This window comes from Lampetra planeri, unplaced genomic scaffold (assembly GCF_965212315.1).
Source record: "Lampetra planeri unplaced genomic scaffold, kcLamPlan1.2.h2 scaffold_155, whole genome shotgun sequence".
NCBI classification, from domain to species: Eukaryota; Metazoa; Chordata; class Hyperoartia; order Petromyzontiformes; family Petromyzontidae; genus Lampetra; species Lampetra planeri.
Window position 1 is genome coordinate 70,618 of NW_027614276.1, and position 72,089 is coordinate 142,706.

Sequence of the window (72,089 nt, forward strand, 5' to 3'; positions counted from 1 at the left end):
ATGAGTTCCATGGCTGTGTGTCCGACACGACCATTGTGAACACCACCCACACGACCACTGTGACACCACCCACACGACCACTGTGAACACCACCCACACGACCACTGTGAACACCACCCACACGACCATTGTGAACACCACCCACACGACCACTGTGAACACCACCCACACGACCACTGTGAACACCACCCACACGACCACTGTGAACACCACCCACACGACCATTGTGACCCCCACCCACACGACCACTGTGACCCCCCCCCCCAGCCTCTGCGTTCCGCGTCACGGTGAGCTACCGGGGCCGCCAGCTGCTGTGCTGCACGGTGACCAATAGCAGCGGCTGCCTCATCACCAGCCACTCGGCCTGCGGCCGCGAGCCGGCCAATGGCAGCGCGGCGCTCGAGGTCACCCGCACGCACAGCTACGCGCGGCGGGTCGCGGGCCCGGCGACGCCCGGCAACAGGACGCCGCCGCCCTCCCATTGGACGCCCGCGACGGCCGATGGGCCCGCTCCTGACTCCGCGGGCCCCGTCCAGGACGAGTCGTCGTCGTCTCCTTCGCCGCTGCCGCTGTTGTTGTTGCCGTCGTCGTCCGACGACTGCGCCGGTGACGCCGGCGGTGGTTGTGGCGGCGGCGATTGTGGCGGCGGTGAATGTGGCGGTGGCATTGGCGGCGGCGGTGATTGTGGTGGTGGCGGCGGTGACGGTCCCACCACCGTGGCACTGCCGTCCGCAGCGGCGTTCCTGGACGCTCGGCACCGGCAAGCGGCGGCCGAGTTCCTGCCCACGGTGGCGCGCGGAGTGGAGCTCTGCTTCCTCACTCGCCGGCAGTACAACAACAACAATCGCAACGACCGCAACAGCAACAACAACCGCAGCAACAGCCGCAGCCGCAGCGGCACAAAACGACGCCACCACCTCCGCCACCTGCGCCACCTTCGTAGCGACGAGAGGAGAAATGCGGTGGACGCTGCGGGCGGCGACGGCGGTGTCGGGGTCGGTGTCGGGGGCGGCGATGGGGTCGGTGTCGGGGGCGGTGGTGCGGGGCTGTACGTGCGCAGGCTGTGCCGGGCCCGGGTGTTCACCGACGCCGGGCCGGCACTAGCGGCGGGGCGCAAGCTCCAGCGGGGGCAGGTGACGCTGCTCTTCAGCCTGGAGGAGTTCGCTCGCGGTGAGACGCCGGCAGAGAGAGAGAGACAGATTGCTCGGTGCACATCGCCACCGTCACCACCGCCACCACTACCACCACCACTACTACTACCACCACCACTACTACTACCACCACTACCACCACCACTACTACTACCACCACTACCACCACCACTACTACTACCACCACTACCACCACCACTACTACTACCACCACTACCACCACCAGCACCACTGTCACCACTACTACCACCACCCCTACCACCACTACCACTATCACCACTACCACCACCACTACTACTACCACCACTACCACCACCATCACCACTGTCACCACTACTACCACCACCCCCACCACCACTACCCCTACCTACCACTGCTACCACCACCACCATCACCACTACCACTATCACCACTACCACCACCACCACTACCACTATACCACCACTACCACTATACCACCACTACCATCACCACTACTACTACCACCACTACGACCACTACCACTATACCACCACCACCACCACCATCACCACTGCCTACCATCACCACCATCACTACTACTACCACCACTACCACTACTACCACCACTACCACTACCACCACCATCACCACTACCACCACCACCACAACCATCACCACTACTACCACCACTACCACTATACCACCACTACCACTATACCACCACTACCACTATACCACCACTACCATCACCACTACCACTACCACCACTACCACCACTACCACTATACCACCACTACCACTATACCACCACTACCATCACCACTACCACTAACACCACTACCACTACCACCACTACCACCACTACCACTATACCACCACCACCATCACCACTATCACTAACACCACTACCACCACTACCACTATACCACCACCATCACCACTGCCTACTACCACCACCATCATCACTACCACCCCTACCACTACTTCCACCACTACCACCACTACCACTATACCACCACTGCCTACCACCACCACCATCACAACTACTACCATCACTAACACCACTGCCACCACTACCTCCATGACCACTAGTACTAGTTGTAGTGCTAGTTGTAGTATAGTTATAGCACTAGTTATAGTGCTAGTTGTAGTACTAGTTACGGTACTAGTACTAGTTGTAGTACTAGTTGTAGTACTAGTTGTAGTACTAGTTATAGTTGTAGTACTAGTTGGTCGTACTAGTTATAGTGCTAGTTATAGTACTAGTTGCTAGTTGTAGTACTAGTTGGTCGTACTAAGGATGCCCACGTGTGCCCACATAGTAGTAATTATGGTAATTAGTATAGTTGTAGTACTAGTTATAGTACTAGTTGCTAGTTGTAGTACTAGCTGTCCACGTGTGCCCACAGATGTGCGTCGCTACGTGGAGGGCATCAGCTGCGTGGCGCCCCCCACGGCAGTGCTGCTCTGCTTCGGGGAGATGCCCGCTGCCAGCGGAGCTCACAAACAGCTCATCACTGCACGGGTACGGAGACACACACAGAGACAGAGAGACACGCACACTTACCTGCTCACCCACCCATTCACCGACTCACCAGCTTACCCACCCACTCACTTAGACACCCACCCACCCATTCACCCACCCACCCACTTACCCACCCACCCATCCACTTCACCGGCGTCCGTCTCCTCCCTCCCGCTCCACTGCAGATTGAGCCACTGCTGGCTGTGGAAAGTCTTCGCCGGGTCCGGGATGTCCTGGCCAAGCCTCCACCGCCGTCGTCATCGCCGCCACCGGCACCAGGACGTCGCCAGGACGACGACCCCGGCAGCCTGGACACCATCATGAAGTTCCTCACCGACACCGACGATGGCGGCGGCCCCCCCACGCATGCCCAGCCGCCCTTCGGCGGCGACGGCTTCTTCTACGACCCCATTGGCCCAGGGATAGCCGTGTGACCCACCACAATTCCCGCCACCTATTCCCCGTGATCCGATTGGTCTAGAGACAGCCGCGTGACCGGCCATCCCTCTCTTTTTTCTGACAATCCCATTGGCTCGCGGGTGGTCGTCCGATCTCCGATGCATACCGACGATGCCTTGTCGAGCGATCCGATTGGTCGCGCTGGGACGGGGAGGGGGGGGGGGCGCTGGGGTGGGGGTGGCCGGATGTGGCAGTGGAAAAAGACCACCCATACTGCGCTGGCTTGGCTCGGATGTGGCAGTGGAAAAACACCACCCATACCGCGCTGGCTTGGCTCGAATGTGGCAGTGGAAAAACACCACCCATACCGCGCTGGCTTGGCTCGGATGTGGCAGTGGAAAAACACCACCCATACCGCGCTGGCTTGGCTCGGATGTGGCAGTAGAAAAAGACCACCCATACCGCGCTGGCTTGATTCAGATGCTGCATTGGAAATGAAACGAATGCTGTGTGCGCGTTCATTTGAGTGCATTGCAACAATGTGACTGGCCTTCCGTAAGAATGTAGCCATATAGAGTTCATATATAAACATTTACGGGCATTTCACGTAGCACTTTGGAGTTAGAGGCATCTTAATTAAAATAAGGGTTTAAGTCGAGGCTGGAGGAGTTTCATTTGTGCTGTTGTTAGTCGTTTAATCTGCGCGCTCTCTGCGTTCCAATCACTGTTGAGAATGTCCCTTGTTTCTATTTGATCCGTTCCGCACAAATGGAGATGTTCATCCATCCACTCAGCGGCTCACCCATCGGGGAGTCCCGGTGCAGTCACGGCAATGCCACTGAACCTCGCGACAAAGGTCTTCAACAACCCGACAGGCAGACTCGGGGCGGAGGTTAGAGCATTGTGTGTGTCTGGGTGTGTCTGGGTGTGTCTGGGTGTGTCTGGGTGTGTCTGTGTGTGTCTGTGTGTGTATGTGTGTGTCTGGGTGTGTCTGTGTGTCTGGGTGTGTCTGTGTGTGTCTGGGTGTGTCTGGATGTCTCTGGGTGTGTCTGTGTGTGTCTGGGTGTGTCTGTGTGTGTCTGTGTGTCTCTGGGTGTCTCTGGGTGTGTCTGTGTGTGTCTGTGTGTGTCTGTGTGTGGCGACTCAGCCTCAAATGAGTACCTGGTGCGGTGTGTAAACATCGCCGCTAGGGAGACAAAGGCGGCCGGGCGTGGTGCTGGCCACCCACCCCCTCGTGTGCCGTGCCGGCCTTTATAGGTGCTCGCTAACAGCACTTGCCCCTACAGTCTGTTAAGGCTATACGGGGGATCTTTGATCTTTGTCTGTGTGTGTCTGTGTGTGTCCGTGTGTGTCTTTGTGTCTGTGTGTGTGTCTGTGTGTGTCTGTGTGTTTCGCCACAACTCTGGCTGTCGCCTGATGATGCTGGTTGTTGTAATCGCCAGCAACACCTCCGACTCAAACTGTCGACGTCGTGGGTTTGTGCTCCCACACGCAAGCGGTGAAGGCTGAAGTAGTCACGAATTGCCACGTTCTGTTGACGTGACAAACCTCACTGATTGGCTGTGTCCGGTGGTGCCGGGTTTCACGACACGGTTATATTCACGCGATCTAACCTCTAACCCAGTGACAACACCAACAACCTGGAGTGCCAATAAATAACATCCATAATATCGTTTGCTTTGACCCAGCAAAGCCTCGATCGGGGATCACGTTGGTCGCGAAAGCCTCCTGCTCGCGGTGGGGCGCGTGCCACGCCTCTTCCTGTGACGTCACATCGCGTGACATCACAGCACGTGACACCACAGCATTGCGGTTCCCGTCCCTCCTTCACTAAGTATCGAATACCTCCGGGAGGGTGGGCGCACCACGTGATCCCTCCTCATGGCTTCTGCGTGGAATTTTTTTTTACAAATATTTTTTCTTCCGTCCCGCGGGACGTTCTCAATGGGGGTGGGGGGGGGGGTTGGACCTGTTCTCATGCACGCAGATGCGTATTGTGTGTGCACCTAGCCTGGCACAAGCGGCGTGGTGATGTCACGGCGCTTAGCGGCAAACTGCGGTGGTTATTCATTAGATCGTACGATTGTTACGTTTTATCTTAGGCCAACTCTTAAGCGATACACTGCCATATTTGTGTTTCAAGACCCTCCACCACCTGACGATGAGTGAGTGGATGAGTGGATGGCTGAGTGAGTGGGTAGTTGAGTGAGTGGGTGGCTGAGTGCGTTGGCGAGTGAGTGAGTAGCTGAGTGAGTAGGTAGCTGAGTAAGTGAGTGGGTGGCTGAGTGCGTTGGCGAGTGAGTAAGTGGGTGGGTGAGTGGGCGAGTGGGGGGCTGAGTGAGTGACTCACTGGGTGGGTGGCTGAGTGAGTGGCTGAGTGAGTGGCTGAGTGAGTGAGTGGCTGAGTGAGTGAGTGGCTGAGTGAGTGGCTGAGTGGCTGAGTGAGTGGGTGGGTGAGTGGGTGGGTGAGTGGGTGGGTGGGTGAGTGGGCGAGTGGGTGGCTGAGTGAGTGGCTGAGTGAGTGGCTGAGTGGGTGGATGAGTGAGTGGGTGGGTGAGTGGGTGAGTGAGTGGGTGAGTGAGTGGCTGAGTGAGTGGGTGGGTGAGTGTGTGGGTGAGTGGGCGAGTGGGTGGCTGAGTGAGTGGGTAGCTGAGTGGGTGGCTGAGTGAGTGGATGAGTGGGTGGGTGAGTGGGTGGCTGAGTGACTGGCTCAGTGGGTGCTGCTAAACCTCCCTCTCTCTCTTCCTCACCGGGTGAGCGAGCCACCAGCACCAATGCCACTTTTGGCCGCGATGTTCCAGCGTGGTGGATGGTTTCATTACTCAAAGTCTAACATTGGTTGGTAACAGCCACCTTGCTAGACGCGTTACGCCTGTGATGTGTAACAAGTGTATTGTTATTACTACTACTACTACATGTTAAACTCCAGTGTAATAAACATGTAGATTGTATTCATTACACATGTTTTATTCCACTTTTGTTGATGTTGGTGGTAGTGGTTGATGTTGGTGGTAGTGGTGATGATAATGATGGTGGTGATGATGTTGGTGGTAGTGGTAATGATGATGATGATAGTGGTGATGATGATGGTGGTAGTGGTGATGATGGTGGTGATAATGATGATGGTGGTAGTGGTGGTGATGGTGGTAGTGGTGGTGATGATGATAGTGGTGATAATGATGATGGTGGTGATGGTGGTAGTGGTGGTGATGACGACGATGATGACGACGATGATGACGACGATGATGACGACGATGATGACGACGATGATGACGACGATGATGACGACGATGATGACGACGATGATGACGACGATGATGACGACGATGATGACGACGATGATGACGACGATGATGACGACGATGATGACGACGACGATGACGACGACGATGACGACGACGATGACGACGATGATGACGATGATGACGATGATGATGACGAAGGTGATGATGAAGATGAAGATGATGATGACGATGATGACGATGACGATGATAACGATGATAACGATGATGATGATGTGATGACGATGATGATGACGATGATGATGACGATGATGATGACGATGATGATGAAGATGATGATGATGACGATGATGATGACGATGATGATGAAGATGATGATGACGATGATGATGACGATGATGATGAAGGTGATGATGAAGATGATGATGATGACGAGGATGATGATGATGATAGTGATGATGACGACGATGATGATGATGACGATGATGATGACGACGATGATGATGGTGATGACGATGATAACGATGACGATGATGGTGATGATGACAATGATGATGATGACGATGATGACGACGACGACGACGATGAAGCGGTGACCACCTCCTCTTTGTTCGACGTCTCGGGCCGCTCCCTTTGTGGTGGATCTTAATCAAAGTCGCCACGGGGTCACGACCGCCCAGGCACGCGAACTGTGGGTCGAGGCTTTCACTTCACGGCTCTTATCGGCAGTGCCAGACCCAACGAGTGGTGGGGAAATCGGTTTAACACGTAGCAGGTGGAGTGCAATAATAACCCTAATAATGCTTTCGTGACTCAGTGTCCTGAACTTTGGGTAACCCTGAACTACAATTATAATCACCATTGGAACCTCATTTGCCAGTAAAAAAAATGATAATAGTTTTTTTACCCTTCTATCTGGCAACAAAACTGACACCTTTTTTACGAGGAGTCATGTTTGCATAAACCACAATACCTGCAGTCATAATGCAAACAAAAACATAACTCTGATAAGGACGGTGCATATATTATCAGAGTTATGTTTTTTTAGATCACGGATTTTATGTACTGTGCTGAATCGGACCTGGATCTTATGTTTGTTTAGAATTTTGGAGATATTTTTGGTCACGCCTGCTATGTATGGCAACGTGATGGTTTTGATCAGAGTTGCAGGTGGTTGTTTCTGTATGGTGGGAGAAACAGCTTGGCGTATAGTACGGTCAAAGTGTCCGTTCATCTTGAGGGCCAGATGGACATGTTTCAATTCACTGGTCAGGTGGTGTTGGTCAGAGATGCCATGAGCTCTGTGGTATAGCGTTTTGATGAGATAATTATTTGAGTCGGGTGGTGGTGGGAATCCGGTTTCAAGTAGGAATCTGTGTGGGTGGCTTTCCTGTAGACAGTATGTCCCAAGGATCCATCAGGTCTCCTCTCAAACAGAACATCCAAGAATGGTAGTTTGCCATCTTTCTCCACTTCCATGGTGAATCTAATGGATGCGTGTCTGGAATTGATGTGGTCCAGGAAATGGTTCAATGCTGGCAGGCCATGTGGCCAAATGACGAAAGTGTCATCCACATACCTCTTACACAGGGAAGGACGCAGGGTGGATGTGTGGATGGCGTCTGATTCAAACTTTTCCATGAACATGTTGGCTATCACTGGTGACAAGGGGGAGCCCATAGGGGTACCCTCATTCTGTTTGTAGAAGGTGCCATTCCAGGTAAAATAGGTGTTGGTGAGGCAATGCCTAACCAGCGCAGGTACATCCGAGTTCAATCCATGTTGGACCAAGTCTTCAATTATTGTTAGGGTGTCAGGTACTGGGACCTTGGTAAACAGAGATACTACATCAAAGCTGACGAGGATATCGTCAGGAGACAGTACCGTGTCCTTGACCATAGAGACCAATTGAGTTGAGTTGAGTACTGCTGAAGTGGTCTTGCCAGTGAAGGGGAGCAGAGTATCTGATGGAAACCGGGATAGTTTGTAGGTAGGAGAGTTGATCGTGGACACGATGGGCCGTAGCGTGGTGCCTTCTTTATGGATCTTGGGAAAACCATAGAGTCTGGGAGGTTTTGCAGCCGAAGGTGTTAGGGAGCGACGTTTGCTTGGTTCGATTAGGGAAGTCGAACTCGTGATGATCTTGTTGGACTTGTCGTTAGGCTGTTAGTGGGATCACTTTTAATTTTGGAGTAACTCCCATCATTGAGTAGGTCCTGGATTTTGTTGTTGTATGAGTCTTTATCCATGATAACCGTAGCATTGCCCTTGTCGGCCGAGAGGATGACTATATCATCTCTCTTTTTTATATTCGCGAGTTCAGAGCGTTCGTTTTTGCTGATGTTACTCGTGGGTTTCTTAGCATTCTTGAGAATCGTGGCTATTTCAGCTCTTGCTACATCCGCATGGATGTGTCCTATGCCTCTGAGGGCTACATAAATCTGAGAAATCACATCCTCGAATGGTATCTGTTTAGGACTCGTACTGACGCGACAGCTTCTTTGTCTTTTTCGGTTCTTTATTAGCGCGTGTAGTTCACATCTCCTCCGTCAACATCACTCCATGTCCCTCCATTTTCTTCAACGCACAACTCCCCATCAACATCACTCCATGTCCCTCCATTCGCTCCCACGCACAACTCCCCATCAACATCACTCCATGTCCCTCCGTTCGCTCGCTCCGCTGGCTTCGCTCGCTCTCTCCAGCTCGGTCGCTCTTTGTTCTCTCTGCCGTCTCACTCCGTCGTAGCTTCTCAACCAAGGTCCGTTACTCCGCTGCTACCCGATACTGTACTCGCTCCGTCCACTGCTACTCTATCTGTATTCTCTTTATCCACTGCTACCGAACACTAGCTCTCTCTTGTCCACTGCTACCATATACTATACTCTCTGTCCACTGCTACCGAACACTAGCTCTCTCTGTCCACTGCTACCGTATACTATACTCTCTTGTCCACTGCTACCGTATACTATACTCTCTTGTCCACTGCTACCGTATACTATACCCTCTTGTCCACTGCTACCGAACACTAGCTCTCTCTGTCCACTGCTACCGTATACTATACTCTCTTGTCCACTGCTACCGAACACTAGCTCTCTCTGTCCACTGCTACCGTATACTATACTCTCTTGTCCACTGCTACCGAACACTAGCTCTCTCTGTCCACTGCTACCGTATACTATACTCTCTTGTCCACTGCTACCGAACACTAGCTCTCTCTGTCCACTGCTACCGTATACTATACTCTCTTGTCCACTGCTACCGTATACTATACTCTCTTGTCCACTGCTCCGTATACTATACTCTCTTGTCCACTGCTCCGTATACTATACTCTCTTGTCCACTGCTACCGTATACTATACCCTCTTGTCCACTGCTACCGAACACTAGCTCTCTCTGTCCACTGCTACCGTATACTATACTCTCTTGTCCACTGCTACCGAACACTAGCTTGTCTTGTCCACTGCTACCGTATACTATACTCTCTTGTCCACTGCTACCGTATACTATACTCTCTTGTCCACTGCTACCGAACACTTAGCTCTCTTGTCCACTGCTACCGTATACTATACTCTCTTGTCCACTGCTACCGAACACTTAGCTCTCTTGTCCACTGCTACCGTATACTATACTCTCTTGTTCACTGCTCCATCTCTTCCTCTGTCCGTCTCTTGTCCCAGGCTCCAACCAACCCCCGTTACTCCCCACGCTCTTTGCCTTGATCCCCGAACCAATTTCCCTTCATCAATTAGACCATCCCCCGCCTCGCCCCCAGCCCCCAGCCTCACGTGGTGTTGTTATTGTAGACATCGAGGCACCAATTCCCGACACCCATCCCTCTCGTCCAATCACCGCTACGAGGTTTGTGGCTGCAGTGCCACTGATTGGAAGGCTAACAGAACTCTCATGTCCATCCCTCACACGGCCATCATGAGAGAGAGAGAGACACCCAGACCCAGGGCTCGAACCCAGGCTCCCGGCGTCTGTGGGCCGTCTGCTAGAGTTGGCTGAGGTCATCGGGGAAGGTGAGGCCGCAGCCTCTCATCTTCTCCGCGTACAGCTCGTCAAACCTCTCGCTCTGCTCCACAGTCAAGTAATTCTTCCAGTCTCCCACGGTGCCTGGTGGGGGAGGGGCACGGTGGGGGGTGGGGGAGGGGGAAGGTGGTGAGGGGGGGTGCTTTTTGGGGTGAGGGTCACGACCCATCACCTCGTGACCTTCACTCTCCGCACCTCCGATGAACGCGGCTGGCTACGTACGGTGGTGCGAAGGAGGTTCAACACACACAACAACAACACACATACACAACAACACACATAGACACACACACATACACAACAACACACACAACAACACACATAGACACACACACATACACAACAACACACACAGACATACACACACATACACAACAACACACATAGACACACACAGATACACACACATACACAACAACAACACACATAGAGTTTAACACGTAGGCTTTCGCGACCAATGTTATTCATAATCAACGTTTTTGGGTTTAGATCGCGTTATTTATAAATGTGTCGTAACCCTCCACCACCCGACACAACACACCGGTGGGCTAAAGCAGTGAACTATTTGTCTTTTGTCAACGTGACACATTTTTACTGATTGGCCGTGTCGGGTGGTGGAGGGTTACGACACATTTATAAATAACGCGATCTAAACCCAAAAACGTTGATTATGAACACACATAGACACACACAGATACACACACATACACAACAACACACATAGACACACACAGATACACACACATACACAACAACACACATAGACACACACAGATACACACACATACACAACAACAACACATAGACACACACAGATACACACACATACACAACAACAACACATAGACACACACAGATACACACACATACACAACAACACACATAGACACACACAGATACACACACATACACAACAACAACACATAGACACACACAGATACACACACATACACAACAACACACATAGACACACACAGATACACACACATACACAACAACAACACATAGACACACACAGATACACACACATACACAACAACACACATAGACACACACAGATACACACACATACACAACAACACACATAGACACACACAGATACACACACACATGCACAACAACACATAGACACACACAGATACACACACATACACAACAACAACACATAGACACACACAGATACACACACATACACAACAACAACACATAGACACACACAGATACACACACATACACAACAACAACACATAGACACACACAGATACACACACATACACAACAACACACATAGACACACAGATACACACACATACACAACAACACACACAGACACACACAGATACACACACATACACAACACACATAGACACACACAGATACACACACATACACAACAACAACACATAGACACACACAGATACACACACATACACAACAACACACATAGACACACACAGATACACACACATACACAACACACATAGACACACACAGATACACACACATACACAACAACAACACATAGACACACACAGATACACACACATACACAACACACATAGACACACACAGATACACACACATACACAACAACACATAGACACACACAGATACACACACATACACAACACACATAGACACACACAGATACACACACATACACAACACACATAGACACACACAGATACACACACATACACAACAACAACACATAGACACACACAGATACACACACATACACAACAACACACATAGACACACACAGATACACACACATACACAACACACATAGACACACACAGATACACACACATACACAACAACAACACACATAGACACACACAGATACACACACATACACAACAACAACACATAGACACACACAGATACACACACATACACAACAACACACATAGACACACACAGATACACACACATACACAACAACAACACATAGACACACACAGATACACACACATACACAACAACAACACATAGACACACACAGATACACACACATACACAACAACACACATAGACACACACAGATACACACACATACACAACAACAACAACCGCCATTCGCCACTAAGTGGCGGTGACTTCACCACGACGCTTGTGCCAGGCCATGTGCACCTTGAGACCACGTGAAGTGTGGAATGCCCGCTGGCAGGAGGTCACTGGGCAGACCCAGGTGCTATGGGTCGACTGACTGATATGACTGGATGATGCACCACCTGTGCCCCCTACTGTGCCAACTTGCTGTGCTTTAGCCACCCGGCGCTCCGCTCGTTGTTGTGAGCGTCGCTCCTCCGCCCTCCGTTGTTGTTGGAGGGCGACTGCCTCCAACTGCCCAGTAGCGTCCTTCACGAGCCTCCTCCACTGAGGCCGATCTTGACACCGCTGGTACCAGTCATCGGCAAGTCCACTCAGCTCCACGTCCTCCTGTACCACATCACTCCATCTCTTCTCTAGCCTGTGCCGCGCCCGTTTAGCCCCCTCGATTCGGTCGAACAAAAGCTGTTTAGGCATGCGGTGGCTGGGCATGCGGGTTACATGACCCAGCCAATGCAGCCTTGCCTGCCGGAGGAGCTCACCGATGGGACTTTGTCCAGATCTTTCAAGGCCTTGTGAGCTCCTCACACAATCCAGCCTGCAGGTTAAACCCAGGATGGATCGTAAGCAGGCCAGCCTAAATGTATACTCTTAGGTTTTTTCCGGTAAAGTCACGTGACTTTACCGAAAAAACCTAACAGTATGAATCCTTGCAGTCACGAAAGCTTCAAATCTACAGCCTAAATGTTTCTAACCGGCGAAGATGCTCCATTAGAGGGGTCCACGTTTCGCAAGCGTAGAGAATGGAGGGAATGACTATGGCCGAGAAGACCTGGAGCTTCGTGCGGAGCGAGAGACCAGGTAGCTTCCACACAGCGTTACGCAAGATATTGCCGCTCGACTGATTCGGAGTGAGACCTCTGCTGTTTAACCGGGGCCGGCCATGAGCACACTGCCCAGGTATGGGAAACTCTCCACTCTCTCCACAACTGCCCCATCACCGATTGGGAGTTTTTGGGGTGGAGTGCCCGATGGTACCAAATACCCAGGCAGGTGCTTAGTTTTGGTGGGGCTGATGGTAAGGCCCCGCCTCTTAGTGGCACGGTCTAGTCTCAGCAGCAGCGTCTCCAACTCCTCCTCTGAATGAGCAGCAATTACCAAATCATCGGCATACATAACGTGGTTGACCAATAGCGAGCCATCCCTTGACCGCACCCGGGCATCAATCAGCCTCCCATTATATCTGTACCAAATGGAAATTCCCCCGGTACAGCTATTGAAAGCTTCACGAACTACCTGGTAAAAATAGATGTTAAATAATTTGGGAGCCAGAGGACATCCCTGTCGCACCCCAAGGTGTACAGGGAATGGCTCTGACTCCCAGCCACGTAGTTTTACCTGGGCCCGCTCACCATCATAAAGGTCCTTAATGATCGTGAACAGAGGGTCAGGGTCTCTGAAAGCATGAAGAACAACCCAGAGCCCAGGCCTACTGATGGTATTATAGGCCTTGACCAGGTCAATAAAGCAGAGATATAGGTCTTGTTGGAATTCCCTACACTTCTGCTGTAGCAGACGGACAGAAAATACGGCATCTGTGCAGGACTGCCCTTTCCTGAAACCGCTTTGGGGCTCCGCAAGCCTCTCCTCAGCGTGCCTGGCAAGGCGATGTTGAATAATCCTTGCCAGGACCTTTCCCGGCACACTGAGGAGTGAGATGCCCCTGTAGTTGTTACAGTCTGTGCGGTCCCCCTTCTTAAAGAGGGGGACCACCAGGGCATCCTTCCAATCCTGCGGAACCCGTCCAGTGGTCCAGACTGTTGTTATGATGTCATATAGGGCAGTCTGCGCACAAACGGCACCCTCCCTCAGAATTTTGCTTGGGAGATCATCTCTGCCCGGTGCCTTTCCTGGTCTCTGACTCTCGTTCGCCTTCAGTACTTCCTCAACAGATGGCACCTCAGCCAGCCACTCACAGAGCTGCCTGAGGTGCCATCTGTTGCAGCCTCAGCAGGGTCATCCCCACTTTGTGTGTATAATGGTCCCATGCGACATGGGACACACATACACACACATACACACACATACACACACACATACACACACACACATACACAGAGACACACTTACACACAGACACACACACAGACACACACACAGACACATACACAGACACATATAGAAATAAACACACAGAAACCCAAAAACTCACACAGAGACCCGTAGACTACTCAGACTACGAGCTGCATCATCACCACCGTCACCACCACCACCTTTCCTCATGAAGGGCCCTTTGCTCAAGTCCACCAATCCCGCGGGCATCGCCTCGTAGTTGGTCATCTTGTTGACCCTCATGGAGGCGAAGGAGCAGTGGTGGACGATGGAGTCGATCGTGGAGTCGTCCTGCGGCCGGTCGAGGAAGCGCGACACGCGCAGCACGCTGCCTCGCAGGTCCTGCAGCAGAGACCCGAGGGGTCAGGGGGTCAGGGGGTCAGGGGGTCGAGGAGGTCGAGGGGTCAAGTGTTCCACGACTACATCGGCATTCATCTCCATGACCATTGATATCTCTCCTGCGCCTCCCATCACTTCCATCATCACCACCTCCACCACCACCTCCACCACCTCCATCATCATCACCACCACCATCATCACCGCCTCCACCACCACCTCCACCACCTCCATCATCATCACCACCACCATCATCACCGCCTCCACCACCACCTCCACCACCTCCATCATCATCACCACCACCATCATCACCGCCTCCACCACCACCTCCACCACCTCCATCATCATCACCACCACCATCATCACCGCCTCCACCACCACCTCCACCACCACCATCATCATCACCACCACAATCATCATCACCACCACCACCTCCACCACCATCATCATCACCACCACCATCATCATCACCACCTCCATCACCACCTCCACCACCTCCATCATCATCACCACCACCATCATCATCACCACCTCCACCACCACCTCCACCACCACCATCATCATCACCACCACAATCATCATCACCACCACCACCTCCACCACCACCATCATCATCATCACCACCACCATCATCACCACCTCCACCACCACCTCCACCACCTCCATCATCACCACCACCATCATCACCACCTCCACCACCACCTCCACCACCACCATCATCATCACCACCACAATCATCATCACCACCACCACCTCCACCACCACCATCATCATCACCACCTCCATCACCACCTCCATCATCACCACATTCAACATCATTACCGCCATAACTGGACACACGCGAGCACGTGATTGTTGGGCCTCGCCACAGGGGCTCACGTGGGTCGCGGGAACACGAGGCCCTTGTGACGTCACCCATTGTGTTTGTGGCTTCACGTGGTCGATGGCACTGTGACGTCACCCATTGTGTTTGTGGCTTCACGTGGTCGATGGCACTGTGACGTCACCCATTGTGTTTGTGGCTTCACGTGGTCGATGGCGCTGTGACGTCACCCATTGTGTTTGTGGCTTCACGTGGTCGATGGCACTGTGACGTCACCCATTGTGTTTGTGTCTTCACGTGGTCGATGGCACTGTGACGTCACCCCTTGTGTTTGTGTCTTCACGTGGTCGATGGCACTGTGACGTCACCCATTGTGTTTGTGGCTTCACGTGGTCGATGGCACTGTGACGTCACCCATTGTGTTTGTGGCTTCACGTGGTCGATGACGCTGCGCCATGCCCTTTTCTGACGTCAGCCGAGGTGGCTCCCTTCCAAGACCGAGAAGACGACAGACCACCCGCCTGACGCGGTGCGTTCGAGGCCTCTGATTGGTGCAGGGAGGTTCTCAAAGAGGATTCATCACCGGCCACACAATTGAACTGATCGGTTCAGAAAGTCAAACGTAGAAGGCGAGAAAGGATTCTCGAGGGACACAAATGGAGGGGAGAGACGAGGGACGCTTGGGGAGAAGACGAAAAGATTTCCAAAATCTTAAACAAACACAAGACCAAGGTTCGTTTCAACACAGTACACAGAATCTGTGATTTAATTCCATCTGTAAAGGATGTGATTCCTGACATGCAATACCCTGAGTTGTGTGTGCAGCAGCAGTTACATTGGGGAAACCAAGCAATATGTCTCGGACCGCGTCCGTGAACACAAGGCAGATCTGAAACACGGTAGGACCAATACCTCGGCCGTTGCCGATCATTGTCTTAACGCTGTGGGCTCGCACGAAACTGCAAACCTACCGGCTACCTTCAGAGATTTGTTCATGAAGCCATCCAGATATATGAACACAGACACAACTTCAACCGAGAGGATGGGTACAAACTGAGCAATCATTGGAAGGACGTTATTCACCAGGTAAAGTCTCAACTGACTGTGATGTTTCTATCCTACCTGCCTATATCAGCTGTTATTTACGACTCTCTGTCTCTCTCTCTATGCATCTCTCTTAGATCTCTCATGCTCACCCTCCTTCTCTACAGTTGCATGCTAATTCCTCACATTAACATCACTAGCCCCGCTCACTTCTTGATGACCCTTGGGCTACACACATTTCGAACCTTTCACAACAGTCTGCTGCCTCGGCAGCAGGCCACGCTTTCCCGCCTGATGACGGGCGCTTGTGTTTTGCCCGAAACATCGTGATTCATTTTATTTTATACCTATGTAATGTGAGGATATGTCCGGCTCTCTGACGTATCACAACTCGTCATGATGATTGGCTCTGCCGGTCCTGGTCTATAGCCAATGGGGGGAAGCCTAGGGGCGTGGCCCTGACGTAATGGCAAGGTGACAGCTGTAAGGATTGGTTCTGCTGGCTTTGGCCACAGCCAATGGGGAGACGAGTCAGGGGCGTGGTCCCGGGAGCCTACGAGGGAAGCTGGAATATTCCATGGAGGCTAACCAGGATTGGTGGAAACGTACCACGTGACCCGGGTATTAAATAGGGGTGGAGACGAACGACACGTGGTCAGAACGGGGACGAACAGAGGAAGGGGGCCACGTGGGAGCGGGGCTCCGGGTTGCCACGTGGCAGTGTGTCTCTCTCTCTATCTGTCCCTCTCACGCTGCCTGTCAGCAGCGTGAAGGAAAGCTGTAATACAAGTTGAATAAAAGACGGATTCCAGAAGTCGCCTCAACGACCTTTATTACACCCACGTGACTTTACCGAAAGAACCAAAGAGTAGAGAAGACGCAGATCAAGCCTCGTGAGCCCCAGTAGCGCTGTGTACACAATAAGGGCTCTTTGTGAAACAACAGCAATGCGTGAAGCGTCACGACTCTCATACTGCTGGTGATGATAATGCTGCTGATGATGATGCTGCTGCTGATGATGCTGCTGCTGATGATGATGCTGATACTGATGATGATGCTGCTGCTAATGGTGATGCCGCTGATGATGATGGTGCTGATGATGGTGCCGATGCTGCTGCTGATTACCTTGATCATCTCTTCGAAAGTCACGAAGAGAAAGTTGGCCTTGTGTCTCATCTCGTACCATTCACTCACGTGCTTGAACCACGTCCCAGCGTTGACTGTCGCTGCCATAGCGGAAGGACAACAACAAAGAGACACAAAATATAAAGATCCCCCGTGTAGCCTCGAACATGCTGTAGGGGCAACATCATCACCACCACTACCACCATCATCACGACCACGACGATCATCATCACCACCACTATCATCACTACCACCATCATCACCACCACCATCATCACCACCACTACCACTATCATCACGACCACGACGATCATCATCACCACCACTATCATCATCACCACCACTATCATCACTGCCACCGTCATCACCACCACTACCACTATCATCACCACCACGACCATCATCATCATCACCACCACTATCATCATCACCACCACTATCATCATCGCCACCATCATCACCACCACCACCACTATCATCATCACCACTATCACTATCATCACCACCACGACCATCATCATCCAACTATCATCACCACCAATATCATCATCAGCACCAATATCATAATCACCACCACTACCACTTTCATCATCACCACTATCACCTCCATTATCTGGTGCAGTGTGTAAACATCGCCAATGGGGAGACAAAGGCGGCCGGGCGTGGTGCTGGCAATCCACCCCCTCGCATGACACAGTGACGGCCTTCATAGGCGCTGCTACTAGCTAACAGCACTCGCCCCTACATCATGTAGGTAAGTGTGAGTTAGTGTGGTTGAGTGAGTGAGTGGAGTTTGTATGATCTACCCCTGTCCTACAGAGTGAGTGGAGTTTGTATGATCTCCCCCTGTTCTACAGAGTGAGTGGAGTTTGTATAATCTCCCCTTATTCTACAAAGTAAGTGGAGTTTGTATGATCTCCCCCTGTCCTACAGAGTGAGTGGAGTTTGTATGATCTCCCCCTGTTCTACAGAGTGAGTGGAGTTAGTATAATCTCCCCTTATTCTACAAAGTAAGTGGAGTTTGTATGATCTCCCCCTGTCCTACAGAGTGGAGTTTGTATGATCTCCCCCTGTCCTACAGAGTGAGTGGAGTTTGTATGATCTCCCCCTGTTCTACAGCGAGAGTGAGTGGAGATTGTGTGATTTCTCTATCCCTGTTCCGTTTGGGGTTGAGTGCTCACGATACTTGTAGTGGGTGGTGGTGGTGATAATGCTGAGCTGCTGTTGGTGATGGGAGACGAACTTTGACCCTGGAGGTATTTTTCAATGAACGTTTTGAAATCGCCGAGGTCCGGCATGTTGCAGGAGATCTTGGAGAATTCGTAATAGGACACCAATCTGCAGAGGTGTGGACTCGAGTCATGTGACTTGGACTCGAGTCAGACTCGAGTCATGAATTTGATGACTTGCGACTCGACTTGGACTTGCATAACAATGACTTTGTCCCACCTCTGCCAATCTGTCCTTGGGATTCCTCGCCACGTAAATGACCTGGCGGGTGCACACATCGGAGCATCGTGGTCACGATCGTCGTCGTCGCCGTCATCATCAGCAGAATTATCGTCAGAATCATCAGTAGCAGAATCACCATCAGCAGCATTACGAGCATCATCACATCCAGGGGCAGCAGAATCATGATCGTCATCAGCAGCACCAGCAGCATAATCATCATCAGCAGAATCAGCAGCAGCATAATCATCATCAGCAACAGTGGAATCATCATTATCTTCTTATATATAAGAAGTCTCTGCATATGCGCGCTAGCGAGGGATTTGGCTCTCAAACGGGGGGGAGGGGGGGTCAACGTAAAAAAAGAATTCGCCATGTAGCACGCCTTAAGCCCCGTGCTTGGCACAGGCTATTTTTTTTCACTTCCGTCACCTTTAAATTAGTTGAATTAGCGATTTTGTGGGGTTTAGTTTAATTTATGTATTGCGCGACATCGACCTACCAACTCACGCCAATTCGAGGTGGGGGGGGGGGGCCTGCCAAGTGGTGCGCGTTCGGTCGAGCTCACGGGGGACATTTTGTTTCACGCGTTTCACATTCAATAGATAGACACGTAAGGCTGCGGCTATCCCTTCACTGTGCCACAGGTCGTGCATCAGCCAGTCGACCCGTGGCATCTGCCTCTGCCCCGTCACCTCCTGCCAGCGGGCGTTCGGCCTCGGGGTGCCCATGGCCTGCCACAAGCGTCGTCGTGACGTCACCGCCACTTAGTGCCGAATGGCGGCCATTTTTGTTGTCTGGTATTGTGGGATATTTTTTACACTTTTCATGATGTTTCTGTCCGCGTCACTTTACAGAAACACACAATCAATGTACGTTCATAATGTTTGTGGGCACACAACTAATTCATGTATTGCATGCTTCTTTCGCTTAACTCTTGTACACAGAAACCTGGTGGTTTTATAATCACCTTCAAAATATTCACGTATTTTCCTTTGTGTGCTCGCAACTAGTATTTGATTATTAACTTGCTCTGCATTCATTCCTTTTTTTGGTGTCAAATCACCTTCATAAAAACCTATTTTTGCTATAATCACCTTGCTCAGATTTCGATCATAATGTTTGTGTGCGGACACATTATATTTCTGTTCCTTGCTTCTTACACTAAACTCATGTACATAGAAAGTGTGTGTAAGTCGATGTGTGTGTCGGTCTTTATCGTCCGGGCAACGCCGGGTACTTACCGCGAGTGTTCTATAAATTATCATTCTCATCAAGATAGGGCCACTGTGAGCCCCACTGTGAGAGAGAGACAGAGCGAGAGACGGAGAGAGACAGACAGAGAGAGAGAGACAGAGAGAGAGACACACAGAGAGACAGATAGAGAGAGACACAGAGAGACAGGGAGAAAGAGAGAGAGACAGGGAGACAGAGAGAGAGACAGAGAGAGAGAGAGGGAGAGAGACACAGAGAGACAGAGAGACAGAGAGAGAGACAGGGAGAGAGACACAGAGAGACAGGGAGAGAGAGAGACAGAGAGAGAGACAGAGACACAGAGCGACAGACAGAGACGCGGCCACCACGAGTCCCGGCCTCACCTTGCCCTTGCCGCCCTCTGTGAGCTGCTGTGGTGCCAGGTGGAGCTGCAGGTGCGTGGTCATGAGCCGGGGCGAGGGCTGCAGTTCGAGCTGCTGCTGCCTGAAGGCGCCCTCCAGGTAGGGGGCCCTCTGCCAGGTGCACGACGTCGCCGCCACCTCCAAGTCCCCGTCGCTCAGGAGCAGGCTCGCAATCTCTTGCATCCACGTGGTGCCTGTGGGGGTTAGAGAGAGAGGTGGAGAGAGACAGGTGGAGAGAGACAGGTAGAGAGAGACAGGTAGAGAGAGACAGGTAGAGAGAGACAGGTAGAGTGGTCGAGAGAGAGAGGTGGAGAGAGACAGGTAGAGAGAGACAGGTGGAGAGAGACAGGTAGAGTGGTCGAGAGAGACAGGTGGAGAGAGACGTTTGACTGTCAAGCCCCTGTTATTGCCGCCAGCAGCAGCAGCAGCAGCACAACACAACGAGACGTCCCATGGTGGAGGTATTCGAGCTCGCCGCGCCGATGACCGAGCGCTCGAACGAGACACACGCGTCACCGGCGTGTGGGTGGTGCACGGCAGAGGTCGCAAACGGCTACCCGTACCCGTACCCGGCCGGGTACGGGTACACCCGTTCCCTACCCGTACCCTACCCGAAATGAGTGACAAACGGTGACTCTAGTGACTCACGGCCTACCCGTACCCGTACCCGGCCGCACCAGGGTCGCAAACGGCTACCCGTACCGGGCCGGGTACGGGTAGCCGGGTATCGGGTAGGGTACAGGTATCGGGTACCCAGTTGCGTTTGGCTACGGGGGAGACTTGTACATTTGTTTTCACTGGGGGGGGGGGGGGGGGGGGGCACAACAATGGGAGAGAAATGGTCTCTCCGTTTAGTGTCCGGTAGGTCGGCCAGGTCCTGGGTGTAGAGCGCCTTGACACAGCCACGTGTAGGGCGCCTTGACACAGCCACGTGTAGAGCGCCTTGACACAGCCACGTGTAGGGCGCCTTGACACAGCCACGTGTAGGGCGCCTTGACACAGCCACGTGTAGGGCGCCTTGACACAGCCACGTGTAGGGCGCCTTGACACAGCCACGTGTAGGGCGCCTTGACACAACCACGTGTAGGGCGCCTTGACACAGCCACGTGTAGGGCGCCTTGACACAGCCACGTGTAGGGCGCCTTGACACAGCCACGTGTAGAGCGCCTTGACACAGCCACGTGTAGGGCGCCTTGACACAGCCACGTGTAGGGCGCCTTGACACAGCCACGTGTAGGGTGCCTTGACACAGCCACGTGTAGGGCGCCTTGACACAGCCACGTGTAGGGCGCTATGACTCAGCCACGTGTAGGGCACCTTGACACAGCCACGTGTAGGGCGCCTTGACACAGCACGTGTAGGGCGCCTTGACACAGCCACGTGTAGGGCGCCTTGACACAGCCACGTGTAGGGCGCCTTGACACAGCCACGTGTAGGTCGCCTTGACACAGCCACGTGTAGGGCGCCTTGACACAGCCACGTGTAGGGCGCCTTGACACAGCACGTGTAGGGCGCCTTGACACAGCCACGTGTAGGGCGCCTTGACACAGCCACGTGTAGGGCGCCTTGACACAGCCACGTGTAGGGCGCCTTGACTCAGCCACGTGTAGGGCGCCTTGACACAGCCACGTGTAGGGCGCCTTGACACAGCACGTGTAGGGCGCCTTGACACAGCCACGTGTAGGGCGCCTTGACACAGTCACGTGTAGGGCGCCTTGACACAGCCACGTGTAGGGCGCCTTGACACAGCCACGTGTAGGGCGCCTTGACACAGCACGTGTAGGGCGCCTTGACACAGCCACGTGTAGGGCGCCTTGACACAGCCACGTGTAGGGCGCCTTGACACAGCCACGTGTAGGGCGCCTTGACACAGCCACGTGTAGAGCGCCTTGACACAGCACGTGTAGGGCGCCTTGACACAGCCACGTGTAGGGCGCCTTGACACAGCCACGTGTAGGGCGCCTTGACACAGCCACGTGTAGGGCGCCTTGACACAGCCACGTGTAGAGCGCCTTGACACAGCCACGTGTAGGGCGCCTTGACACAGCCACGTGTAGGGCGCCTTGACACAGCCACGTTTAGGGCGCCTTGACACAGCACGTGTAGGGCGCCTTGACACAGCCACGTGTAGGGCGCCTTGACACAGCCACGTGTAGGGCGCTTTGACACAGCCACGTGTAGGGCGCCTTGACACAGCCACGTGTAGGGCGCCTTGACACAGTACGTGTAGGGCGCCTTGACACAGCCACGTGTAGGTCGCCTTGACACAGCCACGTGTAGGGCGCCTTGACACAGCCACGTGTAGGGCGCCTTGACACAGCCACGTGTAGGGCGCCTTGACACAGCCACGTGTAGGGCGCCTTGACACAGCCACGTGTAGGGCGCCTTGACACAGCACGTGTAGGGCGCCTTGACACAGCCACGTGTAGGGCGCCTTGACACAGCCACGTGTAGGGCGCCTTGACACAGCCACGTGTAGAGCGCCTTGACACAGCCACGTTTAGGGCGCCTTGACACAGCACGTGTAGGGCGCCTTGACACAGCCACGTGTAGGGCGCCTTGACACAGCCACGTGTAGGGCGCTTTGACACAGCCACGTGTAGGGCGCCTTGACACAGCCACGTGTAGGGCGCCTTGACACAGTACGTGTAGGGCGCCTTGACACAGCCACGTGTAGGTCGCCTTGACACAGCCACGTGTAGGGCGCCTTGACACAGCCACGTGTAGGGCGCCTTGACACAGCCACGTGTAGGGCGCCTTGACACAGCCACGTGTAGGGCGCCTTGACACAGCCACGTGTAGGGCGCCTTGACACAGCACGTGTAGGGCGCCTTGACAAAGCCACGTGTAGGGCGCCTTGACACAGCCACGTGTAGGGCGCCTTGACACAGCCACGTGTAGAGCGCCTTGACACAGCCACGTGTAGGGCGCCTTGACACAGCCACGTGTAGGGCGCCTTGACACAGCCACGTGTAGGGCGCCGTGTTTGGGGCACTCTTCAGGGGCACGTTCCTGCAGCCTCGGAGCTTCAGTGGCTTCTCGTTGTCGCTGTGGCCGGGGGGCTGTGCGCAGAAGAAGCACAATTCCGGGAAGAAGAGAAGGGGGAGGAGGGCCGCCATCGATCCCCGGCGCCTCCAGCTTCAGGCGAGGAGCAATGTCCCGCAGCAGCTCCCCCCCGCCCCCGCCCCCCCCCCCCGCGGTGAGAGGTGTGCATTGCACAAACATCTCCCCCTTGAAAGTGAGCCCCGTGGCGCCATTTACTTCTCCCCGACGGTCCTCATCTTTGGATACCCGAAGGGTGACGGATCCCAACATCTTCAGGGGCCGGTCAACGTGCTCGTCGGCTACACCAAGCTCGCCATTTACAGGGCGAGGAAGGTGGCCCTGGAGGGGAAACGTCCGGCCAGCAGCCTGGGCATCTTCCGCGCTCTGGTCGGAGCCAGGGTGTGTGGGCTGGAGTTCCGCCATGTGTGGCTGACCCACGCCGTGCCGGCCTTCAAGGAGCGGTGGGCACTGGAGGAGGCCGTGTGCTCAGTGGCAGATGACGGAGAGCTCTGCCTGCAGATAAGAGCTACCCGTCTTGAGGCCGTAGGATTGCGAGAAGGGCTGGGTGCAGAAGCAGCACTTGCCGTAAAAAAATAAAAAATATTACAAATATTACAGAGACAAAACATAGGGGGAACATAGACATGGAGTAGGGAGACAGGGGGTAGAGAGAGAGGGGGGTAGAGAGAGAGAGGGAAGGGGTAAGGAGAGCAGAGCGTGAAATCTTTCATTTAAAAGGGGGGAGGAGGGGGGGTTACATAAAGCAAAGCATTAAAAAGGAAACCAAAAAATGAAATGATGAACGAAGCAAAGTGCCGACTACACGGAGCATCTTCTTGTTTCAAGCCGAGAGACAGGGGAGCAAGACGAGAGCGAGAGGAGATAGATAGAGACTTAGAGAGAGAGACACCCAGACCCAGGGCTCCAACCCAGGCTCTCAGTGTCTCCTACACGACCATCGTGAACCCACTGAGAGAAAGAGAGACACCCAGACTCTGTCGTGTTTGTGTGCATTGTGTTTGTTGTTGTGACTTGCTGACCTTCCCCTCCTGGACATCTGTGACAAAGATCTTGACGGCTCATCCCTCCAGTATATAAACAATCTACTGATTCTGACGCTGGGACACCTGCGGCAAAGAGCTTCATGGCTCATGGGATTTCCTCGCTCCTCTTGACCCTGGGGGTCGACTCGGGGCGTCGGAGGGAGCCTCTCACCGGACTTGGCGATGGTGGCGATGAAGACGTCGTCATCCCGCACGGGCAGCGAGCGAACCCGCAGCACGGACTCCGGGGTGCAGAGCGGAGAGAGGAACTTCATGCCCCCCACCTCGAACATCCTCGAGGCCAGAACGTCGGTCGCCATGGCCCCCCTTCAACTCCAAAGGGATCGTCATGTACACACACACAGCAGAGACCCATAGACTCATCACACAGCAGAGACCCATAGACTCATCACACAGCAGAGACCCATAGACTCATGACACACAGCAGAGACCCATAGACTCATAACACAGCAGAGACCCATAGACTCATCACACAGCAGAGACCCATAGACTCATCACACAGCAGAGACCCATAGACTCATCACACAGCAGAGATCCATCGACTCATGACACAGCAGAGATCCATAGACTCATCACACAGCAGAGACCCATAGACTCATCACACAGCAGAGACCCATAGACTCATCACACAGCAGAGACCGATAGACTCATCACACAGTAGAGGCCCATAGACTCATCACACAGCAGAGACCCACAGACTCATCACACAGCAGAGACCCATAGACTCATCACACAGCAGAAACCCATAGACTCATCACACACAGCAGAGACCCATAGACTCATCACACAGAGACCGATAGACTCATCACACAGTAGAGGCCCATAGATTCATCACACAGCAGAGACCCACAGACTCATCACACAGCAGAGACCCATAGACTCATCACACAGCAGAGACCCATAGACTCATCACACATAGCAGAGACCCATAGACTCATCACACAGAGACCCATAGACTCATCACACAGCAGAGACCCATAGACTCATAATACAGCAGAGACCGATAGACTCATCACACAGCAGAGACCCATAGGCTCATTACACAGCAGAGACCCATAGACTCATCACACAGCAGAGACCCATAGACTCATCACACAGCAGAGACCCATAGACTCATCACACAGCAGAGACCCACAGACTCATCACACAGCAGAGACCCATAGACTCATCACACAGCAGAGACCCATAGATTCATCACACAGCAGAGACCCACAGATTCATCACACAGCAGAGACCCACAGACTCATCACACAGCAGAGACCCATAGACTCATCACACAGCAGAGACACATAGACTCATCACACAGCAGAGACCCATAGACTCATCACACAGCAGAGACCCATAGACTCATCACACAGCAGAGACCCGTAGACTCATCACACAGCAGAGACCCACAGACTCATCACACAGTAGAGACCCATAGACTCATCACACAGCAGAGACCCACAGACTCATCACAGCAGAGACCCATAGACTCATCACACAGCAGAGACCCATAGACTCATCACACAGCAGAGACCCACAGACTCATCACACAGCAGAGACCCACAGACTCATCACACAGTAGAGACCCACAGACTCATCATACAGCAGAGACCCATAGACTCATCACACAGCAGAGACCCATAGACTCATCACACAGCAGAGACCCATAGACTCATCACACAGCAGAGACCCATAGACTCATCACACAGCAGAGACCCATAGACTCATCACCCAGCAGAGAGCCATAGACTCATCACACAGCAGAGACCCATAGACTCATCACACAGCAGAGAGCCATAGACTCATCACACAGCAGAGACCCATAGACTCATCACACAGCAGAGACCCATAGACTCATCACACAGCAGAAACCCATAGACTCATCACACACAGCAGAGACCCATAGACTCATCACACAGAGAGCCATAGACTCACCACACAGCAGAGACCCATAGACTCATAACACAGCAGAGACCGATAGACTTATCACACAGCAGAGACCCATAGACTCATCACACAGCAGAGACCCATAGACTCATCACAAAGCAGAGACCCATAGACTCATCAGACAGCAGAGACCGATAGACTTATCACACAGCAGAGACCCATAGACTCATCACACAGCAGAGACCCATAGACTCATCACACAGCAGAGACCCATAGACTCATCACACAGCAGAGACCCACAGACTCATCACACAGCAGAGACCCACAGACTCATCACACAATCCCGTGTGCTCACCTCTCTTCCTCTCTCTCTCTCTCTGTGTGACTTCAACACTGGGACCAGAGTCTAACCTCGACTCTCCTCGGGCTAAGGACGCTGCTGTGCGTTGTGTGTCCCTGTCCTATATAAGAAGTCCGTGGCAGTGAGCTCCGCCCTGCGGCACTCAAATCAAGTGGATCGGGGGAGTCGCCACGCGTCCTGCCTCAGGTGCACTGGGGACATGACCAAGACCTTCGAACCCAGAGATCAATGCCCCTCTGTTCAGTGATTACAACAGACCTTGGAACTTCTATCTTTGTGCAACTCAATCACCCACTCACCAACTTACTCATGAACTCACTCACTCACCCAGCCACTCACAATCTCAATCACTAATCCAACCACTCACACTCACTCATCATCTCACTTACTCACCCACTCACCATCTTGTTCACTCACCCACCCACTCACTCACCCACTCACTATCTCACTCACCCACTCACCATCTTGTTCACTCACCCACCCACCCACTCACCATCTCACTCACCATCTTGTTCACTCACCCACAAACCCACTCACGCACCCACCAACTCACTCGCCATCTGATTCAATCACCCACAAACCCACTCACTCACTAACCAACCCACTCACTCACCCACCAACTCACTCACCATCTGATTCAATCACCCACAAACCCACTCACTCACTAACCAACCCACTCACTCACCCACCTACTCACCATCTTGTTCACTCACTCACCCACTCACTCACCATCTGATTCAATCACCCACAAACCCACTCACTCACTAACCAACCCACTCACCAGTGGCGGCTCCTGCAAAATCTCTCAGGGGGGGCAAATGTCTGGATGATTGATAAGGATAAGGTCCACCCATGCAATGGATAAATTAACAGCTTAAGCATGTAAAGGCAACTTCACTTCTGTAATATTAATGAAAAATAAAGTGACCCTTACAATACATCTTGTTTGTTTCTATACTCACTATTAAAACAAACCACTCAAGTTTATTGCAGCGCCCCCGTTCGAAAAAAAACATCTTTGAATGTAAGTCTATGGGACCACTCGGGGCGATTCTCAGCTGGAGGGAAATCGCCCAAAAAGAGGCGGTACTCCACAGAACGTAGCATGACGCTGATTGGACTATATCCAGAGGCACAGTGACGGCTAGCGTGACTCTGTGGTTGAATGACATTGGTGGTGCGTCGCCCAATCGCCCTAATGAAGAAACCGCCCCTGCCACTCACTCACCCACCCACTCTCTCACCATCTGATTCAATCACCATTCCATCCCCATCTCGCGTTGCCCATCATCAAGGTCGCTCGCCAATGGACCGACCTCTTCCCCCCCCTCGCCCCGAGCTTCTCCCCGATAACAAAAAGTCAAATTTGCGCTTTTTCAGACTTCAGACCGTGGCCCCCTCTGGCGCGGGCTGGGGGGGGTCTCGTAAACCCGACGTCTCCTCGGATGACCCCACAACTCAAAGTCCAACCCTAACCTTGCCCCTCCCCTCCCCTCGCAAACCCTCGTGTCGCCATGGCGCGTGATGCCAGGTGACTTGTGAGAGTGGAGGTGTGAGTGAGTGATGATTCTAATGTAAAGGTTAATGTTTATAAATGTAAATCCTTTCAAAGTTAATAAATGACAGTAGCGAAGCTTCGTTGCAGCGGGAATGATGCTGCGCCGTTTGCCTCGCACGGAAAGATGATGGGCGACGTCACGGAGTGAAACGATTCGTAACGAGGGTGCTTCAAAACAATGTGAACACTTTTGAGAATTTGCAACAACAACAACCACCACAGGAAATGTGCCGACTCTGGGCTCTGGAGACCACCTGTAGAAGATTCAGGAAATGTGTTGACAACGATGGCGATCAAGTGGACTCTGACTTTTTGAAGCTATGAACATCACATTTGTTATCGTGTTAGTGTAGTAGTATCCGTTCTTTCTACATTAAATCGATAGTCCCATGTAAGTGCTAACACAGTTGTGTAAGCACCCTGTAGTTGCCCTATCCGTGGAGGCGATTGATGCAGAGTTGTTCTGGCGCGGCGAGTTCCCGCACTCGGTCGACACGGCTCGCCCAGCTCTCGAAGCGGTCTCTATGGCGCAGTTCCAGCCTCCTTCAAGGCTCAGGAACCACCATCACACGTTTGGTCAGCCAAGTCACGCGATTTCAGATGGTTGCTTCATTCTAAAACTTGTAGGCAAGCTCCCCCCGCCTGCTTTCACAGCGTGCATCTGTACAACACGGTGCGCTCTGTGCCCCAGGACGACCCCTGGGCCTCCACTCTCATACCTGTGGCTACACACAAACACACCCTGGAGGCACGTTGAGCCTGAGCTGGCGCTTACCACCCACACGTGGGCGACATTCTCCAGAAAGGCAACTTCGAGGTGACACTCGGGAGGAGGAGGTGCTGCTGATCCTGCATAATGCATGGGCATAATATGACTTTGAAACCCCCCCGCCCACCTCCTACGCATTTCCCATGAATATGCTAAATTCCCCTTGATATGCACATTCTTTTTGTTAAGGTGCTCTTCTTCCACCTCCAACCCAGCTTATATATAAGCTCCTAGCTTGGCAGTGTCTCATTCTTCACCTGAAGACGGCTGCTTGCGTTGTAGCCGAAACGTCGTGAGAATTATTTTATTTTTATTATTTTATTACTTCCCTTCTACGTGACTTTACCGAAAGAACCAAGAAGAGGAGGAGAGCCGCCGCCTGCCGGCTCCTGCACAGCAGTCAGCGTCAGCCTCCCTGCGCTCCTCTGCCCCCCCAACGGGTGTCCAGGATGGACGCTTGGAGGTTTTCTAGGGCCGCTGCTGTCCCCTGTAGCTCGCGAGTAGATTAGCTGGCGTCTTCCTCCACCTCCTCTCCACTCTCCTGGTGGGGTGGCTGGTCCCTGTTTCTAGGAAGACGGCCGCACGAATGGCGACTGACAACTTCAGACGCGGTCTTCCCGACAGACCTGTTCTTCACCTGAGGACGGCTGCTTGCGTTGTGGCTGAAACGTCGTGAGAATTATTTTATTGGTTTATTTGTATTTTATTTTATTATTTCCCTTCTACGTGACTTTACCGAAAGAACCAAGAAGAAGACTGGCAACTTGTTTGTTGGTGGCGTCTCGAGTTTCCGTCACTCGCTTTCCCGATTAGCGGCGGAGCTAATCGGGAAACCCAACTCGGCTCATAGCCGGGTTCGTAGCGCAGGAGAGCGCCAACCGCACTCCACTACCGCTTGTACACACACACACGGATGTACACACACACACGGATGTGCACACACACACGGATGTACACACACACACGGATGTACACACACACACGGATGTACACACACACACGGATGTGCACACACACACACGGATGTGCACACACACATACACGGATGTACACACACACACGGATGTACACACACACACGGATGTACACACACACACACGGATGTACACACACACACGGATGTACACACACACACACGGATGTGCACACACACATACACGGATGTACACACACACACGGATGTACACACACACACGGATGTGCACACACACGGATGTACACACACACACGGATGTGCACACACACGGATGTACACACACACACACGGATGTACACACACACACACATACACGGATGTGCACACACACACACGGATGTACACACACACACGGATGTGCACACACACGGATGTACACACACACATACACGGATGTACACACACACACGTGCATGTACACACACGTGCATGTACGCACACACGCACACAGACGCGGAGTCGTTGATGCTAAACGATGCTTGAAAAACTCACTCGAGACACGGGGGAGGGCGGTTCTCTCTCACTGTCAAATTTAGTGGCCGTTCCAGGGTTTAAAAAGTACTGTACCCGTACATTCCAAACGTCCTCATCGCCACGCTCGACCCCCCCTACAAATCCCCCCCTACAAATCCCCCCCCCCCCCCGCTCACCCCCCCGCAAGTGCTCACATTTCAATGTCAGTGCAACCCCCTAAAATTTCGCGAAAACTCACCCCGACCCTGAGACCCGGTCTCAACTCGAGACACCGACCCTGAGACTCGTTTCCACTGCCACCTCCGAGCCAAGCTAGCACGGTACGGGTGGTGTTTTTCCACTGCCACGTCCGAGCCAAGCTAGCACAGTACGGGTGGTGTTTTTCCACTGCCACGTCCGAGCCAAGCTAGCACGGTACAGGTGGTGTTTTTCCACTGCCACGTCCGAGCCAAGCTAGCACGGTACAGGTGGTGTTTTTCCACTGCCATGTCCGAGCCAAGCTAGCACAGTACAGGTGGTGTTTTTCCACTGCCACGTCCGAGCCAAGCGAGCGACCAACCGAGGCAAATCCCCGACTGCTGCTGCCGGCCACGCTCGGAGGCGGAGTCTGAAGAATCTGGCTGGGGGCCAAGCAGGGCCAGTGGGGCGGGGCTAACGACGCCATCATTCACCGCTCGCAATCAGTCGCTACGCGGCGAGGATGCGGCGTCGTCGCTACGTCGTCGTCATCGCTACGTCGTCATGGTGCCGTCACCGCTACGTCACTGCTACGTCACGTCATCGTCACGGCTACGATGTCACCGCTACGTCACCTTCATTGTCGTCACGGCTACGATGTCACCGCTATGTCACCACGTCATCGTCACGGCTACGATGTCACTGCTACGTCACCTTCATTGTCGTCACGGCTACGATGTCACCGCTACGTCACCTTCATTGTCGTCACGGCTACGATGTCACCGCTATGTCACTGCGTTATCGTCACCGCTACGATGTCAAGGCGTGGTCGTCGTCACGGCTACGATGCCACCGCTACGGCACGGCGTGGTCGTCGTCACGGCTACGAGGTCACCGCTACGTCACCGCATGGTCGTCACGGCGACGATGCCACCGCCACGTCACGGCGTGGTTGTCGCCGTCACCGCATGGAGGCGAGTCGCTCCGCCTTGAACTTGGAGACGCGTCTGGGTGGAGCTGGAGGCTCGCCGGAGTGGGAGCCGTCACCCCCCGCACCTCCTGCCCTGCCGCCGTCGTCGTGGTGGCGGCACGCCGTGGCTGGTGCCGTGGCTGGTGCCGTGGCTGGTGCCGTGGCTGGCGGCGGCGATGGCGGCGGAGCGCCATGGGACGGCCGCGCCGATCTCTCCGAGACGACTCCAGAAAACGCCTGCGCAGAGGGGGGGGGGGGCAGACAGCACGGGGAGACACGGACAGGGAGACAGACACGTGGAGACACGTGAGGGATATACGGGGATACTAGGACGTGGGGACAGGGAGGCAACACGGGGAGACACGGGGACATGAAGATACGAGTTCAAACGGAGATGCTGACGATGCTGATGATAACAATGCGATTGATAACGCTGCTGCTGACGATGCTATGGATAATGCTTGTGCTGATGCTATTGATAACGCTTCTGCTGCTGATGCTATTGATAACGCTTATGCTGCTGATGATGCTATTGATAACGCTTATGCTGCTGATGATGCTATTGATAATGCTTCTGCTACTGATGATGCTATTGATAACGCTACTGGTGATGCTGATACTCATGCTCACATCAGGCAGTGGACATCTTGACATCTCCTCCACCACCTCCTTGCTGCTGCTGCTGCTGTCGGTGGTGGTGGGCGACCCACTCGTGATGGATGACTCACAGGTGGAGTTGTTGTTGTTGTTGGTGGTGGTGGAGTTGGTGGCAGTTGAGTTGTTGCTGCTGCTGGTCACGTTATTGTTGTTGCTGCTGCTGGTGACGTTATTGTTGTTGCTGCTGCTGGTGACGTTATTGTTGTTGCTGCTGCTGGTGACGTTATTGTTGTTGCTGCTGCTGGTGACGTTATTGTTACCGGTGATGATACCGCCGTTGTTGCCGGTTGTGTTGCCATCACCCTCCTCTGAAGGATGGAAGACCGCATCTCCGGCACAACCACCGCCACCGCCACCACTACCGGCGATGATGGCGCTAATGATGGAGTCGCTGATGCTGCTGCTGCCATTGCTGCTGCCGTTGTAGCTGCTGCTGCCGTTGCTGCTTCCACTGTTGCTGCTGCTGCTGCCGCCGTAGCCGCCGTAGCTGAACTCGTCGCTACCCAGGCCGTCCTCGTGGCTGCGCGACTTCAGGATGGACTTGCGTGGGCGGCGGTGGCCGCTCGCCACGTCCACAAACCACCTGCTCCAGCCGGGGCACGCACACACGCACACACTCACACACGCACACACAGGCACACACGCACACACTCACACACACACACACAGGCACGCACGCACACACGCACACACACACACGCACACACACACAGGCACACACGCACACACACGCACACACGCATGCACGCACACACACACACACGCACGCACGCACGCACGCACGCACACACACACGCACGCACGCGCACGCACGCACGCACACACGGGACCGGTTCAGATAATCGTCACTGGGTGTTGGTGGCCGTGAGCGGGAATCAAACTCGGGTCACTGGGTTCGTAGCGGAGCGGAGCACTAACCGCTACATTACCGCTCCCCCTCCACGCATACACGAGCACAAACGGATGGACACGCGCACAGATTTACACGCACAAACACGGACACACAACAACAACAACACGGCGTCTGTGCCAGGCCAGGTGCACTCCGAGGCCACGTGAAGTGTCAAAGGCTCGCCGACTCGAAGTCACGGGACACACCCAGGTGCCATGGGTTGATTGCTGTGCCAGGCTAGGTGCAGGAGGAGATGGTCACAAGACAGACCCAGGTGCCATGGATCAACTGACTGAGATGACTGGGAGATGCACCACCTGTGCCCCCAACTCACTGCCTTTTAACCGCCCGGTGCTCCGCTCGTTGTTGTGAGCGTCGCTCCCTCTGCCCTTAGTTGTTGCTGGAGGGCGACTGCCTCTAACTGCCCAGTAGCAGCAGCGTCCTTCACGAGCCTCCTCCACAGAGGGCGATCTTTAGACTGCTGGTACCGGTCTTTGGCGAGTCCACTCAGCTCCACATCCTCCCATACCGCACCAGTCCATGTCGCACCCGTTGAGCTCCCTCTATCCGGCCAAACAGAAGCTGCTTGGGCATGCGGTGGCTGGGCATGCGGGCGACGTGACCCAGCAAACGCAGCCTCGCTTCTGCCAGAGGCGCTCACCGATGTCCAGATCTCTCATGGATTTGTGAGCTCCTCACACAATCCAGCCTGCAGGTTAAACCCAGGATGGATCGTAGGCAGGCCAGCATAAATGTTTTTAACCGGCAAAGATGTTCCATTAGGGGGGTCTACGTTTTGCAAGCGTAGAGAAGGGAGGGAATGACTGTGGCCGAGAAGACCTGAAGCTTCGTGCGGAGCGACAGACCAGGTAGCTTCCACACAGCGTTACGCAACCGATGAAATTATAATGCCGCTCGACTGATTCGGAGGGAGACCTCTGCTGTTAAACTGGAGCCGGTCATGAGCTCACTGCCCAGGTATGGAAAGCTTTACACTCTCTCCACAGCTGCTCTATCACACAGACACACACACACAGACACACACGGACAGGACCTGTAGATGTCGGCCGGGGAGCGGAGAGTGGTGGTGCCGCCATTGCTACCACTGCTGTGCCTGCGCCGACGATGCTGCTGCTGCTGCTCCCTCCGCTCGCTGAACTTGAGCGTCGTGTTCCTGCCGGTGTCGATACGCACCTGGGGGGACGCAGGGCGGATCGCTCACCCACTCGCTCACCCCGCCGACTCACCAGCTCGCTCGCACACCCACCCACTCACTCACTCGCATACCAGTCCACTCACCCACTCACCCGCTCGCTCACCAACCCACCCGCCCGCTCACCAACCCACCCGCCCACTCACCCACTCACCCACTCACCCGCTCGCTCACCAACCCACCCGCTCGCTCACCCCACCCACCCACCAGCTCGCACACCCATTCGCTAACCCGCCCACTCACCCACTCACCTGCTCGCTCACCAACCCACCCGCCTGCTCACCTACTCGCTCGCTCACCCATTCACTAACCCGTCCACTCACCCACTCACCCCGCTCGCTCACCAACCCACCCGCCCGCTCGCTCACCCACCCACCAGCTCGCACACCCATTCGCTAACTCGCCCACTCACCCACTCACCCACTCGCTCACCAACCCACCCACCCGCCCGCACGCCCGCCTGCTGAATGAGTGCACTAATGAGTCACGAATGAGAGTACGAGTGAGAGTAGCGTGGGCCACCTTCTTGGGTTCCGTCGTGTGGGAGAAGCGAATGGTGGGCGTGCCCTCCCACTCCGTGAGGTCGTCGCCAAGCCCCTCGCCCTCCCACGCAGACCCCTCCCGCTCCTCTCTGGGTAGACAAAGACAAAGATCCCCGTGTCGCCTCTAGCAGACTCTAGGGGAAAGTGTTCCGAGCGAGTAGCAGCGCCTATGAGGGTTGACACGGCACACGAGGGGGTCGGTGGCCAGCACCACGCCCGGCCGCCTTTGTATCCCCAGTGACGATGTTTACTACGACACACCGCACCAGGTACTCATTTGAGGCCGAGTCGACCTAGGGGAGGCCCAGGATCGGATCAAATAATCGCCGTGAGCGGGAATCTAACTCGGGCCGCCGGGTTCGTAGCGTGCTAACCAGCTGCGCCATCTCTTTCTGGGTAGAAAGACAAACACACCCACCCTGTAAATGAGTGCATGAGTGAGTGACCAAATATGTACACGAGTGAATTAAATGGTGAGGTACCACATCTTTGAATGTGTCACTGAATGAGTATATGGGTCTCTGTTTGCTGAGTTTATGGGACTTTGCTGTGTGATGTGTCTATGGGTCTCTATCTGGTGAGTCTATGGGTCTCTGCAGTATGATGAGTCTATGGGTCTCTACTGTGTGGTGAGTCTATGGGTCTCTGTTTGTGGAGTTTATGGGACTCTACTGTGTGGTGAGTCTATGGGTCTCTGCTGTGTGATGAGTCTATGGGTCTCTGCTGTGTAATGAGTCTATGGGTCTCTGTGTTAGGAGTCTATGGGTCTCTGTGTGATGAGTCTATGGGTCTCTGTGTGATGAGTCTATGGGTCTCTGTGTGTGGTGAGTCTATGGGTCTCTGCTGTGTGATGAGTCTATGGGTCTCTGCTGTGTGATGAGTCTATGGGTCTCTACTGTGTGGCGAGTCTGTGGGTCTCTGCTGTGTGATGAGTCTGTGGGTCTCTGCTGTGTGATGAGTCTATGGGTCTCTACTGTGTGGCGAGTCTATGGGTCTCTGCTGTGTGATGAGTCTATGGGTCCCTACTGTGTGATGAGTCTATGGGTCTCTACTGTGTGGCGAGTCTGTGGGTCTGCGTAACGATTCTATGGGTGTTACTCACTTAGAACTTTTGGTGGTTACCGATATGCGACGGTGGATTTGATTGGACTCTGAATCTTCCAAAATATCTCCACCACCACCAGCATAATCATCAGCAATGTCACCATCAGCAACATCATCAGCATCAGCAGGGTTGCTATCTTCTGCCCTGTTGGTAAAGATAAGGGTTTGGCATGATCATCATCAGCAGCAACTATTGATAACACCGCTATCATCATCAGCAGAGGGAATGAAAATCGCCACCACTACTTTCATGACTACTAACATTAAAGACAAAGATGCCCCGTGGAGCCTTAGCACATTGTTGGGGCAAGTGCTGCTAGCGAGCACCTATGAAGGCCGGAACAGCACACGAGGGGGTGGGTGGCCAGCACCACGCCCGGCCGCCTTTGTCTCCCCAGTGGAGATGTTTACGCACCGTACCAGGCACTCATTTGAGGCCGAGCCGACCTAGGGGAGGCCCAGGACCTCTTCACATAATCGTCACCGGTGTTGGCCGCGAGCGGGAGTCGAACTCGGGTCGCCGAGTTCGTAGCGCCGACCACCACACGACCGCTCCCCACGACCACCACCACTACCACCACCACTACCACCGCCACGACCACCACCACTACCACCACCACTACCACCGCCACTACCACCACCACGACCACCACACGACCACCGTCACGACCACGACCACCACCACGACCACCACCACCACGACCACCACACGACCACCGTCATGACCACCACCACGACCACCACCACTACCACCACCACGACCACCGTCACCTGAACACTTCATCCATCGCCTCCTCCTCCCTCTCCAGCTCATCCAGCCTCGCCCAGATACGACTCATCTCCTCCGTGTCCTCTCGCTGGTGACGGGGGTCGGGAGGTGCGGCCGGGGTCTCGCGGGGAGGGGCGGGGGGGGCCCCCGAGTGGGGGCTGCGGGCCACCCGCGGCTTTCCTGTAAAGACACCGTTGCCAAGATGAGACTCGGGGTCCCAGAGTCAGAGAGCAGGCAGCACCAGGCTCGGTGCCTCGTGCTCAACTCCGGTGTCAGGCTCACGACCTCACCTCTCTGCCTCGGTTCATCGTTCTCCAACTCCTCCCGGATTTCCATATTCCCCCTTTCCTGACGACGGGGACAAAAATAAAGTCAACTCTTATTTGACGACGCTGACGACGCCGACGACATGAAGGCTCCCCCCCCATCTCTAACCTTGACCAGCCTTGGGAGGAGTTATTGACGACGCTGACAAGGCCACCCTACCCGCTCACCTTGTCCAGCCCCGCGAGCTCGCTGGTGAACCTCTGACGGGACTCAACGCTCCCCTGCGCTCTGCCCAGGTCGTCGATCGTCTTCTGGACGTCTGGGGAGACACGTGGGGTGGGTGGGGGGGCGGGCAAGACAGACTCATAAGATTTATACTGAAGGAATTCAATAAGCTCCGAAGCTCTTTGGAACAGATGTTTCAGTAGGGGCACAGGGGTAGAACATTACAACAAACACAACAAAACACAAACGCGATAGCAGTCAAAGTATAGGAAAAACAAAAACAAATCACTTAAAATATCTACATACAAATACAACAAAACGAGTGTTTATCTTACCAGGCGAGACACATGGAAGTACAGTACAACGGTGACCCAGTACCACAGCCCGTCCGTCGCTCGCTCTAGCCGGAGGTTCGAGCTCGGCAAACAGCCCAGGTGAATACTGCGGTGGTGCGTGTGTCTAGGTCGACTCAGCCTCAAATGAGTACACGTCTGTGAAGAAGAGCTTTGTAGCTCAACGGATTCCTCCAGCGTCAATAAACATTCTGGTTCTGAGTAGCTGGTGCAGCGGTGTGTAGTGAACACCGCTAGTACTGGGGAGACAAAGCCGGCTGGGCGTGGTGCTGGCCACCCACCCCCTCGTGTGCCAGTGGCGGCCTTCATAGGCTGCTACTGCGATTTTAGAACAGCCCTTGCCCACAACAGTCTGCCAAGGCTACACGGGGGATCTTTATCTTTGTGTTTGTCTGTGTGTGCACGTGTGTCTGTGTGTGCGTGCCATCTCAGTCAGTCGACCCATGGCACCTGGGTCTGCCCCGTGACCTCCTGCCAGCAGGAGTTCGACACTTCACGTGGCCTTAACGTGCACATGGCCTGGCACAAGCGCCGTGGTGACGTCACCGCCACTTAGTGATGAATGGCGGTTGTGCGTATGTGGCGCGTGTCTGCGTCTGTGTGTCTATGTGCGTGCGTGTCTACGTGTGTGCGTCTGTCTGTGTGTGTCTGTCTGTGTCTACGTGCGTGCGTCTGTCTGCGTGTGTCTGTGTGTGTCTGTGTGTATATGTGCGTGTGTGTCTGTGTGCGTGTGTCTGTGTGCGTGTGTGTCTGTGTGTGTGTCTGTGTGCGTGTGTGTCTGTGTGTCTGTGTGTGTGTCTGTGTGCGTGTGTGTCTGTGTGTGTGTCTGTGTGCGTGCGTACGTTGCATGCGGTGCTCTGCGATGCCCTCCGCTTGCTTGGCCGATAACGAGGCGAACCAATTGTCTCCCAGCAGCACCGTCACCTCATTAGTCTTAATGAGGTGGCCAGGCATGAAGGCGAGGGGCCCCATGGGTACCTGTAAAGACAAAGATACCAACCTCAACGTGAACTGCCTTCAACGGACCGTTGGGGCGAGTGCTCTTAGCAGCGAGTAGCCGCACCTAAGGAGGCCGGCACAGTGGCACACGAGGAGGTGGGTGGCCAGTACCACGCCGGGTATGCGTCTGTGTGAGTGCGTGGACACGCACCATGACGCTGTAGTGCAGGCGATCGGGAAGGGTGCTCAGGCGGTCTCGCAAGACACTATAATCCATCCGAACCTTCTCCCTAACGACACGCACAACACACAGACCGGGTCTCAGGGTCAGAGTCTCGTGTTGAGACCGGGTCTCAGGGTCAGTGTCTGGAGTTGACATCGGGAGTGTGTAATGAAACTTCATCTCACCAGTGCTGTATCTTGGCCCTGCAATCCGAGACCACCTGTGTTGTGCACAAGACAAATTATTATGTTGATGACCACCACCATGACGAGTGTTGCTTCCGCTGCATTGGCGTACGAACAACAACAACATCCAACTCGCAATGCTTTGACGAACGCGTTTTAGTTTTCGGTTCGCAATAACAACAATCACCATTCAGTTCATTCACAACACCTACGCATTCAAGAGTTCAACTCTCAAACTTCTGTCCCGAGGGCCGATTCACCGGGTTGCCCATCCACACCACCACAACAATCACTGGGTTAAAACACCACCACAACAATCACTGGGTTAAAACACCACCACAACAATCACTGGGTTAAAACACCACCACCACTACCACCACCACAACAATCACTGGGTTAAAACACCACCACAACAATCACTGGGTTAAAACACCACCACCACTACCACCACCACAACAATCACTGGGTTAAAACACCACCACCACCACAATCACTGGGTTAAAACACCACCACAACAATCACTGGGTTAAAACACCACCACAACAATCACTGGGTTAAAACACCACCACCACTACCACCAGCACAACAATCACTGGGTTAAAACACCACCACCACCACAATCACTGGGTTAAAACACCACCACCACCACAACAATCACTGGGTTAAAACACCACCACCACAACAATCACTGGGTTAAACCACCACCACCACCAGGACAGCAAACACTGGGTTAAAACACCACCACCACTACCACCACAACAATTACTGGGTTAAAACACCACCACAACAATCACTGGGTTAAAACACCACCACCACTACCACCAGCACAACAATCACTGGGTTAAAACACCACCACCACAATCACTGGGTTAAAACACCACCACCACAACAATCACTGGGTTAAAACACCACCACCACCACCACAATCACTGGGTTAAAACACCACCACCACAACAATCACTGGGTTAAACCACCACCACCACCACCAGGACAGCAAACACTGGGTTAAAACACCACCACCACAACAATTACTGGGTTAAAACACCACCACAACAATCACTGGGTTAAAGCACCACCACCATGACAATCACTGGGTGAGACCACCACCACCACAACAACAATCACCAGCACAGCAGCGGGTTACAGCACCGGCACGACCAGAAGCAGCAGCATCGACACGAGGTAGACGGGGGGGGGGGGGCTCGTTGAGCCACAGCGATGGGGGCGCCACCTTCGTGTGCGCGTCTTGCAGTCGCTGCACGCTGCCTGGGTCGCCCATTGTCAACCGGCAGGACGTGCTGCTGTTGATGTTGTAGTTGTTGACGATGTAGTTGACGCTGTAGTTGGTGCTGCTGCTGCTGTTGATGCTGCTGCTGTTGATGTTGTAGTTGTTGGTGCTGCTGTTGATGCTGTAGTTGTTGCTGTAGTTGGTGCTGCTGCTGCTGTTGACGCTGTTGTTGATGTTATAGTTGACGCTGTTGTTGTTGTTGATGATGTAGTTGTTGCTGCTGTTGTTGTTGATGTAGTTGTTGCTGCTGTTGTTGTTGATGTTATAGTTGACGCTGTTGTTGTTGATGATGTAGTTGTTGCTGCTGTTGTTGTTGATGATGTAGTTGTTGCTGCTGTTGTTGTTGATGATGTAGTTGTTGCTGCTGTTGTTGTTGATGTTATAGTTGACGCTGTTGTTGTTGATGATGTAGTTGTTGCTGCTGTTGTTGTTGTTGATGTAGTTGTTGCTGTGAAGATCAGGACGAGGTCGAGCACCATCCACGATCCTCCTCCTGCTCTGCCCCCCACAACGTGTCACCACCCCCGCCACCAACAACACCCCCCACCACCACCACCACCACCAAATCAACTCTCCAAGATCGCGACCCTCCTACGACCCGCGGGGCGAGCGAGCGAGCAGCTTGTTGTTGTTCAGTGTCTACTACAGCCAGGCCATGCACGGGGCTGCCTGCACGTCGCCGGCGACGAGACAGCGCGCATTGCAAACGCAGGGCGCTCTCACTCCTCCTCCTCTGTCTGGGTCGCCAGAGGTTGGAGAGGAAACAAACCTCGTCCCTGCTGCTGCTGCTGCTGCCGCTACCACCGTGTCAACAACAACAACAACAGCGAGAACAACTCGGGGCCGCCATGTCACCTCCAGCGCGCGATGCACCACGGGAGAATAAACACAGCGGAAGCGCGGTGACGTCACCCGCACAACCTCGTTAATATTCATGAGTCACAGCCTCATGAATATTCATGAGTCACAGCCTCGTTAATATTCATGAGTCACAGCCTCATGAATATTCATGAGTCACAGCCTCATGAATATTCATGAGTCACAGTTCCCCTGCCCCTCCTCCCTCACCCCTCGGCTCCTCCTCCACCCGCTCCCCCCGCCCCTCGTCCACAGCAATGGCGGCCTCCTTCTCCTCAGGCGCTGCTGTTGCCGTTGCTGTGACCAGCACCACCACCAGCACCAACACCTCGAGTGGTGGTGCTGGTGGTGGTGGTGGTGCTGGTGCTGGTGTTCTTGGTGGTGTTGGTGGTGGTGGTGCTGGTGGTGGTGTTCTTGGTGGTGGTGGTGGTGGTGGTGTTCTTGGTGTTGTTGGTGGTGGTGGCGTTGGTGGTGTTGGTGATGGCGTGGTGTTGGTGGTGCGCGTGAAGAGGAAGCTGACTGCGGCTCTGGCAGGCTGCGAGCCGCCCGAGGCGCTGCTGCTGGTCGCCTGCAAGCGGCGCCGGGACGAGCGGCGCGGAGACGACGCCGACGTCGAGCGCCGCGTCTGCACCTTGGCCGGCACAGTCCGCTCGCGGGTACGGTGGGGGTGACGGTGTGTGTGGGTGACGGTGTGTGTGGGTGTGTGGGTGACGGTGTGTGTGGGTGACGGTGTGTGTGGGGGTGACGGTGTGTGTGGGTGACGGTGTGTGTGGGTGTGTGGGTGACGGTGTGTGTGGGTGACGGTGTGTGTGGGGGTGACGGTGTGTGTGGGTGTGTGGGTGACGGTGTGTGTGGGTGTGTGGGTGACGGTGTGTGTGGGTGTGTGGGTGACGGTGTGTGTGGGTGTGTGGGTGACGGTGTGTGTGGGTGTGTGGGTGACGGTGTGTGTGTGGGTGACGGTGTGTGTGGGTGACGGTGTGTGTGGGGGTGACGGTGTGTGTGGGTGTGTGGGTGACGGTGTGTGTGGGTGTGTGGGTGACGGTGTGTGTGGGTGTGTGGGTGACGGTGGGTGTGGGGGTGACGGTGTGTGTGGGTGACGGTGTGTGTGGGTGTGTGGGTGACGGTGTGTGTGGGTGACGGTGTGGGTGACTGTGTGTGTGGGTGACGGTGTGTGTGAGTGTGTGGGTGACTGTGTGTGGGTGACTGTGTGTGGGTGACGGTGTGTGTGGGTGACGGTGTGTGTGGGTGACGGTGTGTGTGGGTGACGGTGTGTGTGGGTGACGGTGTGTGTGAGTGTGTGGGTGACCGTGTGGGTGGGTGACGGTGTGTGTGGGTGTGTGGGTGACCGTGTGGGTGGGTGACTGTGTGTGTGACTGTGTGTGTGTGACGGTGTGGGTGGGTGACTGTGTGGGTGGGTAACTGTGTGGGTGGGTAACTGTGTGTGTGACTGTGTGGGTGGGTAACTGTGTGTGTGACTGGGTGAGTGATGGGTGAGTGACCGTGTGGGTGACCGTGAGGGTACTGTGTGGGTGACTGTGGGTGACTGTGTGGGTGACTGTGTGGGTGACCGTGTGGGTGACCGTGTGGGTGACTGTGTGAGTGACTGTGTGGGTGACCGTGTGGGTGACTGTGTGTGGCTGTAAGAGCGACTGACTGTGTGTTTGGGTGGCTGGGTATGTCCATAGTCAATGCTATTTTAGTATTTGCAGTGGGACGTGCATCAACAGGAGCATCCGCAGGATGATCAGCATTGCTCACAAGCGAGGGGTGGTGGTGTCAGTGACTGCAGTGAGTGGCAGTCATGGGCACGAATAATCTTGTTCTGTTAACAGCAGCAGCAGCAGCCTCATCAAAATTATTATTAAAGATATTTTTTTATCAGTAACAGCCGCAGTATCAGCCGCAGTATCAGCTGCAGTATCATCATCAGCAGCAGTATCAGCTGCAGTATCATCAGCAGCAGCATCATCAGCAGCAGTATCAGCTGCAGTATCATCATCAGCAGTATCAGCTACAGTATCATCATCAGCAGTATCAGCTGCAGTAGCATCAGCAGCAGTATCAGCTGCAGTATCATCAGCAGCCGCAGTATCAGCAGTATCATCAGCTGCAGTATCAGCTGCAGTATCATCAGCTGCAGTATCAGCCGCAGTATCATCAGCAGCCGCAGTATCATCAGCAGCCGCAGTATCATCAGCAGCCGCAGTATCAGCAGCATCATCAGCTGCAGTATCAGCTGCAGTATCATCAGCAGCAGCATCATCAGCTGCAGTATCAGCCGCAGTATCATCAGCAGCCGCAGTATCAGCAGTATCATCAGCAGCCGCAGTATCAGCAGTATCATCAGCTGCAGTATCAGCTGCAGTATCATCAGCAGCAGCATCATCAGCTGCAGTATCAGCTGCAGTATCAGCAGCAGCATCTGTCTCATGAAAATTATTTCGAAAGGCATTTTCATTATCAGCCGCAGTATCATCAGCGGCAGTAGTAGGCAGCAGCATCAGTCTCATGAAAATTATTATTCGAGGCATTACCAGTGTCGTCATCATTAGCAGCATGTTTGCTGTTTGCTGAACTTCTTTCGCACCGTATGTAGCCAACCGTCACGATCGGAGGTGCAGCGAAGGACAACAAACTCAATACAGGAATCAGTTCTAAAGAGATCAGCTTTCAATCAAAACAATTGCTTTCAATCAAAAAAATAGTTTTCAATAAAAAAATAGCTTTCAATCAAAAAAATAACTTTCAATCAAAAATAAATTCAATTTCAATCAAAAATAAATTCAATTTCAATCATAGACCACCACCCGCCACAGGCAACTGGCGAGGGTTGTCACGTGATCAGAACGCGCAGTGCGAGCTGACGGAGCTCTCCAACATTCCTGGATATTCTGTTCGGACGAGGTCGCAATCGGAGCAGAATAACTGGCGGTGCTACTGACGCCTCTCTCAGTGCAGCCACACCGCAAATGAACGGTTACAATGATGCACAAATCAACAGGGCATTGAATGCCAAATCAAATAAGACGAGCATTGACACTGCCCAAGTAATTAAAACGATCAACAAATTGCAGACGCTGTCTCCCCGACAGGCCTGGTCTTCACCTGAGGACGACTGCTTGCGTTGTGGCCGAAACTTCGTGAGAAGTTTTATTATTTTTATTATTTTATTACTTCCCTTCTACGTGACTTTACCGAAAGAACCAAGAAGATGAATACCGTACATCGTGGGAGATGCTGATAAACAAGCCAGGCGTTTGTAAAAACAAACCCCCGAGTCAGATTTTGCACGGTACATAACATACTTAAATTAGCATCTGGTACAAGAGGAGGTGTGTACAGGATTACTGCACGTGAGTGGTACATGTTACGTTGGGTAACAGGACGAATGATCAGCACGAGAGTGAAAGAACATCAGAGAAATGTTACATTCTCCCAAATACAACAGTCAGCAGTAGCAGAAGACGCGTGCCAACATGGGCACTCAATTGCTGTTGACAATGTTGAAGTTGTGTGCAGAACTAGCTACTCCTGGCCAGACTAATTAGATAATCTATTGAAATTGAAAGAAATACAAATAATTGTAACCGTTCGGATAGCTACCGCCTTAGTGCTGCTGCGTGGAAGCGAATCATCAATCATTATTTAGATGCGTGCCGACAAAGGGCAGCGTACTTCAATCGGGATTACCGTTGGTATCTTAATAAACACAATAGACAGGAAGGACAAGGTCAAGGGCTCGCATAATGTAAGGTCACCACATCTACGCCTCTATATAAGGAACTAAACAGGTGGACTTCTCCACAAATCTGTCTGTCGCCTGATGAAGCAAGTTGTAATTACTGGCGAAACGTCGCACTCGGAGTGGGTTAATGTGTGGGTGAGTGAGTGGGTGAATGAGTGAGTGGGTTAATGTGTGGGTGAGTGAGTGGGTTAATGTGTGGATGAGTGACTCTGTGAATGGTGGAGTGAGTGGGTTAATGTGTGGGTGAGTAGGTGAGTGAGTAAATGAGTGAGTGGGTGAATGAGTGAGTGGGTTAATGTGTGGGTGAGTAGGTGAATGATTGAGTGAGTGGATTAATGTGTGGGTGAGTAGGTGAGTGAGTGGGTGAATGAGTGAGTGGGTTAATGTGTGGGTGAGTGAGTGGGTGAATGAGTGGGTGAATGAGTGAGTGGGTTAATGTGTGGGTGAGTAGGTGAATGATTGAGTGAGTGGGTTAATGCGTGGGTGAGTGAGTAGGTGAGTGAGTGGGTGAATGAGTGAGTGGGTTAATGTGTGGGTGAGTGACTGTGAATGGTGGAGTGAGTGGGTTAATGTGTGGGTGAGTAGGTGAATGATTGAGTGAGTGGGTTAATGTGTGGGTGAGTGGGTTAATGTGTGGGTAAGTGGGTAGGTGAGTGAGTGGGTGAATGAGTGAGTGGGTGGGTGAATGAGTGAGTGGGTTAATGTGTGGGTGAGTGACTGTGAATGGTGGAGTGAGTGGGTTAATGTGTGGGTGAGTAGGTGAATGATTGAGTGAGTGGGTTGATGTGTGGGTGAGTGGGTTAATGTGTGGGTAAGTGGGTAGGTGAGTGAGTGGGTGAATGAGTGAGTGGGTTAATGTGTGGGTGAGTAGGTGAGTGAGTGGGTGAATGAGTGAGTGGGTTAATGTGTGGGTGAGTGAGTGGGTGAATGAGTGGGTGAATGAGTGAGTGGGTTAATGTGTGGGTGAGTAGGTGAATGATTGAGTGAGTGGGTTAATGCGTGGGTGAGTGAGTAGGTGAGTGAGTGGGTGAATGAGTGAGTGGGTTAATGTGTGGGTGAGTGACTGTGAATGGTGGAGTGAGTGGGTTAATGTGTGGGTGAGTAGGTGAATGATTGAGTGAGTGGGTTAATGTGTGGGTGAGTGGGTTAATGTGTGGGTAAGTGGGTAGGTGAGTGAGTGGGTGAATGAGTGAGTGGGTGGGTGAATGAGTGAGTGGGTTAATGTGTGGGTGAGTGACTGTGAATGGTGGAGTGAGTGGGTTAATGTGTGGGTGAGTAGGTGAATGATTGAGTGAGTGGGTTGATGTGTGGGTGAGTGGGTTAATGTGTGGGTAAGTGGGTAGGTGAGTGAGTGGGTGAATGAGTGAGTGGGTTAATGTGTGGGTGAGTGGGTGAATGATTGAGTGAGTGGGTTAATGTGTGGGTGAGTGGGTTAATGTGTGGGTAAGTGGGTAGGTGAGTGAGTGGGTGAATGAGTGAGTGGGTGGGTGAATGAGTGAGTGGGTTAATGTGTGGGTGAGTGACTGTGAATGGTGGAGTGAGTGGGTTAATGTGTGGGTGAGTAGGTGAATGATTGAGTGAGTGGGTTGATGTGTGGGTGAGTGGGTTAATGTGTGGGTAAGTGGGTAGGTGAGTGAGTGGGTGAATGAGTGAGTGGGTTAATGTGTGGGTGAGTGGGTGAATGATTGAGTGAGTGGGTTAATGTGTGGGTGAGTGGGTTAATGTGTGGGTGAGTGGGTAGGTGAGTGAGTGGGTTAATGAGTGAGTGGGTTAATGTGTGGGTGAGTGGGTGGGTAGTGGGTGGGCGAGTGAGTCGAGTTGGAACGATCGTCGTGAGCTGCGTGTCGTCGTCATCATCCCATCGCTGTCCCAGACGGCGCGATCGTTTGTTTTAATGGCCACGCCCGCCGGGTGGTGGAGAGCCTCACCACACACAACTGAAATGTATTTTTGTGCCCCTCGCAAGGACGACTCTCCGGAGAGCGTGCGGCAAGCGTTGCTGTGTGCGCGATCTCAATATCAGCAGCATCATCATCATCATCACCAGAACAGGAAAACTCATCAGCAGAAGAAGAAACCGATTCATCAGCGGGAGGAGAATAAACAGAACGACCAGCACGAGGAGAAGGAACCACAGATTCAGCAGCAGCAGCAGCACAAGCCACAGACTCAGCATCACGAGCACAGTCGGCACCAGCCACAGCACGAGCAGCACAGGCGCACGGCGTACCTGCCCCAGCCGCTGCAGCAGTGCCGCCAGGAGCGGCGCGCAGCCTGGAGGGAGCGGCGCTACCGCCTGGTGGCGCAGCAGCGCTCGTGCCTGCCGGGGGGCAGGGGCGGCGGCGGTCCTCCCACTGCCGGGACTGCGGAGGAAGAGGTGGAGAGGGCGGAGGAGGAGGTGGCGCAAGGGAAGGAGGTGAAAGAGGTGGTGGTGGGGAAGGGACAGGAGGAGGTCGGCGGAGGTGGTGGTGGTGGTGGTGATGATGCGGAGTTGGAGATGGGAAGGTTCTTCCAAGTGTTTGACGTTGTACAGGAGGGCGACGACGACGACGAGGAGGACGATGAGGTGGAGGAGGTTGCGGCGGAAGCTCGGAGGAAGAGAAGGGCAGAGGTGAGAGCTGTGAGGAGGATGCCGCCATTGTCATCGTCTTTGTCATCGTCGTTGTCATCGTCATAAATTAGTCGACGTTGTCATGCACGTGTCTGGAACTTGTTTCGCAGCGAACATCGGCAGTTGTGCTAATCGGAGGTGCGGGGGAAGGACAACCAACTATGTGTGAGTCTATAGGTTTCGGTGTGAGTCTAGAGGTTCCTGTGTGAGTCTGTGGGTCTCTGTGTCTCTGTGTAAGTCTATGGTTCTCTTTATGATGAGTCTGTGGGTCTCTGTGTAAGTCTGGGTCTCTGTGCAAGTCTATGGTTCTCTTTATGATGAGTCTGTGGGTCTCTGTGCAAGTCTATGGTTCTCTTTATGATGAGTCTGTGGGTCTCTGTGCAAGTCTATGGTTCTCTTTATGATGAGTCTGTGGGTCTCTGTGCAAGTCTATGGTTCTCTTTATGATGAGTCTGTGGGTATCTGTGCAAGTCTATGGTTCTCTTTATGATGAGTCTGTGGGTATCTGTGCAAGTCTATGGTTCTCTTTATGACGAGTCTGCGGGTCTCTGTAAGTCTGTGGGTCTCTGTGTAAGTCTATGGTTCTCTTTATGATGAGTCTGTGGGTCTCTGTAAGTCTGTGGGTCTCTGTGCAAGTCTATGGTTCTCTTTATGATGAGTCTGCGGGTCTCTGTAAGTCTGGGTCTCTGTGTAAGTCTGTGGTTCTCTTTATGATGAGTCTGCGGGTATCTGTAGTCTGGGTCTCTGTGTAAGTCTATGGTTCTCTTTATGATGAGTCTGTGGGTATCTGTAGTCTGGGTCTCTTCAGATACCCACAGACTCATCATAAAGAGAACCATAGACTTGCACAGAGACCCACAGACTCATCATTAAGAGAACCATAGACTTACATAGAGACCCAGACTACAGATACCCACAGACTCATCATAGACTAGCAATGGTTATTAAACCGAGTGAGCATATTGGCAGTCTATGATGTAGGACTGTAGCCTGGTTATTAAGCTGAGTGAGCGTATTGGCAGTCTATGATGTAGACTGTAGCCTGGTTATTAAGCTGAGTGAGTGTACTGGCAGTCTATGATGTAGACTGTAGCAATGGTTATTAAGCTGAGTGAGTGTACTGGCAGTCTATGATGTAGACTGTAGCAATGGTTATTAAACTGAGTGAGTGTATTGGCAGTCTATGATGTAGACTGTAGCCTGGTTATTAAGCTGAGTGAGCGTATTGGCAGTCTATGATGTAGACTGTAGCCTGGTTATTAAGCTGAGTGAGTGTACTGGCAGTCTATGATGTAGACTGTAGCAATGGTTATTAAGCTGAGTGAGTGTACTGGCAGTCTATGATGTAGACTGTAGCAATGGTTATTAAACTGAGTGAGTGTATTGGCAGTCTATGATGTAGACTGTAGCCTGGTTATTAAGCTGAGTGAGCGTATTGGCAGTCTATGATGTAGACTGTAGCCTGGTTATTAAGCTGAGTGAGTGTACTGGCAGTCTATGATGTAGACTGTAGCAATGGTTATTAAGCTGAGTGAGTGTACTGGCAGTCTATGATGTAGACTGTAGCAATGGTTATTAAACTGAGTGAGTGTATTGGCAGTCTGTGATGTAGACTGTAGCAATGGTTATTAAACTGAGTGAGTGTATTGGCAGTCTATGATGTAGACTGTAGCAATGGTTATTAAACTGAGTGAGTGTACTGGCAGTCTATGATGTAGACTGTAGCAATGGTTATTAAACTGAGTGAGTGTACTGGCAGTCTATGATGTAGACTGTAGCAATGGTTATTAAGCTGAGTGAGTGTACTGGCAGTCTGTGATGTAGACTGTAGCAATGGTTATTAAGCTGAGTGAGTGTTTTGGCAGTCTGTGATGTAGACTATCATACCGATCTCATTTACACTGACTTCTGCTGCGATCACATATTCCAATGCCAAGCGAATTGTGTTCAGTGCGAGCTTGTCCCTGATCTCAGAGAGAATTAGACTGCTCCATACTGAACTAGATAATGTAGACAAGACACTCTCTAGATCACACTTAACATTGACAGAAAAACAATCTACATCTGATTGGGAACATGTAGATAGCAGGACTGCTTCATCAGCTGCTACAATGTCAGCTAAATGTAAGTTCAACCTCCTTTCCAAGAAGAAACCAGATCCACACGTTAAAAAGTTGGACGTTGACAAGGTTGTTATTAATCGGACTCACAGCCCAATTGCCGATGGTCTAAAGTTTGTTTTGAAGGTTTGAACTTCGCATCACCCCCAAACACATCCCAGTGGATGACATCATTGCCCAGGTCGATGTGGCTCTTCAGGGTTTGGGACACATCGCTGCAGATGTGACAAGATCTGAATAAGCTGCAACCCTCAAAAGCGCTAAGATACCAGTCAGCGCCATCAGTAAGGATGAACGTTTTGAGTTATCTCCATTTAAAAAAAAGAGGGATAATATCGTCATCCTCTCAGCTGACTAGGGCAATGCCACGGTCATCATGGACAAAACCGTGTACAATTGTAACGGCGTAAGTAGTCTACACAATAACAAAATTCAGGACCTACTTAATGGTGGCAGCTACACAACAATTAAAAGAGATCCCACCAACAGCCTCGTTACAAAAACGAACAGCATCACCACTGATTCAGCTTCATTAATTGAACAGACCAAACGGGTTTCCTTAAACCCTTCTGCTGCTAGACCACCAAGATTATACGGCTCACCAACAATCCATCGTCTCCACCACCGGCTCACCCACCTACCAGCTGCCCGGTAGCTGTCGGAGACCTCGCAGCCATTCACTGGTAAGACCGCCTCTTGTGTACTTGGCTCAGCTCAGCTAGTAGCGTCAATTAAAGACATCTCACTGTCCCCAGGTGATTTGCTCGTTAGTTTTGATGTAGTTTCTTTGTTCACCAATGTCCCTGTGCCCGATAACATTGCAATCATGAAGATTTGGTCCAACAAGAACTGACTGCTGATGTACCGGCCCTGGTGAGACACTGACTCACCAACACTTTACCTGGAATGGAACATTCTACAAACAGACTGAAGGCACCCCAATGGGTTTTCCCTTATCTCCGGTTGTAGCCAATATTTTCATAAAAAATTTGAGATGGACGCCATCCAGGCATCCACTCTACGCCCGTCCTTGTGGGAGAGGCACGTGGATGACACGTTCGTCATCTGGCCACATGGCCGACCGGCTCTGGAACAATTCCTCAACCACATCAATTCCATACACCCAGCCATCAAATTCACCATGGAGGTAGAAAAGGATGGCAAGTTACCATTCTTGGATGTCCTAATCAAAAAGAGACCAGATGGCTCAATGGGACACTCTGTCTACAGGAAAGTAACCCAGACTGACGCCTACCTAAAACCTGATTCCCACCACCATCTATCCCAGAATAATTCCCTCATCACAACGCTGCACCATAGAGCCCAATGTATCTCCGACCATGAACACCTAACCAGTGAACTCAAACACGTACACCAAGCTCTCAAGGTGAATGGATATTCTGACGACACAATCCGCAAAGCCATCATCCCAACCGTGAGGAAGGAGCCATCTGAGCATCCAATAAAACCCATCTCCTTGCCTTACATAGCAGCGGTCACCAAAAGATCTCCAAAATCATGAGCAAACGCAAGATCCAGGTCTGATTTAACACAGTAGATACAATGTGAGCCTGTGTATGTTGAACATCTTTCGCCCCTCCCTCCTCCCTCCCTCCCTCCCTCCCTCCCTCCCTCCCTCCCTCCCTCCCTCCCTCCCTCCCTCCCTCCCTCCCTCCCCTCCCCCCCTCCCTCCCACCCTCCCTCCCACCCTCCCTCCCTCAGCGAGGGCGGCGCCCCTCCCCCTCGGCCCTCCTCTGCAACTCTGTGGAGTTGATCCGCGAGAAGCTCCATGTCTCCGACTCGCCGTCGCGACCGTCCCCGGTGGCGTCACAGCCGAGGCGCCGCACGGACTACGTCTACGACCTCTACTACTGCCACGCTGCTGCTGCTGCTGGCGGCGGCGGCGGTCCCGGAGGAGACGGAGCGGCGGATGCCAACATGGCGCTGCAGGAGGAGGGCGGAGGAGGAGGAGACGTTGGACTCGCGGATATCGATCGCGTGCTGTCCGTTCAGCCGTACTACTACAACGACGAGGACGGACGGCTGGTGGGTGGTGGTGGGTGGTGGTGGTGGGTGGTGGTGGTGGGTGGTGGTGGTGGGTGGTGGTGGTGGTGATGGTGGGTGGTGGTGGTGGGCGGTGGTGGTGGTGGGTGGTGGTGGGTGGTGGTGGTGGGTGGTGGGTGGTGGGTGGTGATGGTGATGGTGGTGGGTGATGGTGGTGGGTGGTGGTGATGGTGGGTGGTGGTGGGTGGTGATGGTGGTGATGGTGGTGGTGGTGGTGGTGATGGTGGTGATGGTGGTGGTGATGGTGGTGGTGTTGTGGTCTAGCTAAGGGTCACCCCCAGCGGCAGCTGTCGGTGATGATGCGCGACGTTGTACTGTATTGCTATGTCGTTGGCTGCCGTCAGGTGGCGGACGAGGAGGTGGCCGAGGAGGCCTGTGAGGAGGAGGACGACGAGAACGAGGAGGGGAACTGGCGCAACGACTATCCTGACGAGCGCGACTTCGACGAGGAGAAGCAGTTCTTCTGCGGTGAGACGCGGGGCCCACCTAGGTTGCCTCGGCCTCAAATCTGCCTTTGCCGAGCCGGATTCATATCCAGGAAAAATCCAGATTCTGTTTGTAAATTTTCCCATTCTGAGTTCGGTCACCGCTCACAGCCAGCATCGGTCGATGGTGATTATCCCAACCGGTCCTGGGTCTTCCCCCTAGGTTGACTCAGCCCTAAATGAGTACTTGGGGCAGTGTGTATAAAACCGCACCGGAGAGACAAAGTCAGCGTGGTGGGCGTGGCGCTGGCCGCCCACCCACCCACCCCTCGTGTGCCGTGCCGGCCTTCAAAGGTGCTCGCTGACAGCACTTGCCCCGGCAGTCCGCTAAGGCTATATGGGGAATCTGTGTCTTTGTACGATTGTTCCGCGTGCTTTCGCCTCCCATTTATCTGCTTTCCTGTGTCCCTGTCTCCCCGTGTCCACCCTGTGTCACCCTGTGTCACCCTGTGTCACCCACGTGTCTCCCCGTGTCCACCCCACGTCCACCCCACTTGCCTCCCTGTGTCACCCACGTCTCCCTGTGTCTCCCACGTGTTTCCCTGTGTCACCCTGTGTCACCCCATATCTCCCTGTGTGTCCACCCCACTTGCCTCCCCGTGTCACCCACGTGTCTCCCCGCGCGTCCACCCCACGCGTCTACCCCACGCGTCCACCCCACGCGTCCACCCCACGCGTCCACCCCACGCGTCCACCCCACGCGTCCACCCCACGTGTCCACCCCGCCCGCATCTCACAGACTCGGAGCTGTCAAGCGACAGTGGGGAGGAGATCTACTCGCTGGGTGGACGCTACCGGCCCTCCGTGGGGGAGGACTTCCAGTACGACTTCGCACTCGACCTCAACGCCAACGACTCGGACTGACTCGCTCGCTCGCCCTGGAGCCATAACCACAAACTTGACCCCCACCCGTGACCCCAGCCCTGACCCTCACCCGTGACCCCAGCCTTGACCCTCACCCGTGACCCCAGCCCTGACCCCCACCCGTGACCCCAGCCCTGACCCCCACCCGTGACCCCAGCCCTGACCCTCACCCGTGACCCCAGCCCTGACCCCCACCCGTGACCCCAGCACGCGTCAGGGTCTGGATCGAACGCACGACCTCCTGCATGCCAGGCGAGGGAGATGACATCTCGCCTCCGTTCAGCGGAAACAATTACGCTGCGAATAATGTAACAATTATCACCTTTGGCGAGATCGCAATATTTATTTATAGCGGAGGAATCCGACCCCTCCGCATGTCCAGCGCGAGGGCGACATGCGTCCACACGAGGGCGACCTACATCCACGCGTGCAGACTAAACGCGTGCCGACGTGCGTCTACGCGTGCCGGGCGCCGCGATGCCGAATCGCCCCACGTCCTCCACCGCTGCGCTGCGTCGCCCGTACCGCTCAAGGAAGTCGCTCGCCGTCCACTGCTCGGGAACCGCGTCATGACATCGCTTGCGTTACGCATTCTGACGGGTGAAGCGTTCTAACGGGTGACCCGTTATAACGGGTGAAGCGTTCTAACGGGGCGTTCTGCTTTATAACGGGTGAAGCATTCTAACGGGTGAAGCATTATAACGGGTGAAGCGTTCTAACGGGTGAAGCGTTCTAACGGTGCGTTCTGCGTTCTAACGGGTGAAGCATTCTAACGGGTGAAGCATTCTAACGGGTGAAGCGTTCTAACGGGTGAAGCGTTCTAACGGGTGACCCGTTATAACGGGTGAAGCGTTCTAACGGTGCGTTCTGCGTTATAACAGGTGACGCGTTCTAACAGTGCGTTCTGCTTTATAACGGGTGAAGCGTTCTAACGGGTGACCCGTTATAACGGGTGAAGCGTTCTAACAGTGCGTTCTGCGTTATAACGGGTGAAGCGTTCTAACAGTGCGTTCTGCGTTATAACGGGTGAAGCGTTCTAACGGGGCGTTCTGCGCTACAATGGGCGGCGCGTGTCACGTCGTGCGAGAAGAGCCGTGGCGTTACAGTGACGGCGCCGAATCAACAACACCGCGCTGAGGAAGCTTGGCAGAGAGTGGTGGGACTTGGTGATACAACTTGTCGTTACGATGATAAGAATGATAAGAACGATGATTAATTATAATAAAATCTCCGTTGCCTTGACAATGACCACCCTCATCTGTGACCACTGTTCCCTGGGCCGATAGCGAACTCTGTGTACAAGTTGGTTACGCTCGAACCCGTTGTAGAGAAAGGATGGAGATTAGTCTGCACCCTCATCCGTGTCTCCCTTCGTGTGAGGTGGACACGGGGTGGACAAGAGGGGTGGGCGCACAGGGAGACGGGCGTGGGTGACGCAGGGTGGACACGTGGGGTGGACATGTGGGGTGGGTGGACATGAGAGGGTGTACACACTGGCAGGGTGGACATGGGGTGGACCCACGGGGTGAACACGGGGAGGGTGGACACGTGGGGTGGGTGCGCGCAGGGTGGACATAGCCGCGTGAGTTCCATTCATTTGAAAAACATTTAAACTGACTCCCATTAAATTGAAATACTCTGCTATAGTGTATATACAAACTGGAGAATTTAAAGAAATCGACACCATCCTACGTCGTTTTTCGCCAGAATTTACCAAATCTGCGTCGTGTCATGTTTCTTTAAGAAGCCTTCGCTGTGCCATTATCATAAACGTGGATTTGCTCTCCAATACACAAGCGGTGTGCTGGACTAATGATTTGCAATTTCTACGTCGCAGATTTGTACTAAAAATAATGGGGGGGGGGGGGTATTTATTTATTTCCCAAGATTCCTTTTCTCTTATGACTAAAAGAGTAAAAAAACTGAAAATAAAACAATCATTGTGGGACATTCTCCATCAAATTCTGGTACCAAAAACACATTTTAGCCCTTTGTTTAGTGCAGCAAATGTTTGTATGCACAACATTTTTTTAAATATTAAAAGTTAGATTGTTAGCATTTTCTGATTTTGTTAAAAAATATTTCTAAAATATTTTTTTTCGATCGAAATCAGCAAATATGTTAAATATATGATTGAATTAAAGGGTCATACTATATTTCGAGTCGAAGAAAGTTCACGAGTATCGCAGAGCAGGGGAATATGAACGAGATGTTTAGCTGAACAAGAAAATCTTTGTCCCATCGAAAACGGACGCAGGATAGCTCGAGAAAGTTTCTCTAAACTTTAATAACGAGATTGAGAGCCGGCCCCTTTAAGTAAAATTCAACGTCTAAGAACTCAGCCAAATAATATTTGTGGCAGATATTTAGATTTGTTTTCTTAAACGCAGTAAACAACCACGACCCTGAAAATTTGAGAACCCGAGGGCTTACAGTGTCTCTGTTGGTCACTTCAAATTTGAATTTTGGCGAAATCTGAATTTTGTCAACCAGATCGACCTGGTGGACAGTTTCAAAATGTTTCCTGCCTTCAAAAAAGTTAGATGATAACCCTATTAAGAAACCCCCAGAGAGGGTCAAAATCAGAAGCAAAAGTAAAAAGTTCCGAATTCCAAAAATTACAGTGGAGCGAAACTAGAGGGTCGTACTGAAAATCTGAGCATTCCATGTTATAGACCGTTACATTTTGTGTGAACATTTGTCAATCAGATGCCATAAAACTCCTCTTTGCAAAATAAAAAAAAGTTAAAAACTTTAAATGCCCTGTATAAACCTAATTAGGGGTTCGGGTGAGGGTTATGGTTAGGATTTAGGCTTAGGGTTTAGGGGTTAGGGTTAGGAGTTAGGTTTGGAGTTAGGGTTGGGTTTGGGTTAGGATTAGGGGCTCGTGTTATGGGTTGGGGTTAGGTTAGGGTCAGGGTTAGGGCTCGGTAAAGGGTTAGGTTCGGGGTTACGGTTTAGGGTTAGGGGTTAGGTTAGGGTTTGGATTAGAGCTCGGGGTTAGGATAGGGTGAAGGTTTAGGAGTTGGGGCTTAGGGTTATGGTTGGGTTAGGGGTTGGGGTTATGGGTCGGGGTCGTTGTCGGCGTTAGGGTTAGAAGATTAGGGTTTGGATTAGAGCTCGGGGTTAGGATAGGGTGAAGGTTTAGGATTTGGAGCTTAGGGTTATGGTTGGGTTAGGGGTTGGGGTTATGGGCCGGGGTCGTTGTCGGCGTTAGGGTTAGAAGGTTAGGGGTTTGGGTTAGGGGTTAGGGTTAGAGAGTTAGCGGTTAGGGGTTATGGGCTAGGGGTTTGGTTTAGGGTTGGGGGTTAGGGGTTCGGGTTGGAGGGTTAGGGTTGGGTTAGGGGTTAGGGGGAGAGATAAGGGTTAGGGATTTGGGTTAGAGTTAGGTTAGGGGTTGGGGGCTAGTGGTTAAGTTTAGGGGTTACAGGTTTGGGTTGGGGTTAGGGCTTAGGGTTCCATTTGCGTTAGGGTAAGGGGTTTTGGTTAGGGGTTTTGTTTAGGGGTGAGGGGTTTGGGTTAGGGTTGTTTTAGTGGTTAGGGTAAGGGGTTAGGGTTAGAGGGTTAGGGTTGTTTTAGTGGTTAGGGTAAGGGGTTAGGGTTAGGGTTGTTTTAGTGGTTAGGGTTTTAGTGGTTAGGGGTTAGTGATTAGGGTTATTAGGTAGGCTCTTTGGTTCTTTCGGTAAAGTCACATAGAAATGAAATAAGTAAAATAGAAAACGACGTTTCAATTGCAACACAAGCAGTCGTCATCAGGTAGAACTTTCTACGTGACTTTACCGAAAGAACCAAAGAGTAATTCCCGCAGTCACCAAAGCTTCAAATCAAGTGAGTGGTTAGGGTTGGTTTGTGAGTTAGGGTTGGGTTAAGGGTTAGTCGTTAGGGTTAGGGGCTAGGGGTAAGGGTTAGAGTTAGGGTTAGGGGCTTCGTGTTGGGGGTTAGGGGTTACAATTAGAGGATGGACACTCGCTAAATAACCTAACCATCATGGACACTCGCTAAATAACCTAACCATCATGAAAACTCGCTAAATAACCTAACCATCATGGACACTCGTGAAATAACCTAACCAACATGGACACTCGCTAAATAACCTAACCAACATGGACACTCGCTAAATAACCTAACCAACATGGACACTCGCTAAATAACCTAACCAACATGGACACTCGCTAAATAACCTAACCATCATGGACACTCGTGAAATAACCTAACCAACATGGACACTCGCTAAATAACCTAACCAACATGGACACTCGCTAAATAACCTAACCAACATGGACACTCGCTAAATAACTTAACTAACATGGACACTCGCTAAATAACCTAACCATCATGGACACTCGCTAAATAACCTAACCAACATGGACACTCGCTAAATAACCTAACCAACATGGACACTCGCTAAATAACTTAACCATCATGGACACTCGCTAAATACCCTAACCATCATGGACACTCGCTAAATACCCTAACCATCATGGACACTCGCTAAATAACCTAACCAACATGGACATTCGCTAAATAACCTAACCAACATGGACACTCGCTAAATAACCTAACCATCATGAAAACTCGCTAAATAACCTAACCAACATGGACACTCGCTAAATAACCTAACCAACATGGACACTCGCTAAATAACCTAACCATCATGGACACTCGCTACATAACCTAACCATCATGGACACTCGCTAAATAACCTAACCAACATGGACACTCGCTAAATAACCTAACCAACATGGACACTCGCTAAATAACCTAACCATCATGGACACTCGCTAAATTCCCTAACCATCATGGACACTCGCTAAATACCCTAACCAACATGGACACTCGCTAAATAACCTAACCAACATGGACACTCGCTAAATAACCTAACCAACATGGACACTCGCTAAATAACCTAACCAACATGGACACTCGCTAAATAACCTAACCAACATGGACACTCGCTAAATAACCTAACCAACATGGACACTCGCTAAATAACCTAACCATCATGGACACTCGCTAAATAACCTAACCAACATGGACACTCGCTAAATAACCTAACCAACATGGACACTCGCTAAATAACCTAACCAACATGGACACTCGCTAAAAAACTTAACCATCATGGACACTCGCTAAATAACCTAACCAACATGGACACTCGCTAAATAACCTAACCATCATGGACACTCGCTAAATAACCTAACCAACATGGACACTCGCTAAATAACATAACCATCATGGACACTCGCTAAATAACCTAACCATCATGGACACTCGCTAAATAACTTAACCATCATGGACACTCGCTAAATAACCTAACCATCATGGACACTGGCTAAATAACCTAACCATCATGGACACTCGCTAAATAACCTAACCATCATGAAAACTCGCTAAATAACCTAACCAACATGGACACTCGCTAAATAACCTAACCAACATGGACACTCGCTAAATAACTTAACCATCATGGACACTCGCTAAATAACCTAACCATCATGGACACTCGCTAAATAACCTAACCAACATGGACACTCGCTAAATAACTTAACCATCATGGACACTCGCTAAATAACCTAACCAACATGGACACTCGCTAAATAACCTAACCAACATGGACACTCGCTAAATAACCTAACCATCATGGACACTCGCTAAATAACCTAACCAACATGGACACTCGCTAAATAACATAACCATCATGGACACTCGCTAAATAACCTAACCAACATGGACACTCGCTAAATAACTTAACCATCATGGACACTCGCTAAATAACCTAACCAACATGGACACTCGCTAAATAACATAACCATCATGGACACTCGCTAAATAACCTAACCATCATGGACACTCGCTAAATAACTTAACCATCATGGACACTCGCTAAATAACCTAACCATCATGGACACTGGCTAAATAACCTAACCATCATGGACACTCGCTAAATAACCTAACCATCATGAAAACTCGCTAAATAACCTAACCAACATGGACACTCGCTAAATAACCTAACCAACATGGACACTCGCTACATAACCTAACCATCATGGACACTCGCTACATAACCTAACCATCATGGACACTCGCTAAATAACCTAACCAACATGGACACTCGCTAAATAACCTAACCAACATGGACACTCGCTAAATAACCTAACCATCATGGACACTCGCTAAATACCCTAACCATCATGGACACTCGCTAAATACCCTAACCAACATGGACACTCGCTAAATAACCTAACCAACATGGACACTCGCTAAATAACCTAACCAACATGGACACTCGCTAAATAACCTAACCAACATGGACACTCGCTAAATAACCTAACCAACATGGACACTCGCTAAATAACCTAACCATCATGGACACTCGCTAAATAACCTAACCAACATGGACACTCGCTAAATAACCTAACCAACATGGACACTCGCTAAATAACCTAACCAACATGGACACTCGCTAAATAACTTAACCATCATGGACACTCGCTAAATAACCTAACCAACATGGACACTCGCTAAATAACCTAACCATCATGGACACTCGCTAAATAACCTAAGCAACATGGACACTCGCTAAATAACATAACCATCATGGACACTCGCTAAATAACCTAACCATCATGGACACTCGCTAAATAACTTAACCATCATGGACACTCGCTAAATAACCTAACCATCATGGACACTCGCTAAATAACCTAACCATCATGGACACTCGCTAAATAACCTAACCATCATGGACACTCGCTAAATACCCTAACCATCATGGACACTCGCTAAATAACTTAACCATCATGGACACTCGCTAAATAACCTAACCAACATGGACATTCGCTAAATAACCTAACCAACATGGACACTCGCTAAATAACCTAACCATCATGAAAACTCGCTAAATAACCTAACCAACATGGACACTCGCTAAATAACCTAACCAACATGGACACTCGCTAAATAACCTAACCATCATGGACACTCGCTAAATAACCTAACCATCATGGACACTCGCTAAATAACTTAACCATCATGGACACTCGCTAAATAACCTAACCATCATGGACACTCGCTAAATAACCTAACCAACATGGACACTCGCTAAATAACTTAACCATCATGGACACTCGCTAAATAACCTAACCAACATGGACACTCGCTAAATAACCTAACCATCATGGACACTCGCTAAATAACCTAACCAACATGGACACTCGCTAAATAACATAACCATCATGGACACTCGCTAAATAACCTAACCATCATGGACACTCGCTAAATAACTTAACCATCATGGACACTCGCTAAATAACCTAACCATCATGGACACTGGCTAAATAACCTAACCATCATGGACACTCGCTAAATAACCTAACCATCATGAAAACTCGCTAAATAACCTAACCAACATGGACACTCGCTAAATAACCTAACCAACATGGACACTCGCTAAATAACCTAACCATCATGGACACTCGCTACATAACCTAACCATCATGGACACTCGCTAAATAACCTAACCAACATGGACACTCGCTAAATAACCTAACCAACATGGACACTCGCTAAATAACCTAACCATCATGGACACTCGCTAAATACCCTAACCATCATGGACACTCGCTAAATACCCTAACCAACATGGACACTCGCTAAATAACCTAACCAACATGGACACTCGCTAAATAACCTAACCAACATGGACACTCGCTAAATAACCTAACCAACATGGACACTCGCTAAATAACCTAACCAACATGGACACTCGCTAAATAACCTAACCATCATGGACACTCGCTAAATAACCTAACCAACATGGACACTCGCTAAATAACCTAACCAACATGGACACTCGCTAAATAACCTAACCAACATGGACACTCGCTAAATAACTTAACCATCATGGACACTCGCTAAATAACCTAACCAACATGGACACTCGCTAAATAACCTAACCATCATGGACACTCGCTAAATAACCTAAGCAACATGGACACTCGCTAAATAACATAACCATCATGGACACTCGCTAAATAACCTAACCAACATGGACACTCGCTACATAACCTAACCATCATGGACACTCGCTACATAACCTAACCATCATGGACACTCGCTAAATAACCTAACCAACATGGACACTCGCTAAATAACCTAACCAACATGGACACTCGCTAAATAACCTAACCATCATGGACACTCGCTAAATACCCTAACCATCATGGACACTCGCTAAATACCCTAACCAACATGGACACTCGCTAAATAACCTAACCAACATGGACACTCGCTAAATAACCTAACCAACATGGACACTCGCTAAATAACCTAACCAACATGGACACTCGCTAAATAACCTAACCAACATGGACACTCGCTAAATAACCTAACCATCATGGACACTCGCTAAATAACCTAACCAACATGGACACTCGCTAAATAACCTAACCAACATGGACACTCGCTAAATAACCTAACCAACATGGACACTCGCTAAATAACTTAACCATCATGGACACTCGCTAAATAACCTAACCAACATGGACACTCGCTAAATAACCTAACCATCATGGACACTCGCTAAATAACCTAAGCAACATGGACACTCGCTAAATAACATAACCATCATGGACACTCGCTAAATAACCTAACCATCATGGACACTCGCTAAATAACTTAACCATCATGGACACTCGCTAAATAACCTAACCATCATGGACACTCGCTAAATAACCTAACCATCATGGACACTCGCTAAATAACCTAACCATCATGGACACTCGCTAAATACCCTAACCATCATGGACACTCGCTAAATAACTTAACCATCATGGACACTCGCTAAATAACCTAACCAACATGGACATTCGCTAAATAACCTAACCAACATGGACACTCGCTAAATAACCTAACCATCATGAAAACTCGCTAAATAACCTAACCAACATGGACACTCGCTAAATAACCTAACCAACATGGACACTCGCTAAATAACCTAACCATCATGGACACTCGCTAAATAACCTAACCATCATGGACACTCGCTAAATAACTTAACCATCATGGACACTCGCTAAATAACCTAACCATCATGGACACTCGCTAAATAACCTAACCAACATGGACACTCGCTAAATAACTTAACCATCATGGACACTCGCTAAATAACCTAACCAACATGGACACTCGCTAAATAACCTAACCATCATGGACACTCGCTAAATAACCTAACCAACATGGACACTCGCTAAATAACATAACCATCATGGACACTCGCTAAATAACCTAACCATCATGGACACTCGCTAAATAACTTAACCATCATGACCACTCGCTAAATAACCTAACCATCATGGACACTGGCTAAATAACCTAACCATCATGGACACTCGCTAAATAACCTAACCATCATGAAAACTCGCTAAATAACCTAACCAACATGGACACTCGCTAAATAACCTAACCAACATGGACACTCGCTAAATAACCTAACCATCATGGACACTCGCTACATAACCTAACCATCATGGACACTCGCTAAATAACCTAACCAACATGGACACTCGCTAAATAACCTAACCAACATGGACACTCGCTAAATAACCTAACCATCATGGACACTCGCTAAATACCCTAACCATCATGGACACTCGCTAAATACCCTAACCAACATGGACACTCGCTAAATAACCTAACCAACATGGACACTCGCTAAATAACCTAACCAACATGGACACTCGCTAAATAACCTAACCAACATGGACACTCGCTAAATAACCTAACCAACATGGACACTCGCTAAATAACCTAACCATCATGGACACTCGCTAAATAACCTAACCAACATGGACACTCGCTAAATAACCTAACCAACATGGACACTCGCTAAATAACCTAACCAACATGGACACTCGCTAAATAACTTAACCATCATGGACACTCGCTAAATAACCTAACCAACATGGACACTCGCTAAATAACCTAACCATCATGGACACTCGCTAAATAACCTAAGCAACATGGACACTCGCTAAATAACATAACCATCATGGACACTCGCTAAATAACCTAACCATCATGGACACTCGCTAAATAACTTAACCATCATGGACACTCGCTAAATAACCTAACCATCATGGACACTCGCTAAATAACCTAACCATCATGGACACTCGCTAAATAACCTAACCATCATGGACACTCGCTAAATACCCTAACCATCATGGACACTCGCTAAATAACTTAACCATCATGGACACTCGCTAAATAACCTAACCAACATGGACATTCGCTAAATAACCTAACCAACATGGACACTCGCTAAATAACCTAACCATCATGAAAACTCGCTAAATAACCTAACCAACATGGACACTCGCTAAATAACCTAACCAACATGGACACTCGCTAAATAACCTAACCATCATGGACACTCGCTAAATAACCTAACCATCATGGACACTCGCTAAATAACCTAACCATCATGGACACTCGCTAAACAACCTAACCATCATGGACACTCGCTAAATAACCTAACCATCATGGACACTCGCTAAATAACCTAACCATCATGGACACTCGCTAAATAACCTAACCATCATGGACACTCGCTAAATAACCTAACCAACATGGACACTCGCTAAATAACCTAACCAACATGGACACTCGCTAAATAACCTAACCAACATGGACACTCGCTAAATAACCTAACCATCATGGACACTCGCTAAATAACCTAACCAACATGGACACTCGCTAAATAACCTAACCAACATGGACACTCGCTAAATAACCTAACCAACATGGACACTCGTTGAAATAACCTAACCATCATGGACACTCGCTAAATAACCTAACCAACATGGACACTCGCTAAATAACCTAACCATCATGGACACTCGCTAAATAACCTAACCAACATGGACACTCGCTAAATAACCTAACCATCATGGACACTCGCTAAATAACCTAACCAACATGGACACTCGCTAAATAACCTAACCAACATGGACACTCGCTAAATAACCTAACCAACATGGACACTCGTTGAAATAACCTAACCAACATGGACACTCGTTGAAAACAGGACCCTGCGGGGTGGGCTGGTAGGAATAATACTAATACCGGTACAGGGATATCGACCGCACACACACGCACACGCGCACACACGCGCATAAACGTACACACGCGCACACACACGCACACACACCGCACGCACACACACATACATGCACGCACGCACACGCAATGAAGTTGTGTTGCTACGCTTCCAGTTCGCCGTGAATAACGATCCGAAGCCCAATAGCGCCCATTCATCACGCCGCTCGAGTGGGCCGGACACGCACACACGCACGCACACACACGCACACAGTCACACATATACACGCACGCACACACAGACACGCACACACACGCATACACACGCACACACACGCACGCACGCAAACACACGCACACACACACACGCGCAGGGGGAGCGGGCGGCCATCTTGTCGGACGGACGGACGGACAAACGGACGCGGACGGACGGACGGACAAACGGTCGGACGATATAATCTATTGGTGGTCTGGTCCACTTCGTTCCTACCAGTATAACCTAACCATCATGGACACTCGCTAAACAACTTAACCAACATGGTGCTGTCGCGCCACCGTGTGGTCACGTGGTACAACTGCAGTGCCTGGCGCGGTGACAGCAGCAGTGTCACTGTGCGGCGTCTTCACGGCTTCATCGCAGCCAACCCGCTTGGGACTAACGCCAGGACGCAGCAGCAGCAGCAGCGACTCACAACTGCGGGGAACGCGCGGGGTGACGCCTGACAGCGGCAACTGCTTGCGAACTGTGTTGGCCTACACTGCACATGTCCACCACATAGCAGACTTCACCACGAATTGAATGCTTGTGGTACTGCACGTGTCCACCAGAGGGCATACGTAACACGTCAAGCGCCGGAAATAAAATCGAAAGTATCTGGCCGATTTGCATTTCAATTCTTTATTTCTTCACGGATTTTCAAGTAACAAACTACTGCATTGACATCCCAAGCTGTCCTATACGTTTACACCGTTGCATATTTGGTGAACATCGGTGCTGAAATGGTGAAACGCACTGCATTCCCAAACAGTGCGCTTCAAATCGGCAACAATCACAGCCATTATTGATTTCAATGCAAAATGCCGCCCCGGTTCCACAAGTCACACAACAAGCAAGTGGTGTGTGCCCTTCGACTCTACTCGACAGAGTCGCGCCATATACACTTCAACTCATCTCGCTGAGACGCGTTTAAAGGCATATCAATTGGGGGTTGAGATTAGTCTTCTTGGTTCTTTCGGTAAAGTCACGTAGAAGGGAAGTAATAAAATAAGAAAAATAAAACATAATAAAACAATTCTCACGACGTTTCGGCCACAACAGCAAGCAGCCGGCGACAGCGTCATTCAGACGTCATTCAGACGCTGTCGCCTCGACAGACCTGGTTTCACCTGAGGACGGCTGCTTGCGTTGTGGCCGAAACGTCGTGAGAATTGTTTTATTATGTTTAATTTGTATTATTTTATTACTTCCCTTCTACGTGACTTTACCGAAAGAACCAAGAAGATGAATCCCTGCAGTCACGAAAGCTTTAAATCGAAAGTTTGGGATTAAGTTTAGGAATTAGGTTAGGGGTTAGAATTAGGGTTACGGGTTAGGGTGTGGGTTAGAGTTATGGTTAGGGGTTTAGGGTAGGGTTAGGGGTTAAGTTTAGGGTTAGGGGCTAGAGTTTAGGGGTTAGGGTTAGGGCTAAGGGTTGGGGTAGTAAGGATTAGGGCACCTATGCAGTTTTATGACAAAATCATCCAAATTTTCATAGCTACATTTTCCAAGAAAAAGTTAATTCCTCCCTTTTGTTTAGCATTAGTATGCTATATATTGCATTAAAAGTAGGATATTTCACCATGAACAGGTCATGTAAAAAAGAAAATTAACCCGTAAAAACAAAGTTTTTCACTATAAATCCTTTATATGTGTGGCAGCTAGAGTCCTCTCGTCCTGTGGCTTGAGATGGCTGCCACCTATGGGTCAGATGATTGCCTGCCACCATTAAGCAATTTGTAATTCAATAAAAATATATTTTTTTCCCTAAAAAGTGTAAAATTTTGGAAAATTAATTTCACGAAAATTAATTGTCACGCACAACGAGTCTGTGTGGAAAATGTCAGCTCGATTGGATCACGGGAAGTGGGTTAAAAAACGACCGAAAGATTTGCACGGTCGTAAGCGCACAAGCAAGCAAGCAAGCAAGCGAACTTGAAATAAAGGATTTAATGAAGGATTTAAAAATATATTCGCCTGTGGAGGACGCGGGGATCGATCCCGCGACCTTTGGTATGGGAAGCGAGGGCGCTACCAACTGCGCTACTCCGCCAGGGCCTGTGGAGGTGTCACGCTCTGGGCTCCTACACTGTGACGTTCAGCCAAAGCCATGAATGAGTTCTATTTGAATAAATGTAAAATAAAATGTTTTTGCCTAAAAAGTGTACAATTAAGGAATTTTTTTTTCACGAACATTAATTGTCACGCACAACGAGTCTGTGTGGAAAATGTCAGCTCGATTGGATCACGGAAAGTGGGTTAAAAAACGACCACAAGATTTACACGGTCCAAAGCAAGCAATCAAGTGAACTTAATATAAAGGATTTAATAAGTATAACCCGTAAAAACAAAGTTTTTTACTATAAATCCTTTATATGCGTGGCGGCTAGAGTCCTCTCGTCCTCTGGCTTGAGATGGCTGCCACCTATGGGTCAGATGATTGCATTGCACCATTAAGCAATTTGTAATTAAATATATTTTTTTCCTAAAAAGTGTAAAGTTTTGGAAAAAAATGTTCACGAACATTAATTGTCACGCACAACGAGTCTGTGTGCAAAATGTCAGCTCGATTGGATCACGGGAAGTGCGTTACAAAACGACCGAAAGATTTGCACGGTCCTAAGCAAGCAAGCACGCAAGCAAGCAAGCAAACTTAATATAAAGGATTTAATAAGTATAACCCGTAAAAACAAAGATTTTCACTATAAATCCTTTATATGCGTGGCAGCGAACTTAATATAAAGGATTTAAAAATATATTCGCCTGTGGAGGACACGGGGATCGATCCCGCGACCTTTGGCATGGGAAGCGAGGGCGCTACCAACTGCGCTACTCCGCCACGGCCTGTGGAGGGGTTACGCTCTGGGCTCTTATACTGTGACGTTCAGCCAAAGCGATGAATGAGTTCTATTTGAATATATGTAAAATATTTTTTTTTTTGCCTAAAAAGTGTAAAATTTTGGGAATTTTTTTTCACGAACATTAATTGTCTGGCACAACGAGTCTGTGTGGAAAATGTCAGCTCGATTGGATCACGGGAAGTGGGTTAAAAAACGAGCGAAAGATTTGCACAGTCCTAAGCAAGCAAGCAAGCACGCAAGCATGCGAACTTAATATAAAGGATTTAAAAAGCCGTTTTTGGCCAATATTGGCCAAATTTTTACAGCTTTCTTTTTCAACAAAAGTTAATTCCTCCCTTTTGTTTAGCATTAGTATGCTATATATTGCATTTAAAATAGGATATTTCACCATGAACATTTCATGTAAAAAAAGTATAATTAACCCGTAAAAACAAAGTTTTTCACTATAAATCCTTTATGTGTGGCGGCTAGAGTCCTCTCGTCCTCTGGCTTGAGATGGCTGCCACCTATGGGTCAGATGATTGCCTGCCACCATTAAGCAATTGGTAATTAAATATAAAAAAATAAATTCCTAAAAAGTGTAAAATTTTGGAATTTTTTTTTCACGAACATTAGGGTTAACCCTAACCCCCCCTCTCCCCACTGTGGCTCGCCCCGCTCAGCTGAGCATTGTTTGAATGCGGTGGGCTCACGAGAAATTGATTTCTGCAAGACAAAGGTACTTTGAAAACCCACTGGCGATACTCTTTTATATAAGCGCACAACTTCATCTGTGATGAACGCTGCACTTTCCGTCGTTTTCATGCAGAGGGCGCTATAACCCTACGCACCCCCTGCATGAACGACGGAGGCTCAAGGACAGACGTTCGATCACGTTGGAATCGATCTGCAGACGGCGGTCTTCTCGCACGGCCAGCTCTGTCACCTTTTCTCGATCCCGTGATCTCAACCAGATGAAAGTCCGCATCGAACCGCACACCCAGCAAGGCCATCTACTTCACGACAAGAGAAAATTCACACGAAATGTCGTTTTCAATGAATAAGCTTTTAATGAAGAAATACAATTATCTAATAAAAACATAGAATTAAAACTCACCCACCGATCCACCCACCCACTCACCCACTCACTCATCCACCCACTCACTCATCCACCCATCCACCCACTCACCCACCCACCCCTGCACTTGAAGGGTTTCTCTCCTGTGTGAGTTCTCTGGTGTGTTACAAGATCATGACTGTGCAAACGCCCTCCCACACACACTGCACTTGAAGGGTTTCTCTCCTGTGTGAGTTCTCTGGTGCCGTATCAAATGTTCAGGACGATCCGTGCTGTATGCACACTGGTCGCATTGATGCCTTTTTGCACCGAGCTGCGCCGAGTGCCTTTGCTCCATGAGACCAATTCTGCAGAGGCAGCGACAGCTGCAGACAGAAACAAAGAATATCCACACCATCTACACGTCAGTATCGAGGCACAGAGGAATGCATATATACACAGTCACACGTCACTTACACGTCTATAGTTATTCATATATTTATGATATAGTAAAAAAGTGTCCCAAATTCATCACATGGGCTGTTATGGCACACAATGAGAGGGCAAATGGTTATAACCGTGCCTGGAAGCCCTCGTATCTTCAAAATGAACGTTAACCCAAAACTCAGCACACAATTTCAGCTGTCTGGCTTCTAAATAAATGTTTATGAAAGCTAAATTCAGCTGACATAACAATGGGTGTTGAAAATAATACTATTTGTGATATGCACAAATGCATAAATTAATGTTCAATCGCAATTTAGAGGTGTGAAGCCAGGCACAGATGTCCTTGATTGCTCGGATGAGCAGTTCCGACTTAAGCTGCTGCACGTGTTTGCTGTGATCACTTCCTGACTCCATTCTTACAAAGAGTTCGAGAGGAAAACTAAAATAAACTACTGTTTTGATATAACCTCTGTGCTCAATAGAGTTAATAGACTTTACTGCAAATACAAACTTGACACTGTCACACACTCAGAGGTGGAGCCAGGATTTTCAGGTAGGGGGAGGAAACCCCTCCAGCAATGAAAAATTACAGGAGTTGTTAGTAAGTAAGGAGTTGTTAGTGAGAAAGGAGTTGTTAGTAAGAAAGGACTTGTCCCTTGCTTTTCATTCGACGCGTGTGATCGTCATCGCGCTCGCTGAACGTGTTGATGCCTTCAGGAAAGAAAAATAGACTTTTGTATTTTGGGGGGGGGGGGGGGGGAATGACCATGACGTATGTGGCATCAACCCGCATCACACCTGAGCTAAGCGCTGTGCAATGCTTACCCCCCTACCACATGGCTCTTCGCGCACCGTACTTCTACAGCTGCTCACAGCGTGCCGGGAGATTTTAGGTGGCACTTCGCTCCTGGCCGATTAAGTCATTGGCTTCTCGGAGTTTCAATACAAATCTGTGTAAATAATGGGTACAACTGCCATCTTAAATATAAAGCAGAACTTACACCTGTTTGTTTGTGTGCAGCAGCAAAAACTCTCCAACGCTGAGCTCTGGCGTCATGAAATTTTCACAGCTTATGCTGTCTGGAATGTCTAAGCGAGCGCCGCGTCATTCCCTTCCCGAGTGGCAAAAATCGACCTGACGTAGCAGTGGGTTCAGGTTGAATTTCCTTGAGTGAAAACATCCGATTTAGGTAAATTGAAGTGTTTCGGCTTCCTTCTTGCAAGCATCAATTTTTTCAGGGTTTTTCATTGAATTATGAGGGAATATTAAATTAATCCAAGACAAAAATCCAAGTCCCGGGCAAAGCCAGGTAGTGAAGCTAGTTACTAATAAACCCCAATGATCCTATCGAAATTACGGATTTCTATCGGATCGTTGGGGGGGCACGTGCCACCCCACCCCCACTGGCTCCACCACTCTCACACACTGGCAGCATGGTTCACAGGTGGTGGTGTATCCAGACCCACGCCTGGCCACCTTCACCTGCTCAGTATTAATGCTTCCTCACTCCACCAAGTAATTCATTGAGGATCAACCAACACAGCCGAGGCTGCGTGTCTCTCTGTGGTGAGATGTTAACTACCTGTCCTGGCATACAGGAAGTCGTGGGTTCGATCCCGACCCTGACGCCTGCTGTATATTTGTAGTTTACGTGTCTCTCTCTCTCTCCCCGTGGTCGCGTGGATTTCCTTCCCGATCCCCGGGTTTCCCCTCCACACGTCTATAGTGAACACCGCCACGTGTCTATAGTGAACACCTCCACGTGTCTATAGTGAACACCGCCACGTGTCTATAGTGAACACCGCCACGTGTCTATAGCGAACACCGCCACGCGTCTATAGTGAACACCTCCACGTGTCTATAGCGAACACCTCCACGCGTCTATAGTGAACACCTCCACGTGTCCAGAGTGAACACCTCCACGCGTCTATAGTGAACACCTCCACGTGTCTATAGTGAACACCTCCACGCGTCTATAGTGAACACCTCCACGCGTCTATAGTGAACACCGCCACGTGTCTATAGTGAACACCTCCACGTGTCTATAGTGAACACCTCCACGTGTCTATAGTGAACACCGCCACGCGTCTAGAGTGAACACCTCCACGTGTCTATAGTGAACACCTCCACGCGTCTATAGTGAACACCTCCACGTGTCTATAGTGAACACCGCCACGCGTCTATAGTGAACACCTCCACGCGTCTATAGTGAACACCGCCACGTGTCTATAGTGAACACCTCCACGCGTCTATAGTGAACACCGCCACGTGTCTATAGTGAACACCGCCACGCGTCTATAGTGAACACCTCCACGCGTCTATAGTGAACACCGCCACGTGTCTATAGTGAACACCTCCACGCGTCTATAGTGAACACCGCCACGTGTCTATAGTGAACACCTCCACGCGTCTATAGTGAACACCGCCACGTGTCTATAGTGAACACCGCCACGCGTCTATAGTGAACACCGCCACGTGTCCAGAGTGAACACCGCCACGCGTCTATAGTGAACACCTCCACGTGTCCAGAGTGAACACCGCCACGCGTCTATAGTGAACACCTCCACGCGTCTATAGTGAACACCGCCACGCGTCTATAGTGAACACCTCCACGTGTCTATAGTGAACACCTCCACGTGTCCAGAGTGAACACCTCCACGCATCTATAGTGAACACCTCCACGTGTCCAGAGTGAACACCTCCACGCGTCTATAGTGAACACCGCCACGCGTCTATAGTGAACACCTCCACGCGTCTATAGTGAACACCGCCACGTGTCCAGAGTGAACACCTCCACGCATCTATAGTGAACACCTCCACGTGTCCAGAGTGAACACCTCCACGCGTC

At 51.1% G+C, this 72,089-nt stretch overlaps 4 protein-coding genes and 2 long non-coding RNA genes across 7 annotated transcripts in view; 3 read left to right on the forward strand and 3 right to left on the reverse strand.

Annotated features, from left to right (window-relative positions):
- LOC144739526 (uncharacterized) overlaps positions 1–3,247 on the forward strand; it is a 13,081-nt gene extending 9,834 nt beyond the window's left edge. The window contains exons 7-9 of the mRNA XM_078622470.1: positions 268–1,170; positions 2,522–2,637; positions 2,823–3,247. Coding sequence (XP_078478596.1) covers positions 268–1,170; positions 2,522–2,637; positions 2,823–3,071 — 1,268 coding nt within the window. The 3' untranslated portion in view covers positions 3,072–3,247. The remainder of the gene's footprint in view (positions 1–267; positions 1,171–2,521; positions 2,638–2,822) is intronic.
- A 26-nt stretch (positions 3,248–3,273) lies between these two features.
- LOC144739532 (uncharacterized) lies at positions 3,274–5,994 on the forward strand. Its single transcript, XR_013589458.1, has 2 exons — positions 3,274–5,541; positions 5,686–5,994. It is a non-coding gene; the product is annotated as an uncharacterized LOC144739532 (long non-coding RNA).
- A 4,078-nt stretch (positions 5,995–10,072) lies between these two features.
- Positions 10,073–27,378, reverse strand: LOC144739531 (sulfotransferase 2B1-like). The gene is made up of 8 exons (XM_078622472.1): positions 27,210–27,378; positions 25,134–25,294; positions 20,856–21,067; positions 19,271–19,299; positions 19,052–19,149; positions 17,809–17,909; positions 14,642–14,822; positions 10,073–10,397 (listed from the first exon to the last, which is right to left on the reverse strand). Exons 2-8 carry the CDS (start codon positions 25,279–25,281, stop codon positions 10,276–10,278), a joined length of 891 nt encoding a protein of 296 aa, XP_078478598.1. The 5' UTR covers positions 25,282–25,294; positions 27,210–27,378; the 3' UTR covers positions 10,073–10,275.
- Positions 27,379–31,214: 3,836 nt separating this feature from the next.
- On the reverse strand, positions 31,215–41,688 carry URI1 (URI1 prefoldin like chaperone). Of its 2 annotated transcripts, XM_078622473.1 has the most exons (12): positions 40,740–41,687; positions 39,509–39,543; positions 39,312–39,390; positions 39,004–39,139; positions 37,811–37,902; positions 37,607–37,664; positions 37,319–37,496; positions 36,546–36,692; positions 35,424–35,532; positions 34,743–34,882; positions 32,770–33,379; positions 31,215–32,376 (listed from the first exon to the last, which is right to left on the reverse strand). In XM_078622473.1, exons 1-12 carry the CDS (start codon positions 40,785–40,787, stop codon positions 32,131–32,133), a joined length of 1,878 nt encoding a protein of 625 aa, XP_078478599.1. In that variant the 5' UTR covers positions 40,788–41,687; the 3' UTR covers positions 31,215–32,130. The 2 variants fall into 2 exon arrangements, with proteins under 2 accessions (XP_078478599.1, XP_078478600.1); XM_078622474.1 differs by lacking the exon at positions 39,509–39,543 and having other exon boundaries at positions 40,740–41,688.
- Positions 41,689–41,838: 150 nt separating this feature from the next.
- SLC7A6OS (solute carrier family 7 member 6 opposite strand) lies at positions 41,839–54,791 on the forward strand. Its single transcript, XM_078622475.1, has 5 exons — positions 41,839–42,310; positions 47,366–48,010; positions 51,853–52,176; positions 52,539–52,662; positions 53,419–54,791. The coding sequence occupies exons 1-5, from the start codon at positions 41,912–41,914 to the stop codon at positions 53,541–53,543; spliced, it is 1,617 nt and encodes a 538-aa protein (XP_078478601.1). The 5' UTR covers positions 41,839–41,911; the 3' UTR covers positions 53,544–54,791.
- Positions 54,792–68,786: 13,995 nt separating this feature from the next.
- The window catches only part of LOC144739527 (uncharacterized), a 6,587-nt gene continuing 3,284 nt past the window's right edge, over positions 68,787–72,089 (reverse strand). Inside the window, exon 3 of the long non-coding RNA XR_013589455.1 lies at positions 68,787–69,179. This is a non-coding gene — a long non-coding RNA (uncharacterized LOC144739527). The remainder of the gene's footprint in view (positions 69,180–72,089) is intronic.

Bases quoted from the DNA above. Each gene is read 5' to 3' on its own strand.
- LOC144739531 (XM_078622472.1), bottom strand. From the start codon at position 25,281: ATGGCGACCGACGTTCTGGCCTCGAGGATGTTCGAGGTGGGGGGCATG. The intron at 19,150-19,270 runs CAGATTGGCAGA...TCCACACCTCTG, and splicing joins GTGGCGAGGAATCCCAAGGA to CAGATTGGTGTCCTATTACG. The intron at 10,398-14,641 runs GTGGTGGTGGTG...CTCCCCCACCAG, and splicing joins AGGGCCCTTCATGAGGAAAG to GCACCGTGGGAGACTGGAAG.
- URI1 (XM_078622473.1), bottom strand. From the start codon at position 40,787: ATGGGCGACCCAGGCAGCGTGCAGCGACTGCAAGACGCGCACACGAAG. The intron at 37,665-37,810 runs GTGAGCGGGTAG...CCCCGTCGTCAG, and splicing joins AGCTCGCGGGGCTGGACAAG to GAAAGGGGGAATATGGAAAT. The intron at 37,497-37,606 runs GTGAGGTCGTGA...GTGTCTTTACAG, and splicing joins CGATGAACCGAGGCAGAGAG to GAAAGCCGCGGGTGGCCCGC.
- SLC7A6OS (XM_078622475.1), top strand. From the start codon at position 41,912: ATGGCGGCCTCCTTCTCCTCAGGCGCTGCTGTTGCCGTTGCTGTGACC. The intron at 42,311-47,365 runs GTACGGTGGGGG...GCCCCTCGCAAG, and splicing joins CCGGCACAGTCCGCTCGCGG to GACGACTCTCCGGAGAGCGT. The intron at 52,663-53,418 runs GTGAGACGCGGG...CGCATCTCACAG, and splicing joins GGAGAAGCAGTTCTTCTGCG to ACTCGGAGCTGTCAAGCGAC.